Source organism: Notolepis coatsorum, assembly GCF_963971535.1.
Source record: "Notolepis coatsorum genome assembly, chromosome: 4".
In the NCBI taxonomy this organism is placed as follows: Eukaryota; Metazoa; Chordata; class Actinopteri; order Aulopiformes; family Paralepididae; genus Notolepis; species Notolepis coatsorum.
The window spans coordinates 188,636,280-188,708,368 of NC_140168.1; positions in this window are offsets into that span (position 1 = coordinate 188,636,280).

Consider the following 72,089-nt stretch of genomic DNA (forward strand, 5'->3'; position numbering starts at 1 on the left):
TGAGGGCTCCCCACATCCCCGGCAGGGAGAATGTGGGTGCAGGTGTACTGTCGCGGGGCGGCCCTCATCCTGACGGGTGAGGATTGCGTCTGGACATGGCCAGGCGGGTCTGGGACCGATGCCGTGCCGCCAGGGATTCTTCCCCATACATCTGTTAGGTCAGTTGTTGGGACGGGTACGTTGAGGGGCGCAGGTTCTTGATCCTGATGGTGTTACCATCTGGAATGCGCATGCTCCCTCCACTGTCGCGCTTACGCGGGCAGATGACGTATGTTCCAAGTGTGGTGTAAGGTGGGGGGCCGGGACTCAGTCTCCTGCCCCCTGGATGCTGTCCTTAGTTACCTCCAGTCTCTCCTTGATAGACTGTCGGCTTCGACGGTGAGGGTATATGCAGCAGCTATATCCTCCTATCATGAGGGGTTTGAGGGGATGTCTTGTTCAGCCACCCTCTTGTGAAGCGTTTCCTGCTTGGCGCTCGACGCGTTAAGCCGGTGCAACGTTCCTTGGCTCCGACTTGGGATCTTCAATTGGTCCTCGGTCGGTTGTCCTTGGCCCCGTTTTAGCCGCTCGAGCGGGCGCCGTTGGGACAGCTGTCCTTCAGGACCGCGTTCCTTCTGGCTGTCACTTCCGCTAAACGCGTAGGTGAGCTCTGTGCTCTCTCGGTACGTCCAGAGTGCCTGTCTTTTCGGACCGATTGCGGTGTCACTCTGCGACCTGATCCTGCTTTCGTGCCTAAGAATATCCGGAGTTCCTTCCGCTCCCGGGATATTGTGGTTCAGGCGTTTCGTCCTCCTCCTCACACTAGTGAGTTAGATGCGGGCCTTCACCTGTCATGTCCAGTCCGTGCTTGGGGATTTACCTCAGCCGTACTCAGGATTTCAGGGTTACCGACCAGCTTTTTGTCTGTTACGGTGGGGCTCGTGCTGGTAAGGCACTGTCGGAGCAGCGCCTGTCCCATTGGTTGTGCGAGGGTGTTGCCCTCTGCTACACGTTGGCTGGGCAGGATCCCCCTGGGGGCGTCAGGGCGCACTCCACTCGTGGGGTGGCTGCCTCTGCCGCTCTCCTGGGTGGGGCCTCGGTGGAGGCCATCTGTGCTGCAGCTTCATGGTCCTCCCCGGGCTCCGTTGTAAGGTTTTACCTCATGGACATGACCAGGGGTTCTGTCTCCCAGGCGGTTCTGGGGTCTGTGGCCTTTCCTGCTTCCCGTCCTTTGGTCGGGTGGCAGGAGTGTGTAGGTTTGGGCCACAGTGTGTTGGGTCACACGTGGTTCCGCCTGTACGGTGTGTTCAAGGGGTTCTAGCTCTCTCTTGTTCGCATTCAGGTGGAGTTGACTGCGCCCCCCCTTCATTAGGAAGGATGGGGTGACAGGGCTCCCCGCACCCCTTGATGTGGGCTTACGGGTCCTCAGGGGGTACATCTGTCGGGTCTCGCGCCCGCTCTTCCCCATTATCTCGTAAGGCTCAGAGCGGGACGCGATGCAAATACGAAATATAACGAAAGGTTATGTAGATAACCTAGTTATATTAGTATTGGCTGAGCGTCCCGCTCTGCGCGCCCTGAGTTCCCTCTTGAGGGATCTTTTCCTGGGACGGGTTTTTGGCGAGGAAGGGTGTTTCATGACCAGAGTCATGGTTATATGGGTGGTGGCCACCATTAGGGGCGGGGCCCCATACAGGTGGGGTGCATGTGTTTTTTATTCGTGGGAGATACAATATGTATCACAGAGTATCTCGTAAGGCTCAGAGCGGGACGCTCAGCCAATACTAATATAACTAGGTTATCTACATAACCTTTCGTTAAGTGTGACATAATAATGGCATTAAAATACAGTGCTGCTGCTTTTGTTGACAGAGAGTTTCTGATGTGACGGAAGTTTGATAATTGAAACTTTGCATTGTTTACTACCGATTTGATTTGTTTTTTAAATGTAAGATTGGAGTCCATTTTTATCCCAAGGTATCTATATTCGGATACAACTGTCAACCTTTCTCCTCTGACATAGACATCAGGTGAGACAGTATTCATCAGCCTCTTTGTAAAAAACATGCAAACAGTCTTTTTGGTGTTTAAATGCAGACATGAGTTAGTCAACCATTCAGTGACCGATGTCATCACCGCTGTTAACTTGTTTGCAGCTTGCTGCTTGGTTTCTGCATGGACATAAATGACCGTATCATCTGCATACATCTGGATGTCAGACTTATTGCATACAGCTGGAAGATCATTAATGTATAAACTAAACAACAGCGGTCCCAATATAGTTCCTTGGGGGACACCACAACCACAGCTAAGGACTGTGCAGGTGCATTGCCACTAAGCCTCGGGCAGCACTATTATTTAAGGATGCGTTGACTATATCATATGCCCAGCCTCGGGCAGCGCTATTATTTGGGAATGCGTTGACTGTGTCATGTGCCCAGCCTCGGGCAGCGCTACTATTTAAGAATATGTTGACTGTATCTGTGTGCCCAGCCTCGGGCAGCGCTATTGTTTAGGAGTATGTTGGCTGTATAAAAAAAATATATATAAAAAACACACACACACACACACACACACACACACACACACACACACACACACACACACATACACACACACACACACACACACACACACACACACACACACAGTGGAGTACCGGTACCAAACAGTTACAAAAGAAAAACGTTAACTGAAACATTAACACATAAATGAATCAATTCACAGCGAATTGTCAAAGTAATAAAGATGTCTGTGTAACAAAAAGCAAAGCAAAAAACAACAACAACAACAACAACAACACAAAACAGTTCTCAGCGACTCTAAAGCTCAACGCGAGTGGAAGCGATTATTAAACGGGCGGCGAAAACACAAGCAGAAGCTCCAGAAGGTCCCCCCCCCCACCGCGCTGAGCATGTGGCCTGAAATGTGGACTCTGATGTATTAGCGCTGGGAATTTTACCAAAATGATTAAAGAACATGCAGACAAACAAATGACCTCATTATCAGAGGGGAACAAAGTCACCCATCAAGCCGACGTTCGTTTTTAGAATCCTAAAACGGAACCGTGTTCTTTCCTGCGGTGCTCCTCATTAAGCACTCCCTCCCCGGGTGAAACCGGGCGACTTTAATACAAAAAAAAACGTGAGTTCCTGTAGCCTTCGGCGTGGAGAGGTTCCGACGCAGCCCGGTGTTGCGGTGTCACGGTTCCGCCCCCGGGGTCCGCATGGTTCTGTCCTCACCGGAAAAGGCTGTGTTTAACCCCCGGGTCTGTGGTCGGACTTTAACACGAGCCGGGTTTGGTAGTTTTTTTTCAGAGATATTCTGAATCTGTATGACAATTTTAGATTTTTAGTTTGACTGTTTGATCTGAACGACTTATGCCTTTAAGTCAGAGAAAGTGAATTTGCACTTCAAAGAGGTATACTTTATGTCAGTTCACGTCCAAAGTCCACTTTAAATTATCCTGTAAATGTACATTGGGGATTGGGGGGGGGGGGGGTCGTTTTCAGGAAAAGATAAGGGCCCCATATTTGATCTTCAAACCCTGAACTACAGTAGCCAATTCATTATGTCAACCTTTCCATTGCATAGATCTCGTGGATCACGTCCATCCATTCTTCCTCTGTCAAAATTATTTGAACGTTTTTTTTTACAGAAGCAGAGTTACTGTATCGTGTCTAGTATCACATTGCACACTCGCAATGAGAAACCCTGAACCAAATATGACTCAAATGAAATGTTCGCTCTGAAAACAAAACACTTTTGTCCCTGTTGAATACTTTGAATATATTACAATAGTTTGTCCATCTCTCCGCACTTGACTGAGGAGGAATCTGGTATTCCATCACATTTCACTTGTCAAGCACAAGTATTTAAGTTAAAACAAAAATAATGTAAATAATAAAAACTATTTATTTTGTTGTTCCTTTCTAAAGACATTGTGTGTGGGTCGCCTATGATTGTGCCTGTGATTCAGTACATCCCTTTAATCCAGTACATACATTGAATTGGTTCTGGAATAGTAGTAGATTAGATTAGATTCAAATGTATAGTCATTATACAGCACAGTACAATGAAAAGAAGGTTGGCATCCAATATACTATATACAATGTACATGTGATTAAAATGGGTATAAAATATATAAATTAGTACTACTGTGTTACGATAGGTGGGGTAGTGAGGGAAGATGATGCGAACTCAGGTTGCGGACCGGAATGGAGGAGGCAGAGATGGCAGGATAACATGTAAACAGACTTTACTTGATGACGACGGTGCGTTACAAAAGGAAACATAAATGGCTCAGCCAAGCTGGCGCTAGAGACAATGAACTGAATGGTAAACACGGAAAATAAAACAACAACAAAACAAAATACGAATCTACTTACAAATGCTCAATACAAACAGCAAGGCACGGGAGAAAATAGGAGACACGACGAGCAGGGTAACAACGAGGATTTGGAGGAAATGACACCACAAGGAAGTGAGGACAGACAGACACCTAAATACCCATACTAATTAATAATGAACGGGCGGCTAGGTGGCGCAGTGGGCAAGGCGCTCGCCACCAACCCAGGAGATGCTGGGTTTGAGCCCAGCTCTCGGCGTTGCTACCAGCTTGGCTGGTCGTTCATACTAATACAATTGGCAGTATTAGGGGTTGGGAAGCTGGTGGGTGGGGATCGGACGTTGTGGACAGCGACTCCTACAGGTCGGTTGGTGCGCCTGCGCAGTAGAATCAGGAAGCGACGAAGACGGCGTGTCCCTCCCACGCAGACCCTCGCCGTTGAGAGATCGCGCTGTGCAGGTGAAAAGATGTGACGGCTGCCTCCTCGAGTACCGGAGGGGACACGTGATGCAAGGCTTCGTCCACATTGCAGCCGGCTTGTGGGAGGCATGGCCTAACAACGTTCAAGACAGGGGAGGGTAGAATTGGACAAGACGAAATTGGGGACGGGAGAAAAATTGAAAAATGGGGAGATAAAGTAGACACACATTTTTTTTTTAAATAATGAACAACACCTGGCCAACACACAGAATCACAACACAACCTAGACACAAAAGCAATGGCAAACTAAACACAACAACTCAACAGAGGGGTGACATCACACATAGACAGGGATGGCCCAGGACAACAGAATATTAGAAATTAAATCAACAATGTGAATCCAACATATGATAGCAGCCCGTACCATAGGGCTTAGGTCCCTAGAGGGAGGCAGAGAGCCAATGTCAGGCGGAGGGCACTGTCCAATGTTACCATCCTGCCCAATCCAGCCAGGACCGGGCCTAGGAACGTGACACTACTGAGTAATAGTGCTAATCATATGTATGTACAGAATTGTAGTACTGATCACTTTTCCTGTTTCCGCTAAAATTTTAAATCACAACTTTGATCCTTTTCCGATATCAGTGGCTTGAATCAATTATCACGCCCCCCTCTTCCTCCTGCTGTTACTTCCTGCTGGCTGTGCCCCCCCCCCCCCCCCCCCCCTCGCAGGAGGTGTCGGGAGAGAGGAGGTTGTCAGTGGGAGGAAGAGCCTGTTTAGCTGCCAGCTCAGTCTGTTCTGTCACTGACAACCTTGTCAAACAATATTTGAACAAACTAACCATCCTACTGCCTTTTTACTATTATGTACCCTACTACTATGCTACTACTACATATCATGCTAATATGTCTATACTACTATGCTACTATACTTATACTACTACCTATCATGCTAATATGTCTATACTACTATGCTACTATACTTATACTACTACCTATCATGCTAATATGTCTATACTACTATGCTACTATAATACTTATACTAGTACCTATCATGCTAATATATCTATACTACTATTCTACTATAATACGTATACTAGTACATATCATGCTAATATGTCTATACTACTATGCTACTATAATACGTATACTACTACTTATCATGCTAATATGTCTATACTACTAAGCTACTATAATACTTACTACTACCTATCATGCTAATATGTCTATAATACTATGCTACTACATATCATGCTACTATGTCTATAATGCTACTATAATACTTATACTACTACATATCATGCTACTATGTCTATACTACTATGCTACTATACTTATACTACTACCTATCATGCTAATATGTCTATACTACTATGCTACTATAATACTTATACTACTACCTATCATGCTAATATGTCTATACTACTATAATACTTATACTACTACCTATCATCCTAATATGTCTATACTACTATTGTAACTGAGGGGTACAATTCCCTGACTGTATTAATACGTATGGTATCATTAAACCACTACTGTCTTATGTACATTACTACTGGCCATACAGTACACAGGTATATGATATGAACACCTCCACAATGACACGGTTCCACACAAATCTGGGTTATAATAATATTTATTAGCAGCAATGATAGTATATAACAATACTTTACGTAGGGTCGCGCTTATAAGGCGAAGAATGTGCGTGAGTGAATCAATAACGTAAGTCCATTATCATATTACGCAGGAGATAATGAATACCACCTGTATCTTAGGAATTATATCTATGGTACACTAGTAAGGCAGCGGGAGATAATAGTAGGGTCCCTCCGGTTGTAGGCCAGCAGGGGGAGAGGAATGTCGGTAACGAAAGTCTGGATCAACGGGGACTCAATAAGCTCCTGCTACGGGAGACGGTACACTACTCCCTTGATCGGCAGACGAAAGCAGCAGCTATTCTCCGGTATGCAGCTCCGCATGGAAGAAAGCTAGCCAGCCTCAGGCGTCTTAGAGGCGGGCTCGACGATGCTCCTCACAGGGTAAATCCCACACAGTTGTGGGTGTAGACGATTCTCCGCTCCATCAGATACAGGACCAAAGCCAATATAATCCAGCCGAAAAGGGCTATGTAGTCGTCGGGTAGGTTATCCAGTGTACATGTCCACACGGTCCTCGTCTAGGGCTCCTCGGGTGAAGGCGCCAGGGTAAGCTGCCCAGCCTGGATAAGCACACTAGCTGGTGCGAGGAAACGTTGGTGATGCTGGTCACTGTAGAACGGTAGCCGCACGACACACCATACATAAATAGACTATTACTGAATTAATAGAATAGGTCGAACTCGACAGTACAGCGTTAAACTCTGATACTTCAGTTATCAATTCGCACGCGGTCTCAATGCTCTATTTGGGGCCAAACGGGCCCTACTTCACCGCACGTTGTATCGTGGGTGAGGCTTCACTTGGGTAACTCGAACTACTTCTGTATTCACCTGCGCCATATTTATACGTTAGGCGAACAAACTAGTACCAGCCTTATTCCTGTCTCGTATTCTTGCGCAGAGCCGTTCATGTGCAGGCATGTCTTTGGCGGTGACTTTGAACCAGACCCTGGGGGTATGGCAGTGGCGCCTAGGGGACCGCTGCCCAATAGGAGAACGAAATATTATGGTCTGTACTAGGTTAAAGGGATATTCCGTGTATATGTACAAAGAATACACAAGGGATATCAGACGATATACAAATATTATGCAATATATATCAATCAATAAATATATATATTCGGTTTAATCTGATCCTTCGTAACAGCCGCCTCCTAATTAGTCCCACCTAATTAGATAAGCAGAGACAGATTAACCGCACTGTCCACTACTCAATGTCCGTTGTGAGGGTAGGGCAGTTCACAAAGTCAGGGGTCATGGTCGTCATTAAGCGAGTCGGGGAGCCTTGGCAACTCTATCAGCCTCGCCACGGGTCGGGTGTATGTCCGCCCCTGGCCGAGCACTTCTGCCGCTCTGACCTTTCCGTCGGCACCAGTGATCACTTTGCTTACGCGGCCGGCCGGCCACGCAGCTCGGGGTAGTGACTGGTCTATGATCATGACGACTGGACGGGATGAAGGGGGGCTTAGGAGGAAGCGGGCCTGATACTGCTTTGATCTGTGCTTGGCTGTGCCTCCTCCTCCTCCGTCTGTTTCTCTTGTTTGCTCTGTACCCCGTCTGAGGAGGGGCCGGTTCCGGCCGCACCGTCAAGGAGTCGCTTGGGGTGCTGGGTTCGAGGTCAGCTACGTCTGGAGCGCAGCTGAGGGGGGTGGAGTTCCGAACTCCCTCTTGTGCCCACGGTTCTCTCACAGGCCTCTCGCTCAATGTCAATAGCCTCTCAACGGGCTGTACGAGGGAGTGGCCGGTGCCGCTCGCCTTTGTGTGTAGGCAGCGTGTAGACGTGGGTTGACTGTCAAGTCCGTAGAGGGGGCCCTGGAGAGTCCACCCCAGTCGGGTCTGAACCGCGACTGGGCATCCTTTGGGTCCGATGTGGGCCGCCTCAATTGGGAGAATGAGGTCCGCGTGGTCGGAGCCGATGAGCAGGGTCGGTGTGGCGCCGTCGTTTAGCGGTATAGGTAGTTGACGTAGGTGCACATACTTCGCCATCAGCTGTGGGATGGGGTAGGTGTACTGGGACAGGCCTATGTCGTGGCTGGTGAAGACGTTGGTAATACTATACTGCTTCTCGGGCTGGTCCACCGCTGCTATCTTGAAGGAGACCTTCTCACCTTTTATGGTCTTCTGGTCCCTTCTGATGGTGCGTATTGTCATGGTACCTTTGGCACCCCGCAGGCCCAACTGGGCTGCTGCGGAAGCGAGGAGGAGAGTCTTTTCAGACCCATCGTCCAGGACGGCGTAAGTGTCCAGGACCTTGTCCTCGTAGCTCAGGAGCACTCTGACCACTTTGATGAGCACTCGGGGGGTCCCGCTATGCTGGTCAATGTGGAGCACTCCTGTGCTTTGGATCGTCTGGGGTGGTGCCGACTCGCGGTCGTCCGAGTAGCACCGTGACTCCCAGTGTCTGCTGTAGCAGTCGGAACAGTAGGGAGCGGTCTGGTGGATCTTCGGTACTGGTGCCACCGCCTCGGCATGGTACATTACCGCGACGGGCCCACTCTGTTGTCCTGGCTGACGCCTGTTGATGTCATGCAGGACCTCCAAGTGGGCGCCGCCGCACCTGCCGCACTTCTTCTTCAAGCGGCACGCAGCTGCCATGTGGCTGCGCGCGCAGCGGAAGCAGCGGCGGTGGTCCTTGATCCACTGACTCACCTCATCCGTGGTCAGCTTCTTGAAATCGTCGCATTGATACAGCCGATGTTCCCCTTCACAGTACTGGCATTCAATCTTCCACTCCTCTTTCGTCGAGGGGGTGTCGTGGTTCTTGTGCTGCGGTACTGATTCGGCTTGGTGCATAACGGTCACCGACCGGCGGTTATCATTTAATCCCCGAGGTCCTGGTCTTGGGCTTTGGTCCACTCCATACGAACGTGTCCAGTCGTAAGCTGCTGACCTCCCTGGCGAGGAACTCAGACAGGTCTAGGAGGGATGTCTCTGGGCCGTTGGGGTCACGGTGGTCTCTCTGCCGCCGAAAGCGCTCTTGTCGGGCGGGAGGGAGCTTCTCTAATATCCTCTCTACATTAGAGTTAGCGTACAGTTCGTATATCCCCTTTTCCTTTTGGGACCCCAGCATCCCTACCAGGGACTGTACCTTGATAGAGAGGTCATCTAATGCTCTGTTGTCTCTGGCTGGGGGGAGACGGTCAATGTCTCTTATCTCCTGTATCACGTAGTCCCATATGCGTCCATAACGTTGGTCGAGGGCTACTAGAGCCGCGGTGTATGGGGTAGTAGAGTTGGAATATGCCAGCGCTATATTGTGCACTCTGGGCACCTTCAGGTGCTTGAGTAGGATAGCATACTTGTACGTTTCATCCGGTACATCGGACATCATTGTCTCTAAGCACATTCGTAGCTCTGTGTACTGTGCTCTGTTCTCGTGTGTGAAGTCCGGGAACGTCGGTGTGCCAAGGTACGATGCCATGGATGGCTGGCACATCGGTGAGCGTTGGGGGAGAGGCCTCCTGGGCGAGTCTCCCCGTGCGTGTCGTCTTGGGCTGGTACTTGGTGGGTACCGAAGGTCGGGTACCCAGGTGCTGTTCCTCGGTGCTGACGGTGCGTCAAACTCACCCGTGAGTTGAGTCGGGGGTTTGTAGCGCAGTGCCTCAGGGCTGACGTCTGGGCTGTACTGGACCTCCTGGTCCAGAGTACGTTGCTGCTGGTCGGGGCTGTACTGGGCCTCCTGGTCCAGAGTACGTTGCTGCTGGTCGGGGCTGTACTGGGCCTCCTGGTCCAGAGTACGTTGCTGCTGGTCGGCTTGACATTCCTCCTCTTCCTCCTCCTCTTCCTCTGCTAGGTCCTGGAGTCTTCTGTTCAGTCTCTCGGCGTGGTCCGGTTCTTCCCGGTTGCTGGGTCTCGTATGGACCGGCCGGGGAGGGGGTTCGGAGACGTGGACAGGATCCTCCTGTTGGCGGGGTCCCGGGTCGCTTGGTCGGGTAGGGGAATGTGCCCTAGACCCTTGTCGTGATGATCTCCGGGAGCTCCGTGCGGAGTGAGGGGGTGTCGCCATGGCAATCAATTTGTCCATCAGCTGCGCCTGCAGCCGGTCGCGCTCTGCCTCGCGCTGGACATGGGCGGCTTCGCGCACTGCTTCGCGCTGGGCATTGGCGGCGTCGCGCTGCGCATTGGCGCTGGCATGGGCGGCGTCGCGCTGTGCATTGGCGGCGGCGTGCTGCGCCTCGGCGCGGCTTCTTTCAATGTTCTCTTCTGTCTGAAGGCGTCTGGTCTCCAGTCTTATGCGGTCGTCTTCACTCCTTTGTTGCGCCTGGAAGCGTTCTCGCTCGGTTGCAGAATGTTCGCGTTCACTGAGGGCTTGCGCTTGGAGTTGCGCGTGAAGGCGCTCTCGTTCGTCTGCAGCTTGTTCGCGCTCGCTCGTCTGTTGCGCTTGGAGTCGATCGCGTTCACCCTGAAGTCGATCGCGTTCGGTGGAGGCTGCCAGGGTGGCGATGAGTGCCTGCGCCAGCATCTTGTCCGCTTCGCTGGGGGAAGACACAGGCGGAGGTGATCGGCTTCTGGCAGTGCTCGTTGGAGATCCGTTCTCCTGTCGCGCTCCGAGGAGATCCATCTCCTGGGTGTGCGTCTCTTCTGGTAGTGGGTCGGGTTCCGTCCCTGGAGCGCTGTTTTATCCTGGAGCTCTCCGGGGACTGTCCCGTTGGCGTTGTCGGGGGGTAAAGTCATGTCATGTCCCTCCTGGTCCCCCCCGTGAGCTTGGTCAGTTACGTTAGAACCCACTAGGGTCTCTACTGGCGGGGTCGCCTGGTCGGTAGGGTTTGGCATACTTTTACTATCCGCTTTAGTTATTTTATCCGCATTTAACTTCCTTTTAAAGCTAGGTATTGGACTGACAACGTATGCCTCTAGATAGGGAGGTGGCTGCTGTCTGCGCTGCGGGCGATCTAGTTTAGGAGAACCGTTTGTGGAGTGTTCATCATCGGCCATGTTAATATTAATATTATATTAATATTACGCTAATTATCCTCCGGCTCGAAGGACCAATTGTAACTGAGGGGTACAATTCCCTGACTGTATTAATAAGTATGGTATCATTAAACCACTACTGTCTTATGTACATTACTACTGGCCATACAGTACACAGGTATATGATATGAACACCTCCACAATGACACGGTTCCACACAAATCTGGGTTATAATAATATTTATTAGCAGCAATGATAGTATATAACAATACTTTATGTAGGGTCGCGCTTATAAGGCGAAGAATGTGCGTGAGTGAATCAATAACGTAAGTCCATTATCATATTACGCAGGAGATAATGAATACCACCTGTATCTTAGGAATTATATCTATGGTACACTAGTAAGGCAGCGGGAGATAATAGTAGGGTCCCTCCGGTTGTAGGCCAGCAGGGGGAGAGGAATGTCGGTAACGAAAGTCTGGATCAACGGGGACTCAATAAGCTCCTGCTACGGGAGACGGTACACTACTCCCTTGATCGGCAGACGAAAGCAGCAGCTATTCTCCGGTATGCAGCTCCGCATGGAAGAAAGCTAGCCAGCCTCAGGCGCCTTAGAGGCGGGCTCGACGATGCGCCTCACAGGGTAAATCCCACACAGTTGTGGGTGTAGACGATTCTCCGCTCCATCAGATACAGGACCAAAGCAAATATAATCCAGCCGAAAAGGGCTATGTAGTCGTCGGGTAGGTTATCCAGTGTACATGTCCACACGGTCCTCGTCTAGGGCTCCTCGGGTGAAGGCGCCAGGGTAAGCTGCCCAGCCTGGATAAGCACACTAGCTGGTGCGAGGAAACGTTGGTGATGCTGGTCACTGTAGAACGGTAGCCGCACGACACACCATACATAAATAGACTATTACTGAATTAATAGAATAGGTCGAACTCGACAGTACAGCGTTAAACTCTGATACTTCAGTTATCAATTCGCACGCGGTCTCAATGCTCTATTTGGGGCCAAACGGGCCCTACTTCACCGCACGTTGTATCGTGGGTGAGGCTTCACTTGGGTAACTCGAACTACTTCTGTATTCACCTGCGCCATATTTATACGTTAGGCGAACAAACTAGTACCAGCCTTATTCCTGTCTCGTATTCTTGCGCAGAGCCGTTCATGTGCAGGCGGTGACTTTGAACCAGACCCTGGGGATATGGCAGTGGCGCCTAGGGGACCGCTGCCCAATAGGAGAATGAAATATTATGGTCTGTACTAGGTTAAAGGGATATTCCGTGTATATGTACAAAGAATACACAAGGGATATCAGACGATATACAAATATTATGCAATATATATCAATCAATAAATATATATATTCGGTTTAATCTGATCCTTCGTAACAACTATGCTACTATAATACTTATACTACTACCTATCATGCTAATATGTCTATACTACTATGCTACTATAATACTTATACTACTACCTATCATGCTAATATGTCTATACTACTATGCTACTATAATACTTACTACTACCTGTCATGCTAATATGTCTATAATACTATGCTACTATAATACTTATACTACTACCTATCATGGTAATATGTCTATAATACTATGCTACTATAATACTTATACTACTACCTATCATGCTAATATGTCTATACTACTACTATGCACTCAGAGTGTAACACTCAAGCTCGATACTATTTCATGAACAATGCCAGTGACACCAGAAGTGTATAGCTACCCCTCCTGCTGACTTGTTCACAATTCACAAGTTCAAAAGTCAAAAAGTCAAAGATTTTTATTGCCATGTATGGACGAATCCACATTGGAATACGGGTACATGAGCAAACACTGTGTAAACAGTACAGGGAAAATATGTAAAAACACAGACAGTATAAAAAGGACAAATGCTAAAATTGATATCGAACATCCCCTAAAAGTGCATATCATAGTTAAAACAGCGCTTCCACAAACCTGACTAATAACACTAATAAAAACACAGAAACAAAATAGGATAAAATACAAAACTAGCCTTGGAGTCATTCAGGCTCCGCACAGCACTGGGGAAAAAGCTCTTTGTAAACGGAGAGGTAGAGCATGTGATAGAGCGGTAACTTCTGCCCGAGGGGAGGGTGACAAAGAGGCCTGCGGCTGGGTGACCAGAGGGGTCGTTGATAATGCCAGAGGCACGGGAAAGCAGCCTGGCACCATAGATCTCTTCTAGAGCTGGCAGGCTAGACCCGATTGTTTTGCGTGCAAGACGCACAATTCTATTCAGAGATTTCTTCTCCTGGTCTGTGATGTTACCAAACCATTTTGTACAGGAGGAAGTAAGGACGCTCTCGATCACACAGCGATAGAAGTTGTGTAGAATCACCCTGTTATTTGTGAACTCTTTCAGTTTCCTGAGAAAGAAAAGACGTTGCTGGGACTTTTTAACAATGGTTCTGGTATTGGAGTGCCAGCTCAGGTCATTTGAAATAGTGACCCAGAGAAATTTAAAACTGCTCACCATCTCCACCTCTGAGCCATTTATGGTAATGGGGAGATGGGATACCTTGCTATGTCTAAAATCGATGACTAGCTCCTTCGTTTTGGAAGCATTCAGGGTGAGGTTATTGGTCTCACTCCACCTAACTAGGTTCTGTACCTCTGATCTATAAAATGACTTGTCGTTTGAGTTTATACGCCCAATGACCGTGGTATCATCAGCATACTTTACTATCAGATTGTCATCATAGGAAGCAGTACAGTCATGAGTGCAGAGAGAGAACAGTAAAGGGCTTAGAATGCAGCCTTGTGGAGAACCAGTACTTAAAACAAGTTCATCAGACATATTGTTTCCAATCCTGACCCTTGAGGTCTCAAAATTAAAAAGCTAAGAATCCATTCACAGATAGCGTCGCATAGACCCAGACACTGAAGTTTGTGGATCAGATTAGATGGAATAAGCGTATTAAAAGCAGAGCTATAATCGATAAAAAGCATTCTAACATAGGAGTTTTTCTTATCTAAGTGTTCATACACAGGATTAAGAGCTAAAGAAATAGCATCATCTACTGATCTATTTTACTTGTAGGTGAACTGCCAGGGATCAAGACAGGTATGAATCTGACCTTTTATATAATTCAGCACTATCCGCTCTAAACATTTCATTAAAACTGAGGTTAGAGCAATAGGTGTTATGGTTTGTAACCGACCCCAATCGCACAACACAAGACAGGTATGATGGTTTGCCAAGAAACAGATATTTATTGAGAACAGGGAAAAAGGGCACTGTCCCTTTAAGGGAGAAAACACAAAACACTGGAATAACACAAGAGGGAAAGGTAAAGTGCCTTTAAGAGGCGGGCAGGAAAAGGGAACACTAAGGGAAGGTATAAGGGAAATGCCTAGGGACAGAGGAACTAGAGACTAGGAGAACTAGGGACAAGGAGAACTAGGGACAGAGGACTAGGGACTAGGAGAGCTAGGGATAGAGGACTAGGGACTAGGAGAACTAGGGATAGAGGACTAGGGACAGAGGACTAGGGACTAGGAGAACTAGGGACAGAGGACTAGAGAGGGGAGAAACTAGGGACAGAGGCCCGCGGAGGCGGGCTGGGGACAGGGAGGACTGGTGGGAAAACCTGGGCCGCTCTGCAGAACTCTCGGCAGATCTCCGAGGTGGGTAACGGCGGCCGAGAGGGAGAGAGGAGAGGGTTAATGTACAAAGGGGAAAAACAGAGCAGATGCAGGAGAGGTGACCAGTCCAAATACCAAAGTTAAACAAAGTAAAACTATCTTCGTGAAAAATACACAAAGAGCAAAGTACCAAAACAAATACAAAGAGAATACTATCTTTGGTGTGAACAAACACACAGTGGGAGATGTAACGTCCAAAATAATATCCAAGTGAAACAAACAGAGGCACAACGCTGGGTGAGTGACTGTCAGATTAAAAGGTGGTAATTCTTCAGTGTTAGAAACACACGAAAACGGAGATGATCTAGACAGTCAAAACTCACCCAGACGTATGCGTAATGGTGCAGGAACAGCAGCGGCGGCGAGGGTGTCGCCACCGGGTAGCTGGCTGTCCGAGCCGAGAACAGAGTGGTGCTGGAACAGGCGGCGGTGGCGAGGGTATAATATCCACGAGAGAACAAAACAGGCATTACGCTGGGTGAGTGACTTAACAGTCAAACTCACCCAGGAGGCACAACGCTGGGTGAGTGACTTAACAATCAAAACTCACCCAGGAGGCAACACGCTGGATGAGTGACTTAACAATCAAAACTCACCCAGGCGTATGCGTAATGGTGCAGGAACAGCAGCGGCGGCGAGGGTGTCGCCACCGGGTAGCTGGCTGTCCGAGCCGAGGAACAGAGTGCTGGAACAGCGGCGGTGGCGAGGGTGTCGTCACCGGGTAGCCGACTGTCGGAGCCGAGGAACAGAGTGCTGGAACAGCGGCGGTGGCGAGGGTGTCGTCACCGGGTAGCCGACTGTCGGAGCCGAGGAACAGAGTGGTGCTGGAACAGGCGGCGGTGGCGAGGGTGTCGCCACCGGGAAGCCGGCTGTCCGAGCCGAGGACAGAGTGGTGCGCCACAACTTGGAGTGCGCACCGGAACCGAGAGACGCATCGGGGTGCATCTGCGTGGAGGAGTGTGCCAAGCACGAAGGTCTGGAAGATGGGCTCCTGCGCGCTGGTCTGGAGAGCGTGCCAAGCTCGAAGGTCTAGGAGATGCGCGTCTGCGCGCTGGTCGGGAGAGCGTGCCAAGCTCGAAGGTCTAGGAGATGCGCGTCTGCGCGCTGGTCGGGAGAGCGTGCCAAGCTCGAAGGTCTAGGAGATGCGCGTCTGCGCGCTGGTCGGGAGAGCGTGCCAAGCTCGAAGGTCTAGGAGATGCGCGTCTGCGCGCTGGTCGGGAGAGCGTGCCAAGCTCGAAGGTCTAGGAGATGCGCGTCTGCGCGCTGGTCGGGAGAGCGTGCCAAGCTCGAAGGTCTGGAAGATGCGCGTCTGCGCTGGTCTGGAGAGCGTGCCAAGCTCGAAGGTCTGGTAGATGCGCGTCTGCGCGCTGAGGTCTGGAGAGTGTGCCAAGCTCGAGGGTCTGGAAGATGCGCGTCTGCGCTGGTCTGGAGAGCGTGCCAAGCTCGAAGGTCTGGTAGATGCGCGTCTGCGCGCTGAGGTCTGGAGAGCGTGCCAAGCTCGAGGGTCTGGAAGATGCGCGTTGCGCGCTGGTCTGGAGAGTGTGCCAAGCTCGAGCGTCCTTGGAAGATGCGCGTTGCACGCTGAGGACTGGAGAGCGTCTGCGCTGGTCTGGATGTGCGTCAGGACGAACAGCTGCGCGGGGGTCTGCAGTGGAACGCTGGGGTGCCTCCCGTGGAAGTACAGGGAGCGCAGACCAGTCTCCCCCACAGGCAACGGCGACAGCTGGCGAAGGCTGGAGCAAACATCTCGACGCCGGAGAATGGAACAGCATAGGCAGACAGAGGATCTCCCGAAAGAGTCTAGATGTTTAGAGAATATGACTCGGCAAGTATACAACACGACCCCACGCCGAAACGAGGGGAAGCGCCCTGGTATTTAAAGCCCACAGGGGAACTAATTAGCCTGCCACCACAGGTGCGAGAGGTAATTGATAATCGAACAGGTGTGGCCACTGAGAGTAAAGAACGAGAGGGTGGGGGCTAGAGAGAGTGAGTAGGGAATTCCTAACAGTAGGCTTAAAGAAGACAGAGAAAGTGGTGAGCAGCGGGCAAAACCTCACAATAGGTCTGTAATCATTAAGACAAGTCACAGGTGATTTCTTGGGAACCGGAATGATAGTAGATTCCTTGAAGCTCCTTGGAACAAGGCGTCGCTCCAGTGACATATTAAAAAGGTCTGTGAGCACAGGGGCAAGCTGCTCAGAGCAGAGTCTGACGGCACTGGGAGGAATGCCGTCCGGGCCAGTGGCTTTCCTAGCCTTAGTACTGGACAGGACCTTGCACACCTCATGTTCTGTGACAGTCAGCCGAGACAAGTAACTGGGGTTGGAAGGAGTAAAAACCCCCAGGTTCACCCCTCAGGTTCACCCCCCAGGTTCACCCCCCAGGTTCACCCCCAGGGTTCTCCCCCAAGGTTCACCCCTGGGTCCCCCGCCCAGGTTCACCCCTCAGGTTCACCCCCCAGGTTCACCCCCAAGGTTCTCCCCCAAGGTTCACCTCTGGGTCCCCCCCCCAGGTTCACCCCTCAGGTTCACCCCCCAGGTTCACCTCTGAGTCCCCCCCCCCCAGGTTCACCCACCAGGTATCTGTATCTCTCAACTCTGTCTCTCTCCACTCTGTCTCTCTCCACTCTGTCAAGCTCCACTCTGTCTCACTCCACTCTGTCCAGCTCCACTCTGTCTCACTCCACTCTGTCCAGCTCCACTCTGTCTCTCTCCACTCTGTCTCTCTCCACTCTGTCAAGCTCCACTCTGTCTCACTCCACTCTGTCAAGCTCCACTCTGTCTCACTCCACTCTGTCCAGCTCCACTCTGTCTCTCTCCACTCTGTCTCTCTCCACTCTGTCTCTCTCCACTCTGTCCCCCTCCACTCTGTCTCTCTCCACTCTGTCTCTCTCCACTCTGTCTCCCTCCACTCTGTCCAGCTCCACTCTGTCTCACTCCACTCTGTCTCCCTCCACTCTGTCCAGCTCCACTCTGTCTCACTCCACTCTGTCTCACTCCACTCTGTCTCACTCCACTCTGTCCAGCTCCACTCTGTCCAGCTCCACTCTGTCTCTCTCCACTCTGTCTCTCTCCACTCTGTCTCCCTCCACTCTGTCCAGCTCCACTCTGTCTCACTCCACTCTGTCTCCCTCCACTCTGTCGCCCTCCACTCTGTCTCTCTCCACTCTGTCTCTCTCCACTCTGTCTCCCTCCACTATGTCTCCCTCCACTCTGTCGCCCTCCACTCTGTCTCCCTCCACTCTGTCCAGCTCCACTCTGTCTCACTCCACTCTGTCTCCCTCCACTCTGTCGCCCTCCACTCTGTCTCCCTCCACTCTGTCCAGCTCCACTCTGTCCAGCTCCACTCTGTCCAGCTCCACTCTGTCTCTCTCCACTCTGTCTCTCTCCACTCTGTCTCCCTCCACTCTGTCCAGCTCCACTCTGTCTCACTCCACTCTGTCTCCCTCCACTCTGTCGCCCTCCACTCTGTCTCTCTCCACTCTGTCTCTCTCCACTCTGTCTCCCTCCACTATGTCTCCCTCCACTCTGTCGCCCTCCACTCTGTCTCCCTCCACTCTGTCCAGCTCCACTCTGTCTCACTCCACTCTGTCTCCCTCCACTCTGTCGCCCTCCACTCTGTCTCCCTCCACTCTGTCCAGCTCCACTCTGTCTCACTCCACTCTGTCTCACTCCACTCTGTCCAGCTCCACTCTGTCCAGCTCCACTCTGTCTCCCCCTCTGCATCAAAGAGGGCATTCATTAGCTTAGTATAGTAGGATCGTCCCTACAGGGTGACCGCCTCGTCTGTGATTCACACAAAGCGGAAACACTGCTCTCCCGCCACGTTCATTGTGTCCAGGTTGTATAATGGGATTGAAACAAAACACTGTACAACAAGGGGTGCGTTGTAACAGCAGCACCCACACCAACCATAATCCATCGTCAAATCCCTGCTGTGTGGACGTTGCAATCGGTTTATACCGCAGCGCTAAGGGTCTGCCTCTGGCCAAAAGCACCATCGATTGGTGTTGGGCAGGCGATGCTCGCCGACTCCCTTTGAGGTAATTCTCCGGCGCAGTGTGAAACCTCCGCAGATCAGTCAAGAGGAGAACCGAGAGGCACCATTATTATTATTCCGCTCCACAGTCTTTGCAGGCGGTCTGACAGGATGTTCTCAATCTGCCAAAAGTGTGGGAAAACAATACTTTTCAAGGTGGGGTGGCGGTTGGATGGGGGGGGGGGGGGGAGTTAGTCTGAACGATTTGTTTCAAAGTATTAAGACTAGTAATCGTGAAATCTGTTTACTCATTAGCATCTAATTTACAGAAGCCTCTTATCGTAATCAGGTCACATCCATTAATCTGCACGGATCTGATGTCAAGCCCAGAGCCGGCTATCTGTCATCTCACTTATGAATTCCTTGTCAGGCTGCTATCTGTGTGTGTATGTGAGAGAGAGAGAGAGAGAGAGAGAGAGAGAGAGAGAGAGAGAGAGAGAGAGAGAGAGAGAGAGAGAGAGAGAGAGAGAGAGAGAGAGAGAGAGAGATTAGGTGATCATGGATTCAGAGGTCTCTGGTGGTGGTTTGCATGTGCACATTCGTGAGCCACAATCCCCGTTTACGACGCATCCCCCCTGCGCCCCGTTCCTGTTATCATTAGCCTCACGTAGGGGGTAACTCCCTCCACGAGCAGAGAGAGGAAGACACGGTTTCCTTCATTAGCTTCTATTAGGCCGGTGTCTATTCCCGGCGAACTGAAGTGGAATCATTGCGGGAGACCGTCGGCGAGAGATGTGGTGTAATTGCTTCTAAGGGTCTGTCGGCACATGGCGGGCCTGTCGGAGGAAACAGCCGAGTTTCAAGTTTCTTTATTAGTTAGCCAGAGAGCGTACGTCCGCCTGCCCGCCTCCCGGCAAACCGGCTCGGACGAGACGTCAACGGTGCGCTGTGGGTTTTGAAGCCGCTTGCGGTTTGAGATACGCCTGTTGTAGGTCTGTGGACTGCTCCGGTTGGACTTGCGTTCATTTCCAGTCGCCATGTTTTATTTAATATCGATGGTGGACAGGGAATCAAATGTAGTCCATCCTTTTCCTTTTAGTTTCTATCTCTATATGAAGATATCCTCAGCTTGTGTGCGTGTGTCCCACTCTAACCTGTCCCACTCCATGCTGTCCCGCTCCCCTCTGTCCCACTTCACTCTGTCCCACTCCATGCTGTCCCGCACCGGCCAGTCTGCAGAATTGCCGAGCTCTTGTCGTAAAAAGGCCTTAACTATGTCGTACCACTTAGATGTCTGTAGAGCCGAGAGCTTCTGCTCTGTGACTAAAGACTACAGACTACATTGAAGGGAAATGCTTGACAACGTGGGTTCCAAGTCATTCTCAACCTTCATACAAAAATCAAGGCGCCTTTTGTTTTCCCCCTAATCTTTTACCGTTACTGAAACACTTTGATGATGTTTTCTGCCGATTCACAAATGCCACAGGCTTCCGTCGTATCTGACGAAGTGTCTTACATGTCACATGAACACAAGTCACCGCGTCTGACTGAAATGCCGTGCTGATATCTGAGGCGTATTATTATTTTGTTTTATTTAATTATTTTATTATTTTCCTGACAAGGAGTCGCTTTCCCCCCTGAAAAGTTGCTCTATTGTATTGTGTACATTGTGTCTAATATAGAAGAAGGGGATTTATTCCTCAGATACTGTGTTATATCACAAATGCAAAACGCTTTCAGGAAACGAGTACGATGTTAAGATGGCATTTTAGTAAAAAGGTAGTGACTTTTATGTGGTATTTAAGAGAGAAAAAAACGTTTCCGTAACAGATAGATTAAAAGGAACACACCAACATTATGGGAAATGTGCTTTCTGTCTTCTCCAGAGAGAGACAAGAAGATAGATACCAATTCCCTCTCTGTGCGTTCAGTAGAAAACTATCCGGCTGCACAAATGAATGGAAGCAGATATGGACCACTAGCCTAGCTTAAAACTCCAGGAGAGGCGTTTATGACCAACAGCTAGGCTAGCTGGTCCGTATCTGCTTCCGTTAATGTGTCCATTTTATCGTGCAGAAAAGACAATAATAGAAAGTAATAATAATAGAGTAGAACATGATAATACAGTAGTAGTTCCTTTAAGAGTTATCATATCAGTGAGGAAGAAACTTTACAATACATTACATTACAATAAAAAGTTTGGGATCCAACCAGAGTGCAAATGTAACAGTGGACAGTAACAGTGCAATAGCAATATACAATGTACAGGTGATTAAACTGGGCACAACATATATAAATTAGTACTACTGGTACTGAGTAATAATAGTGCTAATCAGATGTATGTACAGAGTTGTAGTAGTAATATCTACAGTGATACAGGTATAAATACACTATGGTAGTAGCCATACTGGTCAGCGGTATAACTAATAAGAGTAGGTAAGGAATATGTACAAATATAGATATAATGTAGTCTATAAAGGTATATAAAAAGGATTATATGCAGGTATATGCAGACAGATGTGAATAAATGTATATACGGTAAATATAAATACATATATACAGCATTATTGTACATGCTATCATACAGAGTTATATGGGTTATATGCAGGTATATATAGTATGTAAAATGTATAGGTATATAAAAAGGATTATATGCAGGTATATTCATACAGATGTGGATAAATATGTTTAGGGTATATGTAAATATATTATACAGCATTATTGTACATGCTATCTTACAGAATTATATGAGTAGACAAGTTAAGGTAGGTAGTTATGATTACAGTGTAAGGCAGTTTTATATAATACATCATAGCGTATATATTTATGCGGTTAGCTCACTTCTTCTTGTTGTTGTAATCGATGAGCGATGTCATCCTTGATGTAACTCTGCTGGATGATTTCCTCCTAGGAACGCAAACATCGCTTGGAGTTAATCATGGGGAGAGAGAAATCATATTTAGTTTCAAATCTGCCCTCGGTATAAAATGATGGATGACCAACATTAAACATCCGTAAGAACTGGTGTGTTTGTGACAGGAACTCAAAAGCAATATGTATCAATATAACACATTATATATATATAATGAATATATAATGAATATATATATATATATATATATATATATATATATATATATATATATATATATATATATATATATATATATATATATATATATATATATATATATATATATATATATATAATGAATGTATAAATGTTTCGTTTTTTTATTCAAAGTGCCTTCCAGTACCATACACATTAGTATGTGTGGCCCCGGTGAGTGGGAATCGCTTTGGATAAAAGTGTCAGCTAAATGACAAGATGTAAATGTAAATGTATATGTGAATGTGAATGTAAATGTAAATGTAAATATAAATGTAAATGCAAATGTAAATCTATATCTGTATCTGTTCAACCTACATGATTATCTGTCTCTGTTTCTGTATTCGGATAGACGACGGAACATGGGAGTGGTTTATACCGGAATGTTTTTTATGTTAATTTGACAAAATTAACAGATGTCCAATTAACATTAAATTATATTCAGTCTCATTAAATCTGCCAAATGTTGTATTCTCTAATATCCATTGGCAATGCAATTGTTGTGCCTTCAAAACATCAAATTGATAATATTGGCTGTAATTAAATACGAATATATTTCTACCTTCTACCATGTTCTATAATAATAATAATTATTATTATTATTATTATTATTATTATTATTATTATTATTATTTCTATGATCTTTTTCTTGCCTGTACCGCCTGTCCCCCATGCTGCTATGACACCTGCATTTCCCCAAGGGGACACTTGACTGGACTTGACTTGAGTCCCAGCCCATCTAGCAGGGGTGCCAGATTAATTTCTGGTGCGGCAGCCAAAATAGACCGGAAACACTCTCACTCCATATTTGATGATAAACTACTGACAGTCTGATAAGCCCTTGATGGCATGGGGCACGCTGGTGTAGTGGTGCACACTGTCGCCTCACAGCAAGAAGGTCCTGGGTTTGATTCCCGCTTGGGGACCGGGTTGCCAGATACCCAGGTGGGGTCTCCCAGGCCTTTCTGAGTGGAGTTTGCATGTTCTCCCCCTGTGCTCGCAAGGGTATCCCCTCCAGAAAAAGAGATAAACCCAATAGAAAAACACACAGAACAGATCGCTAACGCTCTTGCGTCCCTGACTAAGATGGACTGACGCAGACGGACAGGAGGACTTGGATTGGTCTGCTCCCAGCTGCCCTTGAGGGGAAGGACGACGGGATAAGTGCAGAGAGGCATTTCATCGGCCACCCAATGCATGTGTGTGTTCCTGTGTGTCGCCCATCTTACATGTGTGTGTGTTGCTGCATGACAAATAAATGAAGACTTATTATAATATAACGACTAGAGAGACCTGTAGGTTTACATGGGGCAGAGAGCAGTCATCTGGTAATCCGGAGGTTCCCGGTTCGATTCCCGGTTCTCCCGGGCAGTGTGTCGAAGTGTCCTTGAGCAAGACACTTAACCCCTAACTGCTCCAGATGAGCAAGTTGGCCCCTTGCTCCGCTGTCGGTGTGTGAGTGAATGGGTCAAATGTGAGGAACAAATTGTAAAGCGCTTTGGATACAAGCGCTATATAAATACACCATTTACCCATTTACCATTTACATACAGACACGTTAGAGTCTGGTCCAGGTTAGGAAGTTGGCTCCAAAGCTACAGGTATAGCACATGTTAGGTTACCTCCAGGTCAGGAGAGGGGCGTTCTCAACCCCAGAGAGCACCAAACAGCAGTCATAGTCACACAGCAGCACAGGCTTTCACAGTAAGACGAGAGACATGTTGGCACCGACTACCGTCAGGCCTTGCAAGCCAATAGGCTTCATCACAGCAGATGTCTTAATTCACATTCACAACTAACGTTACAATAAACCAGAGAGATGTACGACCAGCCCACAAGTATCAACTCCGGCTACCATATTGCATAAGCGAGGGCATGGGCAGCCAAATATCAACAACCTTCACATATTACACAATCATTATCAAAGAAATGCACAACCTACCAGTCAACACGATAAAGTCGGTGGGCGTTGGGGGCGATAACATTTTAACTCACCCTGATGAACAGCGTTTTCACTAGTAGCGGATGCTCGAAGCTCAAGTCATGACACCTGACAATCTCTTAGCCTGGGTTTAAAAGCTAACACTGCTCTCCAATAGAGTCATACATGTCCTGCAGCTGGCTGGGCAAATACCATAGAGGAAGACTGAAGAGGCCTGCCAAAACAGATCAAACCTAACCTTTCACAATGCGCTCAGTGGTAGGCAGTGCTGGAAAGTAATTTGCTTGACATAGCTTGAGAATAGAGCTATATGAAAACGAACTTGATGCACTAACAAAACAATGTACTGTACAAATTTTTTTTAACTCTGTTGCCTATATACTCAATAATTTATACCCATGTACTACTGCTTTCACTGTCTACAACTGCCCTACACTGTAATCATAGTAATCGTAATAATCATAACTACTGTACCTACCTCATAAATAGTCTGTCTACCCATATAACTATGTATGATAGCATGTACAATAGTGCTGCATATACCCTACAATTATATTTAAAGAATATATACATCCATATCTGTCTGAATAACTGCATATAGTACTTCTATATACCTACTTATACACCTGTGTATACCATACAACTCTGCATGATAGCGTGTTCAATAATCCTGTATATTCTGTATATATATATATATATATATATATATATATATATATATATTCTGACCGTATATATACATATCCACATCTGTCTTTATATACCTGCATATAATCCTTTTTTCATATCTGTATATCTATATCTGTACATCCCTTACTCTTATTGCTGGCCAACTTACTACCATAGTGTCTATACCAGTGGCGTAGCGGAGGCCCCCGCACCCCCCGAGGTGCGGGGGGGCCCCGGAGCTTAGGGGGCCCCGCCCCCACTGTAGACTATCCTCTTAGATTTCATAACGCGCGGGAACAGGGCGCAGACAGTGTGAGGAGCCCAGTATGGTTCTGCGGGGCTGAAGCTGGATGCATCTCGCGCAGAGGGCGGGCCCCCCCCCTCCCTGCTATGTTGTAATTATTTGCTCACCTGCGATAGGGCTAGGCTGATAACTAATGTTCATTGGCAGGCTGGGCAGCGTTCAAAACACAGCTGGAAGCGCCGGTAAAAATTAAGCGCAAATATCCATCGGTGCTCAGAAAAACAAGATGAGAGCGAAAGCCGAACAGGAGACGGCAAAGCTACGAAAAAGAACATCATTGTTCCAGCAGGCAGCAAAGGTAGACTGACTCTAACGTTACTGAAGATGCATCGGCAGTAATCTCCCCACCCAGGCCGGCCGCGTCCACCGCTATCAACCCCCCGGTCAGCTCCGCGTCGAGTCCAGGCAGACAGACAGCCCAGCCAGGCCCCCAGCCACGCTACAGCCGCCGAGACAGGTTAGAAGAATATAACGTTTTATTCGCCATAACCAGTACGAGTAGCCTACAGGTTACATTGGAACTGTAATCTAATCCCAAAATTTTTTAGTACATGGTTTAAGTGGCCGCGATGTCTATCCATAGGCGGAGGGTGAGCTGGACATTAGGGTAGGCTAATATGGGATGGACCTTGCGCGGAGCGCACAACATTTTCTCACTTTATTATTGATTTAGGGGAGTGGGCGGGGCCCCATGGTCTGACCTGCGGGGGAGCCTCGACATATTGCGCAACGCCACTGGTCTATACCTGTTATCTGGTTGGATGCCAAACTTATTTGCGTTGTACTGTACTTGTGCTGTACAATGACAATACATTTTAATATAATCTAATGTAACTAGCGTTCTGAGGAAGGTATGGTAAATAGTCCCGGGCATATGTCGGGGATACGTTGATTTGCAACTAGGGATGTCCGATATTATCGGCCTACCGATATTATCAGCAGATATTGGCATTAAAATGTAATATCGGAAAAAAAATTCGGTTTTCAAAAAATTATTATTATTATTATTATTAATAAAAAAAAGTACATTTATTTAACCTTTATTTACCCAGGCAAGCAAGTAAGAACAAATTCTTATTTTATTTATTGTCAAAAGTATGCATAATGTTGTGTTAATTCCACAAGTTTTTCTGGGGGGGAAACCCTGCATATATCGGTATCGGTTGATATCGGTATTGGAAATTAAGAGTTGGACAATATATCGGTATATCGGATATTGGTAAAAAAGTCAATATCGAACATCCCTATTTGCGACTTACGTTTGATTTGTCTTCATGTAGTAACCTTTCCACGAGTGGCCCCGGTGCATCCAACTTTCTCAGCATGTGGCACCGTCGGATTTGGTCACCTTTTTAAATTTGTTTTATTATTCTGGACCTTAATTACGTGTAAAACGGTCATATATAAACAACCTTTTTCATTGGTAAGTGCTTGTAAATCGCACTGTGACGCACCTGCAATCCGATAATGTCAGGTCTAGTTTATTGTCTGGTCTTTAATGTATTTTATTACTGCTTTTTGATTATCTTGTACACTGTCCTTGGGTACTCTACCGTGAAAGGCCAAATATATTATTATTATTATTATTACAATTATTATCATGTTATCTTATCATCCTAAGTTTCAACACATGCAAAATAAATCAATGCAACTGCTTTATGAAACGCGGCTTCCTAAATTGCATTCAATGTTGATAACCTATCCCCCGAGGCTACTTACTGTATGGCCTACAAAGAGTCCGACAAAGGGAGCGCGCGTGAGATCGACAACGAGGAGACCCCCATTGTAAAACAAACAAAAAGCCGAGCCAAAAGCCTCCTTTGAACCTGTGCGTTAAGCGGTCATGTGTGAACACCGGGCTAATGGGACATCATAACTCCACGGGCTTAAATCAGGCTACACGTGCACTGTCGACAAATCACACACACACACACACACACACACACACACACACACACACACACACACACACACACACACACACCACCCACACACACACACACACACACACACACACACACACACACGCTTGTCCTACAGCTGATTGCCCGCACAGCATAAACTGTGAATTGGATTTACCTCGCTCACCACTTATCCCCCCCCCCCCCTCCCGACCTACTCATGCCACACTGCACTGGTATTTGCTCAGTGGAGGAGTCCGGGGGGAGGGGGAGGGGGGGGTGTTCTATTAGACGCGTCATATATAAAAAGAAACACGAAAATCAATATGCATCCTTTTCTCTCTCCCGGGCGGGGGGTTGAGCGAGCGCCTCCAGTTCATCACCGCGCGCTGACCCGTGGGGGGGGGGGGGGGGGGAGAGAGAGAGAGAGAGAGAGAGAGAGAGAGAGAGAGAGAGAGAGAGAGAGAGAGAGAGAGAGAGAGAGAGAGAGAGAGAGAGAGAGAGAGAGAGAGAGAGAGAGAGGGAGAGAGAGAGAGAGAGCCTAGCAAACCCACCGGCGCATCACACGGGGCTTAGTAGCCGTCAGAAAGCCCGCTGACAGCGAGCCGCGTCCTGGGTGGGCCGTGCATCTCTCCGCATTATACAGTATTCCCCCCCCCCCCGAAGACCTGGTCAGACAGCGTTCGTTATCCCTCTCCCCCCCCCCCCCACCCCCCTCTCCCACCACACACACACATAAAACACACACCCTTTATATGCTTCATGTCAGCCCTTGTGTGTAAGCTGTTACCGCTCTCCGCTGTCCCCGAACAGGAGACACGCCATCCATCGTATCTGCGGTGACACGGCTCTGGTGTTTTGTTACATAAAGCCGTCCTCTAATGCCGAGTTCACGTTACGTGGGAAGAAGCGGAAGAACCAGAGGACATCTCGTTGCTACAACTAGGAAGCCTTCACGCGTTGACTCGATGAAACGCCCACATCCATACTTCCGCAATTCGTGATCTCGAAGTGGGAGATATCGGGGTCTATAAAAATATCCCTTATGTCCTAGTAGGAAACTAGGAATTACCACTAGGAGGCTGACGTGAATGGTTTTTCCCAGTCGGAAGCTGGTTCTTCCGCTTCTTCCCACGTAACGTGAACGCGGCATAATGCTCCACACCGTCGTCACACAGCGTCCCTTGTCTCTCCTGTCCACTCCCTACCCTCCTCCTTCTCTTTCCTGTCCACTCCCTACACTCCTCCTCCTCCTCCTCTCCCCCCGACTACTCCTCTCCCCTCTTTCCTCTCCTCTCTTCTCCTCTTCTCCTTAAAAGATTCTCCTTCCGTCCCCCGTCTCCCCCCCCTTTTTTGAGATTAGTGGCGGGTAAAGATGAAAAATTGCGTTTTCAGCACACTGACATCTAATCTGTTTGGCGAGCTTTAATTTCCCCAGACGGTGTGTGTGTGTGTGTGTGTGTGTGTGTGTGTGTGTGTGTGTGTGTGTGTGTGTGTGTGTGTGTGTGTGTGTGTGTGTGTGTGTGTGTGTGTGTGTGTGTGTGTGTGTGTGTGCGTGCGTGCGTGCGTGTGTGTGTGTGTGTGTGCTGGTGGTGGTGGGCCATGAGCTTCATGACAACGGACACAGTTTTTAAAGTGCACCATTGGGAGAACTTTGCAGACGTTTCCCATCTCTGATGCCCATGTGTCCCTCACCCAGGAGAGCTTGTTCTCCTACGACGGCCTCATCTGCAGTCACTAAAGGACGTGGATGTTGTTGGCGGGTCCCTTGTATTGACCCTGTTGTTAAGTCAAGTGGATTGCGATGTAGGTATATATAGTGGTCAAAGAGACCCACTTAAAGGTGCTGTAAGTGGCCGTGTTGTAGTACTCGAAGTCTGAGTCCTGGACTTGAGCACTGATGACTCGGACTTAACCTTGTGCATGCCTAACGATGGGGGAGCTCACTGGGCTTAAGAGAGGAAAAGATACATCATGTTTAAAGCCAAATAATTGTAACTGTTTACTATTTTTAAAAAAAAATGTTTACCCATGTTTAACATTCATAGCCTATTCTCAAGATATCTGTAAAAAATTACACATATTTTCGAATTTTAACCACTTAAATTAGTGTTTGTTTGATACCACGTCAGTTTTTATTGAAAAAACCCTGATAAACCGCCATATTCACCATATATCTATTATTTTTTTCCAATACTTTACAGCATATCAAAACGGGACAAAATACCTGTGAATAAGAATCTGCCATTATAAAAAAGAAAGGTAGACTATTTCGGTCAGAAATAGCAGTCAGAAATAGCCGAGAGTCTAACGTTAGAGAGGACCGGTTATAACTAATATGTCTAGCGGGGGTACAGTAGACTTATTTGCCGCTATATTTCTCAACACAGAGCCCCTCCCATGGCAGAGCGAGCCCTCTCTCGTCTCACCAGTGAGCAGCCGGGAGCAGAGGGGCGTGACCAATCACAGTGATCTAGCTGGCTGGTGACACAACTCACACAAGTGGGCTCGCTCTGTGAGCAAAGTATATTCGACCTGCATACAAATATTAATTTCTACATAATATCCCAGCGTTTCAACCAGCTGCACATTATACTCACATTATGTGCGTAACAGTAATAGTATAATCTCAATAATCTCAATATATCTCTCAACATATTACTCATATTTATAACCACTCAAACCTGTGTTTGTTTGATAGAACGTGTTTTTTCATCGAAAAAAACGGATAAATGTTGTTTTTGACCATATTTCCCTTTTTTTTTTTGATAAATACCAATTAGAAATATCTCGACGAATTACCTCTGAATACGAATCAAAAAAAATATTAAAGATTCGATGACTAGTTCGGCCAGAAACGGCGTTGAGGCGAAACGTTACTAGTGCTCAACTGACTGCGGGCGGTTCGAGAAAAACGGATAAATGTTGTTTTTGACCATATTTCCCTTTTTTTTTTGATAAATACCAATTAGAAATATCTCAACGAATTACCTCTGAATACGAATCAAAAAAAATATTAAAGATTCGATGACTAGTTCGGCCAGAAACGGCGTTGAGGCGAAAAAAGAATTTACGCATATTGGTCTGGACATGGCGAAACGCACGTTTACAACATACTGAAGAAAAAAGACAAATAGATTTCTTTCTTTCATTTTATTTTACACGTGTTACAAACGCAATCACTGTGGTGTTTGCACACTGACTTAGTGCACATGTGACATTGCCTCTCCATTCGGGTTATTTTCCCACAGCGCCCGGCGCAGCAGCAGCAGCAGCGACCACCATCACCGGCTAAGCGCACGGCACGGTGGTGGTCTCGCCGCTGCTGCCGGTGCCCGCGGGGCAACCTCTCTCGGATTGCCACCTGCGGCATGAGAAGCTTGGTTGCCATCTCGTCGATAAATAGCCTCCGTCTGTACTTCCTCCCGACGTTCCAGCCTGGTTATATTGCAACAGCACCAATGCGTTGTAGAGGGACATGTCCACTCCAGCATGTTCGAGAAGAACTTCATCGGCCAGCGACGCGTCCCCCTCCGGCAACTGTAAACAACGGGCCACCTCACCGAACAATTGCTTTCATCAGTCGCACCTGCGTAAACAACCACTGCCTCCCGCGAATATTGTTTTGGCCCACTTTGCCGTACATGATTGAAGCTTCTGTGCATGACCTGTATCTGTATCTCACACACACGACCCCCCCCCCCCCCCCCCCCCCCCCCCAATATTGTTTTGGCCCACTTCAGGGGAACGTGCTGCTCTTTCATCTGCACACACACACACACACACACACCCACACACCGGAGCAGTAGACTGTGGCTGCAGCAGCAGCCAGCAGCCACTTTCCCCCGGCCTCTTCCATGGTTAGTAGCCGGTGGTCTGCAGTGTTATTACGCCACCTTGTGTTCGAAATCGGCATCATGGGTCTTTGATTGATGGATTGGTCGAAAGCTTGCTCACTGACTGTGTTGTACAACACTGCATTTTATATTTATATCGAGAATTGAACGAATAAGAGCAGATTTAAAAATGCTTAAAAATGCCGTTTTAACGTTGAAGTGGATGGGAGTAGAAAAAGTAACTAGGGGTGAACGAGTCACTAAATCTGTAACAATTTTTCTAGAGTGTTTCATGTTATAAGCTTTTCACACAATGAACATATATGTAAAATTAAGATATTTACCCAATTTCATGAAATAATAATAAACACAGACACCGCTGTGCTCACACACACACTCAAAATATTTCAAAAAAGTAGAAAAAGACCCCAGGGGTGCACAAGGGTAAGCTTGGACTCGAGCATTGACTGCATTCGGACTCGGAAGGTGCAAGACGAGGACTCTGACTTGTTAATTGATAAATACAGTTATTTATTTAAAAAAGAAATATGAATAGGCCCTAATCATTTGACATGAGATATTGATGGCTAGTGCATTTGTTTGGCTATTGTGTCACAAAGTAAATAAACTCCCGTTGAAATGGTGACCGCTGTGTCATTTATGTTTAACGTAGACCTTTTTTTATTTATTATGTCAGCTCTTTGACTGCCAGAGTGGAGTGGACTCAACCTTGATGACTTGGACTCGAACACTGGGACTCGAGACTTGACTCAGACTCGAGATTTAGTAACTCTACTACAACACTGGTAAGTGGTCTTTTATTTTTGTTCAAATAAGTGGTCTTCATGTTAAAATAGTAGCTCTACACTCCGACAGCCATCACTGATGTGTCTGGTCAGTAACATGGGTCTCCCAGTCCCTTTACACATTTCCTGGTATCCTCTTCTCACTTCATCCAATCAGGAGAGAGAACTCTGCACTGAAAAAAATTATCTCTTCTCATGGCAGCAAACGTAAAAAGAGTAGCAATAAAGACTTTGATGCCTCAATCACGCCTAATCCACTGTATGCCTTCCTCTCTGACAGCACGTCATGCGTAGCACGTCTATGTGTTATTTTACCAGTGCGCTCAAGGATTCCTTTCACGGCAAACATTTGATCAGAGAACCACTCAAAGTTCTTCAAAGCGGTGACACTTCTCGACTGGATGATGTCTCTAACGTGAGGAATCAATTAAATTCACATCAGTTGATATAATTAAATTACTCCGGCCATTCATGCGGCTGAGGGGGATAATATCCTAATACGAAATTACTATTTTCATAATAACATCACTTTGGGTCAATAGCCGTGTGTGCCTGGCCTGCTTTTTTTAATGCGAGCCTCGGGATCTCGCCGCATGAAAACCTCGGCACATAGTTTGCTGCGACATGCGTCACGCATAAATCTGCACACGCCCCGAGGTTAGTCCTTTCTCTACACTAAAGGGGAGCCGTTATTCACCTTGACAGGTCTTACGTGCCCCGTGCCAATCGCGCGTTCGCTATTGTTTCATATTAGCCTCATTCTTCGTGTACCCCCCCCCCAAAAAAAAGAAAAGGAGGTGGTTCAACTGTAAATTACATTTGTGTACTTGACACGTCGACTTGGCAGTTTCGGAGCGCCATCCATCCACAAGATTCATCTTCCCATTGTTGCAGCAAACCCTGCGGAACCCGAATTAGGCTGTCAAAGCGCCCGCCTCGTCTGGCAACATCTGTCACTCTCCCCCCATCCCCATGGCAAGAAGGGCCCACACCGCCACACCACACGACACGGCATAGATTGAGAGACAGATTGATCCCTATACCAGAGGGGTGGGAGGGAGGGAGGGATGGCGGGTGGTCGGAGAGACATAGTTGAGTGAATCAGATCTTCATTTTCGGACTCTGTGACATGTGTCACCATGGGAGCACTGTGGTTATGTAACGGGGAGGACACACCGGGAGTTCACTGTCAGGCGGTGGCGATATCTGCCTGATAAGTGTCTACGCGGGAGGGGGGGCCGGGCACGCAACGACAAGCCCCTGGGACAATGCCAGTGTCCCGTCAAGCGGTCACAAAGCGTTATCAGTCCAGCGTGTCACGGCTATTGACAAGGGAGCAGGGAGAGAGAGAGCAGCGTGCGGAATATGTTATGTTCCCCGTGTTGCAGTCGCCCGCCCACCGACGCTCTGAGTCAATACATGCTTTTCTTATGTCTGGCTGAGAAACAGGCAAAGCAATTACTCATACACGAACACGTGTCAAGATATAGGAGTAAGATCGGATCCGTGGAGGATGGTTTGGTTTCAAACGGTGCCTCTCTGAAGGAGTACAAAGCATGAAATAAGTCCCAGCTTAAGACTCATCTATTCTCCCTGGCCTTTGACCAGCGCTGAGCCTGCCTCTTAGGTCGTTACTTTTAGTCCTGTTATGCCTTATTTTAGTATTCTACTGCACTTTTCTTTCTTTTATTCTTCTTTTATTCTATCTGAACCCCTGCACTTATTTGTAGTGCCAAATTTCCCTCGGGATGATTAAAGTATTTATTTTCTATTCTATTCTATTTGTATTTGCACTTTTTGAACTATTATATTTAGTATGTATTGTATATATATTTTTTCTTTGCGCTATGCTTTTATCTGTGAAGCACTTTGGTGCAGTCATAACTGTTGTAAATGTGCTATATAAATAAAGTTGATTATAATTATAAACAGAGGAACTGGCTAACCTACCGGTACTCACCTATCCTGATTGATTTGTCTGGCTAACCTACCGGTACTCACCTATCCTGATTGACTTGTCTCAAACCTAGCCCTCTTCTCTTAATCCTCCAATCACAATAGGGGTGACAGGTGGCTCAGGAGGTAGAACGGTCATGTGATCGGAAGGTTCGCAGTTCTGGATTCCGGCTCCGGGCAGCCCTTGAGCAAGAAGGTCAGCACCTTGTGTGGTTGCCTTCACCATCAGTGAGTCATGAGACCCAAGGCGTTTAACAGTGGGGGGGGGGGGGGGGGGCGCTAAGGGAAGGAGCAGCTAAGGGGAAGGAGATCAGAGGAACAAAGTAACAACAAAGTTCAAAAGAAAAGAAAAGAAAAGAGGGAAATCATCATCAGGTGGCTTCTTCGTTCCGAAGGTTGCCTATCTCTCTCCAACCCATTCTGTCCCCACTTCTTCTCTCCAACTCCGTGACTCCGCCTCTCACTCCGCTCCAATCACAGACGTTGTGTAGCCAGCCTCTTCTTGGTCTTCCACTTCCTCTCTTTCCATCCATATTAATATTCTCATTAACTCATTAATCAGTCATTAATACATTTGGTGAAGAGGTGAGATTTGAGTTGAGATTGAGTCCAGGGATGTACAGTAGCACTACGGATGTTTGGAGGGTGGACGTTCCAGAGGGTGGGTGTGGCCATGTGGCCACAGAGAAGGCTCTGGGACCGACGGTGCGCAGGTTGGTGGTGGGGATGGAGAGGAGACCAGAGTCAGAGGACCGCAGCCTCCGGGGTGGGATGAGGTCAGCTAGGTACCGGGGGGCAAGGGAGTGAAGGGATTTGTAGGTGATGAGGATGATCTTAAAATTGATGCAGGACTTGACTGGATGAATGTGTGGCATAAGTTGTACGTTGCTTTGGATGAAAGCGCTTTATGAATGTAGTCCATTTACCAATTCCATTTACAACTGTTGCTTTCCTCAGAAATAACTTGGTGGGGAAGTGAAGCTTGAGGTCAATTACTAGATAGTAGATACTGATTTTCAGATCCCACTGCTCACTTGAGCTGGATATAGCCTAAGGGCCCTAATATGTAAGTAATTACACATGTGAAATGACTGTATGATACTGAAAGAGTTAAAAGAGAATAATCAGCATGTCCAATACCCCTCATTTTGAGAAGTGTTATCACACGCTGTCTTAAGAATAATTTTAATGTGAAATTCCATTTCACTTTTGAATAATAAATCAATGCATGCTGTGTTCATTTCATCATGCTAACATACTTTCAGCCATGAAATGAATTATGAATTTTATTCATAATTCGACACCCAAATTCCGGTAAAATCGCAATGTTTGCCTCATGTGCACTAAATACAGTGTCGGCTTAGAAACTCAAAACAGGCTGCAACATTGAATGAACGGTCAAACAGAATATAAAAATTCTAGCATGCAATATTAAGTACCCACGGGCAGGGCTGGACTGGGACAAAGAATATGGGCCAACCACAATCCGCTGTCGGACACCGCCCACCAGTCATCCTTGCGGTCCCCTTAAACTGCCATCTGGGTGAGCATAGCTTAAATATGAGTACCTACTTTGCATGTAACAGGGCAATGCGGGGCAACAGTGGCTCAGGAGGTTGTCTGGTAATCGGAAGGTTCCCAGTTTGCGTCCCACTCCTCCCCATCTATCTATCTATCTATCTATCTATCTATCTATCTATCTATCTATCTATCTATCTATCTATCTATCTATCTATCTATCTATCTATCTATCTATCTATCTATCTATCTAGGTCCTGTTAAAACAGCTAAAGCTGTGACTGCATTAAGGAACTATGCTAGCTACACAAACAATACCAAATGCTGCGCTATTTGACATTGACCACCAGCAGTATGTGATGGTCTCACTTTATGATACATTTACATTTTACATTTTGTCATTTAGCTGATGCTTTTATCCAAAGCGACTTACAAGTTCTGTACGACAAGTAAGCAGGAAGGGTACAACTAGTAGGAAGAGTGCATGATAGTATAATACAGTAAGAAGGTTAGTGTTTTTATTAAGGCCTGGCCGTTAACGCCGATACCGGGCTAAGTTAACGGCGGACTCTTATCGCGCGATAAAAAAATTACCGCCGTTAATCTATTCCCTTTTTTTTGTATCTACTTTTTTCTCCTCCTTTTTTCTGTGATTTTTTTTCTCCCCATCCCAATTTACCTCTCGTGCCAATTCTCCCTCCCCTGTCCTGATCGTTGCTTGCATATGCCCCCCACTGGCCGGTTGTAGGGAGGATAGAAGCCTTGCATCACATGTCCCCTCCGATACATGTGGAGGCAGCCTGTTACATCTTTTCACCTGCCAGCGCGGACTCTCAGTTGGCGAGGAGTAACGTGTATAGGCTCACACTGCCCCCGCCATTTTCCTGACTTTGCTGTGCAGGCGCCCCAACCAACCTGTAGGAGTCGCTGTTCACAACGACCAGACTACCACCCATCGACTTCCCACCCGCTAACTGAGTTAGTATGACGGCCGGCCCAAGCCGGAGGCAACGCCAACAGCCGGATTCAAACCCGGTGTCTTTTGCGTTGGTGACGAGCGCAATGTCCGCTGCGCCACCCAGCTGCCCCGTTAATCTATTCTCAAAGTTGGACCTAATGTGTTGTTGTGATGACGTATTCAAAACGCGGCTACAGTCACATAACGCTCCAGCTGCAGGGAGGGGCTGAGCAGTACCCACACTTTAGTTTGCAGGTCTTGGAATATTTCAATGTTTTGGCTAATTTTGATTTAAATTGTATAATTCCCATTTTAAAATGTTTTACCATGGTATGTTTGGTATCTTTTTTTTCAGCACAGCCTCACATATATGACCTGACAGTTAGTTTTCATATTGTATAATACTGTATACTGTATACTGCATAATGTACAACACAAAACACAAAATCGGATTGAGAAAATGTGTTATTTTTAGTATGAACCAATGCAAACATATCAAATCAAGGATATAAAACAGTGGAAATGCACCCTCAGGTAGCATATTTACATAAACAAAAGAGAACAGATCAGAATTCAATTTACAAAGCATTATTTTCTCCATGCACAGGTAATAAACACAGACAACATTTTGATTCTCAACTGGAAATGATCACCAGCATGCTTTTTCTTTTACAAAAAGTCAGTAAAGGTAAAGTTTTACAGTAAAAAAGTAAAAAATAACTAAATAATTAAATTGTGGGATATTCAATATACATATATACAGTACACATATGACTAGAGTGCAGTCATATAGAGTGCAGGATGCCTGAGGCGTATCCAAAAAAAATATTGCACCTGTCAAACTGTAACGCCTTTTGACAGGTGTTACCTGTGATACGTGGCATGGGGTCTAGCTGCGGTCCTGGGGGTCTGCACGGCATGAACCGGAGGGGCTGAGGGGCTGGATCAGGATCACTGTCGGTCTTCCAGGGCGTCTGATCTCCTGCCTGATCTCCTGCCTGGGCTGGACGTCTTGGCCTGGCCTGGGTTGTCCTGCGTCGGACTGGAGCAGGCTGCTCATCATGTCTGCACATAAATGGCACACACATTGTACATATAAAACACTGCTCATACAACACACACACACTGTATATACACTCAATATTCCATTCTGTATATATTGCGTACAAAGTCTGCAAACCTAGTAATAATAAAAAAGCAATAAACATCCATAATAAGTCTCTCACCTGTCTGGGTCATTTCTTGACCTGGATCTGGCTTGGGCACGCCCTGCCCCCCTAGATGTCCCAGGCAAATCATTGCTGTAGACAATGACATGTAAAATACATTATTTTCAACTTTTATGAACAGAGTAATAACTAAAACAAAAGCACTAATAATAATAATAATAATAATAATAATAATAATAATAATAATAATAATAATAATAATAATAATAATAATAATAATAATAATAATAATAATAATAATAATAATAATAATAAGTCTCACCTGTCTTGGTTAGCCCTCCTTCCATGTCTCACTGAACTGGTTGAAGGCAGGGCTTCTGCTCCTTCTGCTCCTTGCTCCTCCTCACTGTAGACATTCAACATTCAACAAGGACTCTCTTGATGCACACTTATCATGTACACTTATCCTGTACATGTGCATTCATCATGTGCACTTATCATGTGAAAGCCATTCTTTGCCTTTCCCAACAAGTCTGACTAAAACAAAAGCAATCAAAGTCCAAAATAAGTGTATTTACCTTTCATTGTTGTCATCAGTGCACCTTTCGTTGTAGTCACCATCACCAACCAAATATGGATCGTCAACGTTAGCATAGGATAGCTCAAACTACTACTACTAAAACGTCTACTAATACTACTACTACTGCTACTACAACTACTACTACTGCTACTACTACTACTACCACTACTATTACTGCTACTACTACTGCTACTACTACTGTTATAAAAGTCGAACTATTAACTACTAACTGTCCGACGAATTTCTCGCTCATGTGCAGGCTTGTTCTACTCTTTTTTTCTGGCAGTAACTTCCGCCTCCTTCGTCACTTCCTCCCAATCTGTTCCGTTTCATTCTAGCACAAAAAATGACCAAGATATTGCTAAAAATGTAACACATGTAAAATTAAATCTGGCACATTTTACGCGTGCATAAAAGTTTATTTAGCATCGAATTGAAATGATCCTGGTTGAGTCATTTATTGGTTTATCAACACAAAATAAAAAGTAGCGTGTAGTTTCAAGGCCACGTCATAATGCCACGGCGAAGAAAACCCGGAAATAGACTACGTTTTCGGTACAGAGCGTCACAAACTGATGACGTCACTTCATCACGGCGCCGTGAGCCGCGACCGGGAACCGTTAAGAAGCAGCTCTTCAGCCCTGCGTTCTACAGCCTGTGATAACTCCGCTTGGGAGTCGCGCTGTTCTATGTAAACTCTGCGAGCAACGCGTCCAATAAATGCGTCTTTAACATGCTTTAATCCTCGAAATTACTATATGCCTGTCGCGGTTAAAAACCTTTTTAACTAACGTTAGCTGCTAACTAAGTTAAGCTATATGTCACAAGCTAAAAAGAAAACAGCCCTTCTACTGATTGGATCAGAGTCGGAGTCGGATGACGACACACCAGTATGCAATGCTGTGGAGACTGGAGAGGTACAAGGTAGAGCCAAGTGCCAGCATGGATCAGTGTCCACTGAAGTGGTGGTCAGACCACACTGATGTCTATGGTAAGCTGGCCCACATTGCCCTGAAGTACTTGGGGACCCCTGCCTCAACTGTCCCATGCGAGAGACTGTTCTCTTTATCAGGCCATATTGTACAGAAGAAGAGAGCTAGTTTGTCACCAGACAATGTGAATGTGAGTGACTGGTGGAAGAAGGAGAAGTAGAGATTGGACTGATGGAGTCAAGCCATGTCACATAGCTACTGAGTGACTGTACTGGTAACATTATTTGTGTTCTGAATAAAACAATTTATTAAAAACAAGTACATCTTATTGAACATTATTTTGATATTTCATTACCAATTATCATAGCAACAGCTTTTTCAAACAGTCTGTAATGCATTTTGGAAACGGGAGATGGGCTCATGGTGTAATGGGCCACCTGGCCTGAGAAACGTAAGGAGGAAAGAAAAAGTAAGGACTTACTTCTGGTCATTATTTGGGTAGAACACATATTTTGAATGCCTTTGGCAGACTTCAAATGAGCCATTTTTATCTAGATTAATCTAGATTAACTCCAGGATTGCAGATAGATTAATCTAGATTAAAAAAGATTATCTATGCCCACCTCTAGTTTTTATTTTATTCTTTCATTTCAGATATTGATTGAGTGTGTTTTTAGTCTACAGCAAAATGCTGCCCTAACTGTGGTGGGAAGTTTGTTCCACCATTATGGAGCGAGGACCAAGAATAGGCGGCTTCTCTTTGATGACCTCCCGGAGCTCGGATAGGAGTGGGTCTGAGGCGGCCAGAGGATGTAGAGCCGAGGGGTCTTGAGGGTCTGTAGTGTAGTGTGTAGACCATTGACCGGAGGTAGGCGGGAGCCTTTCCCTTCGCAGTGCGATATGCCAGGTCGAGGACCTTGAAGCGGATTCATGCGGCGATGGGGAGCCAGTGCAGGTCCCTAAGAAGTGGGGTAACATGAGATGACTTTGGTAGATCGGAGATCAGGCGGGCGGCTGCGTTCTAAATTAGTTGAAGAGGCTTGGTGGCGGTGATCGGCAGACCAGTGAGCAGTGCATTGCAGTAGTCAAGGCGAGAGATGACTGTTGATTGGACAAGGAGTTGAGTGGCTTCTTTTGTCAGGAAGGGGCGGATCCTTCTGACATTGCTCATGAGGAATCTGCAGGTTCTGGTCATTGCGGCGATGTCAGCGGAGAAGTTCAGCCGATCGTCAAGTCTCTCAAGGCTTGTTTTAGGGAGGTGGGATACAAACCCCTGAGTTGAGGGAGGAGTTGATGGTTGCCCATAGGAATGGGAGGATGTCTGGTGCTATGGTCTGGAGGAGTGTGTCCAGCTGGCATGACGGTTCGACGTTACCAGTGTCAAGGCCTCAGTGTCTGTAATGGGAGAGAAAGATGACGATGTGAGTGAAGGATGAGGTTCTCAATTCAGGGTTGGGAATGGGCTTTTGGAATGATAGCATTACGATGAAGTTATCTTGTCTCATTATCATCTGCATTAATTTAATTAATTATCGTCGTTGTGGCTTGGCACACACTACCTCCCTGCCAGTCCCTGCTAATCATGAAGCTACTCACCGCACTCTCCTGCTCACTCTCTCTCTCTGCTCTCTCTCTCCCTCTCCTGCTCACTCTCTATCTATGCTCTCTCTCTCTCTCTTCTCTGCTCACTCTCTCTGCTCCTGCTCACTCTCTCCCTCTGCTCTGCTCTCCCCCCCCTCTCCTGCGCACTCTCTATCTATGCTCTCCCTTCCTGCTCACTCTCTCCCTCTGCTCACTATCTCCCTCTGCTCTGCTCACTCTCTCCCTCTGCTCACTCTCTCCCTCTGCTCCTGCTCACTCTCTATATATGCTCTCTCTCTCCCTCTGCTCTGCTCACTATCTCCCTCTGCTCACTCTCTCCCTCTGCTCCTGCTCACTCTCTCCCTCTGCTCTGCTCACTCTCTCCCTCTGCTCACTCTCTCCCTCTGCTCCTGCTCACTCTCTCCATCTGCTCTGCTCACTCTCTCCCTCTGCTCCTGCTCACTCTATCCCTCTGCTCACTCTCTCCCTCTGCTCTGTTCACTATCTCCCTCTGATCTGCTCACTCTCTCCCTATCCTGCTCACTCTCTCTCCCTCTGATCACTCTATCCCTCTCCGGCTCACTCTCTCTCCCTCTGATCACTCTCTCCATATCCTGCTCACTCTCTCTCCCTCTGCTCTGCTCACTCTCTCTCTGCTCACTCTCTCCCTCTCTTGCTCACTCTCTCTCTGCTCTGCTCACACTATCCCTCTCCTGCTCATTCTCTCCCCCTGTTCCAGCTCACTCTCTCCATCTGCTCTGCTCACTCTGTCCCTCCTCTGATTCCTCTAGGCAGCACGGTAGTGCAGTGGTTAAAACACTGTCGCCTCACAGCAAGAAGGCCCTGGGTCCGATTCCCGCTTAGGGGACCAAGTTGCCAGGTACCCAGGTAGGGTATCTCCCGGGCCATGCTGTGTGCATGTGTGTGTGTATGTGTGTGTGTGTGTGTGTGTGTGTGTGTGTGTGTGTGTGTGTGTGTGTGTGTGTGTGTGTGTGTGTGTGTGTGTGTGTGTGTGTGTGTGTGTGTGTGTGTGTGTGTGCGTGCTTGCGTGCGTGCGTGTGTGCTCCTGTGTGTCGCCCATCTTACATGTGTGTGTTGCTGCATGATAAATAAAGACTTCTTCTTCTTCTTACATGTGTGTGTTGCTGCGTGACAAATAAAGACTTCTTATTCTTCTTCTCCCCGTCACACGCCTGCTCCTCAGCCTGGCAGCGGTCCTGGTCAGCCCCCTCCAGTCCTTCAAGGTCCACCTGTTGCAGCACAATGTCAGGCCCTAGAGACACAGTCCGGCTCTACCGCAGCCCCCGCAGTAAACACATGTCTGTTGTGTTTGAACATTTGGCCGAACATCGGCCTCTAGTACTTGGAATTGTTTTGGCCCACGACTTCTCCGCACCCACCTTGTGCTTTTGTTTATCCTCTCTTGACGTCCTCATCCATCCACAGGGTGCGGGCTCTGAGCCACTGCGTCTGACACAGAGGAACAGAGAGGAGTCAGAGGACTGAGGGGGAGAGCCTGAGGACAGAGAGGACAGATAGGAGTCAGAGGACTGAGGGGGAGAGCCTGAGGACAGAGGGGACAGAGAAGAGTCAGAGGACTGAGGGGGAGAGCCGGAGGACAGAGGGGACAGAGAGGAGTCAGAGGACCGAGGGGGAGAGCCGGAGACAGAGACGAGAAACAGAGAGGAGTCAGAGGACAGAGGGGGATAGTCAGAGGACTGAGGGGGAGAGCCGGAGGACAGAGGGGACAGAGAGGAGTCAGAGGACCGAGGGGGAGAGCCGGAGACAGAGACGAGAAACAGAGAGGAGTCAGAGGACAGAGGGGGATAGTCTGAGGACCGAGGGGGAAAGCCGGAGACTGAGACGAGAAACAGAGAGGAGTCAATCAAGCAAATCCTTTATTTAACCAGATGAGCATCATTGAGATTAAAATCTCTTTTTCAAGAGCGATCTGGCCAAGCAAGGCAGCAGAAGTTTCAACATAAGAAAAGAACATCACAATAAAATACAGATAAAACATTCACAGCAAGCTCCAATTTCAGGCAAGTTATCAAACAGGCAAGTTATCAAACCAAAAAACTTCTGAGGGAACTGAATGTGTAGGTTTTTTAAACAGCTTTAAATTCTCCGAGGGTGACCAGTCCTGGCAATTTTAGGTCCTCCTGTATCTTGTTCCAGGATGAAGGAGCAGCATATTTAAAAGCCCTTTTTCCAAATTCAGTTGGACAGAGTCAGAGGACAGAGGGGGAGAGAGAGGAGTCAGAGGACAGAGGGGGAGAGAGAGAGGAGTCAGAGGACAGAGGGAGAGAGAGAGAGGAGTCAGAGGACAGAGGGGGAGAGAGAGGAGTGAGAGGACAGAGGGGGAGAGAGAGGAGTCCGAGGACAGAGGGAGAGAGAGAGAGAGATGAGTTAGAGGACAGAGGGGGGAGAGAGAGGAGTCAGAGGACAGAGGGGGAGAGAGAGGAGTAAGAGGACAGAGGGGGAGAGAGAGAGAGAGGAGTCAGAGGACAGAGGGGAGAGAGAGGAGTCAGAGGACAGAGGGGGGAGCGATGGGTGAGAGGACAGAGGGGGAGAGAGAGGAGTCAGAGGACAGAGGGGGAGAGAGAGGAGTCAGAGGACAGAGGGGGGAGAGAGAGGAGTCAGAGGACAGAGGGGGAGAGAGAGGAGTCAGAGGACAGAGGGGGAGAGAGAGAGATGAGTCAGAGGACAGAGGGGGAGAGAGAGGGTTCAGAGGACAGAGGGGGAGAGAGAGGAGTCAGAGGACAGAGGGGGAGACGAGAGGAGTCAGAGGACAGAGGGGGAGAGAGAGGAGTCAGAGGACAGAGGGGGAGAGAGAGAGATGAGTCAGAGGACAGAGGGGGAGAGAGAGGGTTCAGAGGACAGAGGGGGGAGAGAGGAGTCAGAGGACAGAGGGGGGAGAGAGGAGTCAGAGGACAGAGGGGGAGAGAGAGGAGTCAGAGGACAGAGGGGGGGAGAGAGGAGTCAGAGGACAGAGGGGGGAGAGAGGAGTCAGAGGACAGAGGGGGAGAGAGAGGAGTCAGAGGACAGAGGGGGGGAGAGAGGAGTCAGAGGACAGAGGGGGGGAGAGAGAGAGGAGTCAGAGGACAGAGGGGGAGAGAGAGAGAGAGAGAGAGAGAGAGAGAGGAGTCAGAGGACAGAGGGGGAGAGAGAGAGATGAGTCAGAGGACAGAGGGGGAGAGAGAGGAGTCAGAGGACAGAGGGGGAGAGAGAGGAGTCAGAGGACAGAGGGGGAGAGAGAGGAGTCAGAGGACAGAGGGGGATAGAGAGGAGTCAGAGGACAGAGGGGGGAGAGAGAGAGGAGTCAGAGGACAGAGGGGGAGAGAGAGGAGTCAGAGGACAGAGGGGGAGAGAGAGAGAGGAGTCAGAGGACAGAGGGGGAGAGAGAGGAGTCAGATGACAGAGGGGGAGAGAGAGGAGTCAGAGGACAGAGGGGGAGAGAGAGGAGTCAGAGGACAGAGGGGGAGAGAGAGGAGTCAGATGACAGAGGGGGAGAGAGAGGAGTCAGAGGACAGAGGGGGGAGAGAGGGGTCAGAGGACAGAGGGGGAGAGAGAGGAGTCAGAGGACAGAGGGGGGGAGAGAGGAGTCAGAGGACATATGGGGGGAGAGAGGAGTCAGAGGACAGAGGGGGGGGGGAGAGGGGTCAGAGGACAGAGGGGGAGAGAGAGGAGTCAGAGGACAGAGGGGGAGAGAGAGGAGTCAGAGGACAGAGGGGGAGAGAGAGGAGTCAGAGGACAGAGGGGGGAGAGAGAGAGAGGGGTCAGAGGACAGAGGGGGAGAGAGAGGAGTCAGAGGACAGAGGGGGAGAGAGAGGAGTCAGAGGACAGAGGGGGGAGAGGAGTCAGAGGACAGAGGGGGAGAGAGAGAGAGGGGTCAGAGGACAGAGGGGGGGAGAGAGAGAGGAGTCAGAGGACAGAGGGGGGGAGAGAGGAGTCAGAGGACAGAGGGGGAGAGAGAGAGAGGGGTCAGAGGACAGAGGGGGAGAGAGAGGAGTCAGAGGACAGAGGGGGGAGAGAGAGGAGTCAGAGGACAGAGGGGGGAGAGGAGTCAGAGGACAGAGGGGGGGAGCCGGAGCCGCCTTTGGGCCAGAACATTTATCAACAGGCTGCAGTCCCTGCATTATGGGTCGGTCGTTATGGGCCAATTCGTATGTATTTATTTCAATAAAAATGATAAATTCAATTATATCGGCCCCGAGGTGCATCTGAGGTTCGCCGGCCCACCGGGAAAATGCCCATACCGGTCCAGATTACCGGTCCAGCGCCGACCACGGGACAGGCAGGATCACGGGTGTGAAAATGTATTTTAAACGATCTCTCCCACCCCTCAGTATATCCGAGAATTGTAGCGTACGGAGTCCTCCTCGTGAGATAATACAATCTCATCTTGTGACAACGGGTCGGCTTCCCGCTTCACCCTGGGATCTCTCTCTCTCTCTCTCTCCGGAGACGTGTGCGTAAAAAGGCCTCTCCGTGACGGATGTTCCATCTGGGTTGAAGAGTCCCGTCACGCATCCCGCTCACTCTACTTAATCCTCTCTCTGTTAAACTAATAAATGGGGGGGAACAACACACACCGTTTCCCATACAGTCAACTCCGCGCTCGAGAATACCTCCGGCGAAAGTCTCGGGAGACATGGGGGGAAGCTGAGAGGCTGGGTGGTTTGATCGGCCCGAGATTTGATAAGGGAGGGCTCTCTCTGCGGAGGAGATGGATGGTCAGTCTCTGATGGAAGGTGGTTGGTGGGTGGTGGAGGGGGGGTTGGCATTAACCATGTCTTACATTTGCACGGCGCGGCTCTCCATCACCTGCTCCGGAGCACTTAGCTCGGGCAACGGGGGAAACCCGGCTCATCCCAAGCATTGGCGGCTGAGACCATTAGGGGTGATGCACGACGGCCCATTCCTCATCTCCCCCAACCGGGCTGATGGATCCACTGATGGGGGGGGGGGGGGGGGGGGGGGGGGGGGGGGGGGGGAGAGAAGAGGCCTGTGTGTTGGGGGGTGGGGGGGTCGGAGTTGGAGGAGGGATATGATGGACAGCTATGCAGTAGAGCTCATGTGTTAAAGAGGGAGGGCGGGGGTGGTACTTCCCCGCTGTACCGACCGGAAAGGTCACGGGTTCACGTCTCTCCCCCGCCGCCAAAGTCCAACAGGCGACTCCGTGTTTATGAGTCACGGTGTGGAGAGAGAAGCTCCCGTTCTTATTACAGTCAACGTTATTGAGTCATGGCTACAGGAACCTTTTCCTTTCAGGTAGAAAGTGATTTGTCCTTTTTTTTTGTAATGAGGACAAAGATAGAGAGGAGAATAAGAACGACAGAAGAGATTAGGGATCAGAGAATCTCGTACGGACATCCTAATAGTTTAGATTAGATTAGATTAAAATGTATTGCCATCATACAGATCAAGTACAATGAAAATAAGTTTGGCGTCCAACCAGAGTGTAAATGTAACTGTAAAGTGCAATAGTAATATAAATGGTAAATGGTAAATGGCTGCATTTATATAGCGCTTTTATCCAACGCGCTTTACAATTTGTTCCTCACATTTTACCCATTCACTCACACATTCACACACCGATGGCGGAGGCAACCATGCAAGGTGCCAACCTGCTCATCAGGAGCTATTAGGGGTTTTATTAAGTGTCTTGCTCAAGGACACTTCGACACACTGCCTGGGAGGAGCGGGAATATACAGTGTACAGCAGTGGAGGCTGATGACCAAATTTTTAGGTGAAGCACAAATTATTATATTATATTATATATTAAATTATATTTTTAAAACATCCCCCACTGTGTGTCAGTGGTCAGTGGGACACAGATGAAAACATATTAGGTGACAGCACACCTGACCAGATGAAATCATATTAGTTGACAGCGCACCTGACCAGATGAAATCATATTAGGTGACAGCGCACATGACCAGATCAAAACATATTAGGTGACAGCGCACCTGATCAGATTCAAAACATATTAGGTGACAGCGCACCTGACCAGATCAAAACATATTAGGTGAAGGTGACAAGGAAGCCACAGACTCATACCCCCCCGACACTCAACTAACCGCCTCGGACAGTCCTTCATACCAGTGGCCATCAGGCTCCACAACAGTGGGCAGGGACTGCTGCCAGCCATCGACCTAGAACTAATAGGAACCCAAGTAGGACAATAACACTACCTTATGCATACTGCACCTTATGTGGATACTGTGATACTGTGAATAATTAATAATGTATATTTCAGTTAGTTAGATAGTAAATTATAACACTACCTTATGCATACTGCACCTTATGTGACACTGTGAAAATATATTTCAGTTATTAGATAGTAAATTATATTGACCTATTTGTTTACACTGCTTGTGTTGTTTTCACTACCTGTACCCCCCCTTCCCCCATGCTGCTATGATGCCTGAATTTCCCCAAGGGGATCAATAAAGGAATATATTATCTTATCTTAAAAGGAAAGATGAAATTACCTACCTGGGTTCCATCCTATAGAGGCAAATCTTTCCTGTGACAAAATGGGATCCAATGTAATAAAACTAAGTCAACCAACGAACTAGATTCCTGTACCGGATCTCCTCTCTGGTAAACAATAATACCTTGAAGACTCTAACAGGAGCACTCATTCAAGGGTACTACGACTATGCTTGCACCTCATGGTACCAAAGCACCTCAAAGGCTCTAAAAACAAGATTACAAACATCACAAAACAAACTGGTCAGACTACTGCTTGACCTTACTCCTAAAACCCACCTCACCCCTGCCCACTTTGACAACCTAGGATGGCTTAGAGTAGACGACAGAGTACAGCAACTTGCAATGGGCCTGGTCTACAAGATACACTACACCACTAAGATACCCATGTGCATGTCAAAATACTTCCCAAAAGTCAGTGAATACCACGACCACAACACCAGAGGGAGTTCCACAAATCATGTTCAACCCAGATAAAATAATTTAAAAAGAAAAAAAAGAAAAAAGAAAAGAAAAATCGTTATAACTTAGAAATGAGATTGCATAGGTCTATGAATTGATATCGCAATTCTGTTTCGATTAAATGCCCAGCCCTACAGTGTGTACAGTAAGTTAGCTTGGTGATCATCATTGTGGTGTAGGCTAAGCTGGCTAGCTACTGTTAGCATACAAGCTTTTACAAACACTGTAGCCTACTTACTTTTTCATCCACAACTTTTGGCATATATTTTACAGGGGAAAACATTTATAATAAAAAAAAATAATAATAATAATAATAATAATTAAAAAATAATATATATATATATATATGTAAATGAATATTAATTATGAATTATGAGTGAATTTGTGTTTCACGTGTTGTCATAGAGAAACCTCCACTGGTGTACAGGTGATTAAACTGGGTATGACGTATATAAATGAGTACTACTGAATGTAGTGCTAATCAGATGTATGTACAGACTTGAGAATGAATGAATGAATGAAAACTTTATTTAACAGATTGCAGAATGGGTACAATACAGTACGGCTCAATACACACAATTGTTAAGGGGATGCAGACCTGGGTTTTGGGCATTTACGGTGGCCAGTTTCGAATTGCAGCCTCCCGTAGGTGCTCTTAAAGAGCAGTTTTGAATGTGGGTAGGGATTCACATTCCTTTACAACTTTGGGTAGGGCGTTCCACATTGATGTGGCATAATTGCGAAACGTGTTTAGTCCCTTGTTTGAGCCGAATCTGGGTTTAACATGATTTGTTGAGCTTCCTCTGGTGTAGTGGTTGTGGTATTCACTGACCTTTGGGAAGTGTTTTGACATGTACATGGGTACCTTATTCGTATAGTGTATCTTGTAGACCAGGCCCATTGCAAGTTGCTATACTCTGTCGTCTACTCTAAGCCATCCTAGGTTGTCAAAGTGGGCAGGGGTGAGGTGGGTTCTGGGGGTAAGGTCAAGTAGTAGTCTGACCAGTTTGTTTTGTGATGTTTGTAATTTTGTTTTAAGCGCCTTTGAGGTGCTTTGGTACCATGAGGTGCACGCATAGTCGTAGTACCCTTGAATGAGTGCTCCTGCCAGAGTCTTCAGGGTATTCTTGTTTACCAGAGAGGAGATCCGGTACAAGAATCTAGTTCGTTGGTTGACTTTTTTTATTACATTGGATGCCATTTTGTCACAGGAAAGATTTGCCTCTAGGATGGAACCCAGGTAGGTAATTTCGTCTTTCCTTGTGACAATATTGTCACCCACTGCAACTGAGAAGCCGTCGGTCTTGCTGAGTTTGTTATTTGAACCGAAGAGAATGGACTCTGTTTTGCCCATGTGTAATGATAGTTTGTTATCAGCGAGCCATATGCAGATTTTGCCTAGTTCCGAGCTGAGGGTTTTTTCAACCTGCAACTTGTTCTTGTCAGAGACCAGCAGGGCTGAGTCGTCCGCAAACAGGAACAAGTTGCAGTCACAGGCTGACGACATGTCATTTGCATAAATTAGGAAGAGTAGTGGTCCTAGTATGCTTCCTTGTGGAACACCACAGCTCACTGTGAGGGGGGGGGATAGAGTACCGTTTACCTCTACCATCTGTTCTCTCCCCTCAAGGTAGGATTGCATCCAGCTCACTGATAAGCTATCAAAACCAATTGCTTTTAGCTTGTCAATCAGAATGGAGTGATTGACAGTGTCGAGGGCCTTTTGTAGGTCCAGCATGACCATGCCGCAGTATTTGCCCGCGTCCACCTCTTGTTTGATGTGGTCGTTCAAATAGAGGAGGCATGTGTCAGTGGAGTGGGATGTTCTGAAGCCAGATTGGAATTCGTAGATTCGATTTTTTCCGCCAGGTACTTTTCGACCTGTTCGTAGACTATTTTCTCCATGACTTTCGAGATGGAGGTAAGAATAGAAACAGGGCGGTAGTTGCCTGGGTCTAATTTGCTGCCCTTTTTGTGCAGAGGGGTCACTCTCACAATTTTGAAGTCCTTGGGGACGTGTGCCTGTTTTATAGAGAGGTTTATTATGTGAGTGATGACTGGGGTGATGGCGGCTGCTGCGTCTCTGAGGAATTTGGAGGGGATGTTGTCATGGCCAGTGGCCTTGTTAGGTTGGAGGGCGCTCAATTTTTTTAGTACCTCATCGGTGTAAATTGCTAGAAGGTGTCCCTGTCATTTACCAAAATACTTTTACTTGTGCTGAAACTTGAGTACCCTGAGCGTGGCACTGTCAACGCATCAACGCATCCCACATCGACTGACAAAACAGCGGGTGAAGAGGTTTTAGTTTGACCGGCGTTGGCCCCCTTCAGTTTGTCCGTCAATAGAAATGTCCGGTGTTTACTTAGAGAGCAGAGTTCGTCTCTATACGCCTGGAACATCACAGTCTGCTCGAACACCTCTGCCCATGAGAGCAAAAGACTTCACCAAATGGGGACGTCCGCGACCGGGATTATAGTTTGAAAGAAAATGCAGCTATAACTTTGAATTGGTCGTATACAGAGTAGGCTATGATAAATAAAGCTTGTCTGAACATTTCACAAGTTAATGTCTTTTCTGCGTATATAGGGAAACACTACCTTCATTGTCGCTGTGTTCATTGGACACAGTGATTAAAACAAGGTTGTACGGATGCCGTGAAATGTAATTATTTACCTTGGTTTTTATTATGAAAGAGACTAAAGCATAATTGGGGTGGCGGGTGGGGGCTGGATATATAATTTATCCCAACAACATGTCAAGGGAAAATAACACAAGTATAGAAAGCACCTGTTAGTTTACTGCCTCTTTTGGGCAGAGATGTTGTGGGACGGTGGAGCGCAAGTGGAGCGCCGTCCAACTCTCTGCGTGAAGGAGAACGCTTTTAAACTATGGGGAAAACACACTTTTAACTAAGGTGCACTTTCTGTTGATACTGTTTATCATAAAGGTATGTAGGAAACTGGAGGGGGAGGGGTGGCCGGGGGAGGGGGGGTAACCTATATATGCTTCCTTGTTAACTTCAGCAAAATATGCCCATTTCAGCACAATCCCTTCTCCACGTACAGTATAGGAGTTAACACAGAGTCTTATATCACGCAGTATATCTATACACACACAAGCACACACATACACACCAGCGACACACCCTACAGTACAACACACAGCGAATATGATACTATTGGATAACTGCAGAGTAATAATTACCTCCTAACAACCTTTTTTCTCTCGCCGCCGCCGCGTCTCCGTGATTGAAGTCCACCCACATTGCCTTAATTGCATTTATTCCCCAATGCCACAAATAACGTAATTAAAATGCAGGCATTGTGGAACCGCGAGATCATCAATACAGTGTACCGGTTTCTGCACCGCTAAGAATATAGGGGGGGCTCTGCGGTCAACGGTATACTTCTCTCTCTCACCCTCTCTCCCCCTCTCTCTCTCTCTCTCTCTCTCTCTCTCTCTCTCTCTCTCTCTCTCTCTCTCCCTCTCAAGTGCAATCAAAGGTTTTCTTCGCGGGGGATCTGAGGGACGGTTCGAGAGGCGATGCGTGCAAAACGCACGGGAGGCCTCCGCCGGGTCCGTCGAGCCGCTCCTGATGAGCCTTTGGAGAGACTCGCCGCTGCGTCCACCATGACACGCCGGTATAGTTATTGATCATCGTCCACGCACGCATGTGTGTTTGCGTGCACTGTAAAGACACACACACAGACACACACACACACACATAAAGGAATTCATTCTTAGCGGGTCATTCTTAGCGGGTCATTCTTAGCGAGTCTTTAAATAATATGATATTATATTATAATATAACTGATAGGGCATACAGACCCTCATCTGCACCTTTGATTTGTATTTTGTATTTGTTTTGTACTTGCTCATATGTGTATAATATTCAGAGTTAATTATATTGTTTACACTGCCTATTTTAATTTTTTTACTTTTCTTTACTGTAATACACTGTCACACATTGGCGGCTCAGGAAGTAGATCACTCATCTAGGGCCCCGTTCCCCGTACCTGGATAACTGAGTTAGCCGGATAACTTTCGGTCAAGTCTGACTTAAGCCGGACTTTCCCGTTCCCCGAAGCTGGATTGTCTAAATCACCATGACAACAGATCCAAAAGTTTGAGCCTGGTCGAAAGCAGGGTTTAAGTTCAAGTTAGCCGGATCAACCATCGCCACGCCCCCGCAAAGAAGTGACAGCCCGTTTCCTGAAACTATTCCCACAGTCTACGATCTGCATTATACCATTCTGAATTACGTTTTTGTGCTCCATTCTTCCAGAGGGGGCTTTTGAAATGTAAAATAGACCCAAAATGCTGATACTAAATTCACTTTGTCCTAAATAATGCACGTTATATATACCGTGGCGACGGTGGCGCTCGCTCGTGCGATGTACACATTATGTGGTTATTTTAATTGTAACTGGGATTAAGATGTCTGATGAGATGCGCTGTTTGACGGATTTGAGAAATTGAATGAGCCGTTGACGTCACATTAATGAATGAGGATAAAGAGATAAACTTCATTCAAAACAAAGGATATTCTAAACACGGGTCTCTCGTTCATTAATGTATAAACAATGAATTTATCCCATCTGGCACAGTGGTGCAGCGGTAGTGCTCAAGCCTGCCAACCCAGCGACCGTGGTTCAAAATCCGGTGTTTCCAATATGATTTTTTTGAATATAATATTAATGATTATACGCCAAAGTAGCCTGGTTTTAAGTTAAAATATTATAAATCTACATGCATTGAGGATGTCATTCTTTATATAGCTCTTAACGTGCACCAAATTGAATTATTCCTATATTGCAAAAAGAAGGAGACGACTAGGGTCTCGAACCCCGGTCGTCTGTGTGAAAGTCAAAAGAACAACCCGTTAGACCACATTGGAGATAAGTTAAAGATTGACTATACATCAATCAATGGGTAAGAGAGCCGTATCGTAATTCTGTATAACAGTTAACTAATTATTTTCGCTAGCAAGATCTCATTTGATTATTCAATCCAGCAGGCAAGTTTAAAGAAATATAATCTGATTGATTGAGGTAATGAGGGACTTAAAATTAGCCTATAGATAACGCATTTAACTTGTCGGCGAGGCGATTGAGCCGTATTGCAATCTGTCAATAAAGTCTTAAATCAATTAATCAATCAATGCCGTTAGAGAATCAGGATCTCTGCCATCGATACGTGCTGGCTTTTCACCTAAAGCGGCCGCGCGCATTTAGCCTGAGTCGCAAGTCTGGCTTGAGTTAACGAGACTGAATCCACCTTCGTGGAACAGGAAAATCCCGGCTTCAAACATCGGGTTAACTGAAGCTGGATAATGACATCTTGATCGACTTAGTTGAACCACGTACAAGAAACAGGGCCCAGGTCAATGCATAAACAAACATACAATATAAAGTCATGGACAAAACAGAAGAAACTAAATCACGTGTGTACCTGGCCAAACGCCAACCTGAATAGGTGGGTTTTTAGTTGAACCCTGAATGAGTCCACAGAGGGCGAGGCTCTCGAGACCTGGGGAGCTCCTTCCAGAGCCTTGGGGCCACAAAGGGGGAGGCTCTTGAGACCTGGGGAGCTCCTTCCAGAGCCTTGGGGCCACAGAGGGGGAGGCTCTTGAGACCCGGGGAGCTCATTCCAGAGCCTTGGGGCCACAAAGGGGGAGGCTCTTAAGATCTGGGAGACTCATTCCAGAGCCTTGGGGCCACAGAGGGGGAGGCTCTTAAGATCTGGGAGACTCATTCCAGAGCCTTGGGGCCACAGAGGGGAAGGCTCTCGAGACCTGGGGAGCTCCTTCCAGAGCCTTGGGGCCACAGAGGGGGAGGCTCTCGAGACCTGGGGGAGCTCCTTCCAGAGCCTTGGGGCCACAGAGGGGGAGGCTCTCGAGACCTGGGGGAGCTCCTTCCAGAGCCTTGGGGCCACAGAGGGGGAGGCTCTCGATACCTAGGGGAGCTCCTTCCAGAGCCTTGGGGCCACAGAGGGGGAGGCTCTCGAGACCTGGGGGAGCTCCTTCCAGAGCCTTGGGGCCAGGGTTCGAAATTAACGGGGGCTTGGGGCATAATGCCCTTGAAAATGGACAAAATGCCCTCGAAAATCAGTTAAGGGGGGCACAAAATGCCCCCGACAGTTTACTAATTATATATATATATTTATCCGGTAATGGCGCGTCTGTGTATCGTACAGTTCAGATGACGCACAAATAAAAAAAATGCATTTGGCGGAGTTGAGCACTGGCTGCTGCAGCAGCAGGAGCACTGCAGCTGAGCCAGGTGCTAGTCAGTTTGTGTACAAATGGCAAGCACAATCTAAATCAATCTTCATTACGACTTTAAAAACATAGCCATTAACATTACATAGGCATACACACATCTTGCCATAGCGTTAGCAGTTTGTACAACACAATGCACGTTTTAACTATAGAATCAGCCCGCGAGGTAATACAGTCAACGAAATGTTACCGTAGCTACTAGCTAGCAGAGGAGGAAATGGGAGTCTGAGAGGCGGGGTGTTTAAAGACAATGATAGGCGTTTATTCAACATCCAAGAAGGCTAACATACAACTGTGTTTTACTAACTCCAAGCGGGACTATTGCCGCTTTCCCACTGCATGCCATCACCTCCTAACGTTACCGGAGCTACCGGAGCTGATAATAACATTGCCTGAGCGGAAGGTGCGTGACACTAAAATGTCCGTGGGGACCCGGCGCCAACCCATAGATAGTTCCAACTCACCGAATTACGTAATCCACCACAGTTGCACTCAATATTTAAATAATGTTAGTCTAAATAAATGTAGACAGATACATAATAATTTCAAGCAGAACACGAATCTTTCCATTAAGAACTGACAATCAGGGAATTTAAACATGGTTGACATTGTTTTTTTGTGTTTATATTAAAGAAAGGAAAGTCTAGTGCTGGCTGAGCATATTGTTTGTTTGCACTAAGTTAATACTACAAATGTAGCCTATATTTTTCAGTCAGTTCGGTCTTTGTGTGCCAAACATTATTTAAGGCTGTAAACACTGTAACACTGTAAACCTTTTTATTTTTTTTTAATAAATGAGAAGCATGTTTAGATTTGAGTGTTACATATATTTTAAAAAAAAATTACGTATATCGAACCGAACTGAAAACCGTGACCCCAAAACCGTGATACGAACCGAACCGTCCATTTTGTGAACCGTCCCACCCCTACTGTTTATCATAAAAAATCAGTGCCCCCGAAATAAAAAAAAAAGCCCCCGAAAATCAATTAAGGGGGGCAAAAAAAGCCCTTGAAATTTTTTTTTAATTTCTAACCCTGCTTGGGGCCACAGAAAGGGAGGCTCTCGAGACCTGGGGGAGCTCCTTCCAGAGCCTTGGGGCCACAGAGGGGGAGGCTCTCGAGACCTGGGGGAGCTCCTTCCAGAGCCTTGGGGCCACAGAGGGGGAGGCTCTCGAGACCTAGGGGAGCTCCTTCCAGAGCCTTGGGGCCACAGAGGGGGAGGCTCTTGAGACCTGGGGAGCTCATTCCAGAGCCTAGGGGCCACAGAGGGGGAGGCTCTCAAGACCTGGGGAGCTCATTACAGAGCCTAGGGGCCACAGAGGGGGAGGCTCTGGAGACCTGGGGAGCTCATCCAGAGACTAGGGGCCACAGACGGGGAGGCTCTCGAGACCTGGGGAGCTCATTACAGAGCCTAGGGGCCACAGACGGGGAGGCTCTCGAGACCTGGGGAGCTCATTACAGAGCCTAGGGGCCACAGACGGGGAGGCTCTCAAGACTTGGGGGAGCTCCTTCCAGAGCCTATGGGCCACAGAGGGGGAGGCTCTCAAGACCTGGGGAGCTCATTCCAGAGCCTAGGGGCCACTACTTAAAAAGCTTGGTCCCCCTTAGTCTTTAGCCTGGTTCGGGGCACCGCCAGGAGGCTCTTATCAGAAGACCTCAGGTTATAAAGGCTAAGGTCGGTGTAATTATTATTATTATTTTTTTTGCCTGAACCTTGCATCACACAATGGACCTGACTCTCTCAAAGGACTGTTCTGAGCTCGGAAGGTCTGCCTCTTCTGTTGATGCTCTGCGCTGGAGTCATGGAAACGTCCTTCAACACACTTTAAAGATCAATACTCTGATTTAGACACTTATTTACAAAGTGGTCCACGATGGAAAGCATAACAACACAATACAACAAGATATAAAATACATTTCGTACCCTGCACTACACTAAGAGAAACTGGAACATTTTAATAATCTCCAATCCTACACTTCTTCCCAAAGAAGCGCCTTTACTTTTGTTTTAAAAACGCTTTAGTCTGGCTTTGCTTGATGTGCATAGGCAGGCTGTCCCATAAGGAGATACCAGTGTAGAAAAATGAGTGTTCCAGTGTTCCACAGTTCAAAGCCATGATCGCCAACCACTGTGTATCAGTCTGTAACTGTTTTACAGTAGCTGATTTTCTTTTTTTTTAGTCTTCATTTCTATCTTGTGTTTGAAGTGATTTCCCCTGTTTTTACTTTAAATAATTGTACAACTTTTATTTTAGTCTTATTTATCTTAACTCATCATCAACGTGATTTTGTGAGTTTTAAATAAAGTTTTGATGATGGTGATAGCCTACGAAAACACCAACACACACAATGCATTTCTTCTACTGGATGGTCATCCAGCCAACACCAGAGAGATTGTGGCTCCTATCCAGAAATCTTAGGGCTGTGGGAACATAGGGCTGTGGGAACATAGGGCTGTGGGAACATAGAGATGTGGGAACATAGGGCTAGGGGAACATAGGGATGTGGGAACATAAGATGTGGGAACATAGGGCTAGGGGAACATAGGGCTGTGGGAACATAGGGCTGTGGGAACATAGGGCTTTGAGAACATAGGGCTGTGGGAACATAGGGCTGTGAGAACATAGGGGGGGACATAGGGCTGTGGGAACATAGGGCTGGTGGAACATAGGGCTGGGGGAACATAGGGCTGTGAGAACATACTGTAGGGCTGTGGGAACATAGGGCTGTGGAAACATACAACCTTTGTGACCGTGACTTTGTTTTTCCAGATATTGGACAACAGTGGAGTTCAATCCCTTCTGCTATAATCTGGTGTTACCTGGACGGACCGCACTTCTAAGTAGAAGAAAATGCACTGTAAGGTTTTGGTATTTTCACCGGCTATGATGACAATAGGAAAAAATAAATCAACCCGGCCTCACCCTTTAATATTACATATTTCTGCAGCGAATGCAATAAAGGGAGGTATTGTTTTGTGCGCATTTGTAAATATACGGTAAATCTATGAATGAGAGAGAGAGAGATATAATATATTATACAGCGAATAAAGTCGCCATGCACTGCGAGCACGGGAGTAGGGGAGCAGGGGAGCATGGGTGCAGGGCCCGGTGGTGGGCTTCATTATGCAGTCTGTCGAGGCAGCTGGCCCTTCTCCGCTCGCACATGCAGGTTGGAAGAAACGCTGATGATGCAATGTGCTGACCCACATACACTACCCCACCAGACCGCGCCAGCTGGGGCATCTCACCCCCCCTCTCTCCTTATCCCTCCCTCTCTTCCTCTCCCTCCTTCTTCCTCTCTCTCTTTATCTCTCTCTCCCTCTCTCTATCATTCTTCCGCTCTCTCTTTCTCCCTCCCTCCTTCTTCCTCCCTCTCTCTCTCCTTCTCCCTCCCTCTCTCTCTCCTTCATCTCACTCTCCTTGCTCTCTCTCTCTCTTTCTCCCTCTTTCTCTCTCTTTCCTTTTCTTTCCCCCCTCCCTCCCCTTCTTCTTTCTCTCTCTCATATATCTCCTTCTCCCTCTCTCTCTCATTCTCCCCCTATCTATCTCATTCTCTCTCCTTCTCACTCTCCCTCCCTCACTCTCTACTCTCTCTCACTTTCTCCCTGTCTCTATCTCATTATCTCTCTCTCATCTCTCTCATCATCTCTCTTTCTCTCTCTCTCTCTCTCTCTCTCTCTCTCTCTCTCTCTCTCTCTCTCTCTCTCTCTCTCTCTCTTTCTCCCCTACCTCTCTCTCTCTGTCTCTCTCTCTTTCTCTCTCTCTCTCTCTATCTTCCTCTCCTTCTCCTTGGAGCACATTACATTCTAATGACGATTCCACAATGGCTACTGCCTGCTGAAAGCCGACAGACCTTTCCTGACTTGACGACCTAAACATTCTAAATGCCCCCCCCCCCCCCCCCCCCACCCTGTCTGTTCCCATGACAACGGAATTCTTCTGTAAAGGTGTAGTGGTGGAATTCTAAGGTACGATTATTAGGAGAGAGAGAGAGAGAGAGAGAGAGAGAGAGAGATAGAGAGAGAGAGAGAGAGAGAGAGAGAGAGAGAGAAGAGAGAGAGAGAGAGAGAGAGAGAGAGAGAGAGAGAGAGATAGAGAGAAGAGAGAGAGAGAGAGAGAGAGAGAGAGAGAGAGAGAGAGAGAGAGAGAGAGAGAGAGAGAGAGAGAGAGAGAGAGAGCGAGCGAATCGGTTAAAATAAGACTGGGTGTCTCACATCACTCCTTATTTTTTTTTGGCCCGTCGCCCCTCTCTCACTCTTCTCAAGTGTGCTTTCTTCCTCGGCACGGAACGTGATGCCGGTGAGGAGAGAGAGGTCAGAAGGGGTTGAAGACAAAATAAAGCTTAGCGAACGCAGAGTGGAGTCATTCCCACATCAGAAGACTCTCCGGGAGTGAAGCCAGCGACGCTGCTATAGCCGGGGCCTCTGACGAGGTAGCGGGTAATGTAGCCCGAGCTTCCGTTTGATCAGCTACACGCGATATAGCGTGGAGCGAGGTTCCGCTCGAGCCGCGGCGCTCGCACGCCGGTTAGCCGCAGACGTACTGGATGAACAATTTCTCTCTCGCTGCTCTCGCTAGACAGGCCCGGATCAAACAGGAACCCACTACAAAACGCCAGACAGGCCCTTTCATATCCAACGCCACGTCCCCCTCGGGGGAGGGGAGGAGGCTGCGGAGTGGGCGCCGTAGCCCCATCCGTTTGCACAGACGCGCATGCTGCGTCGTAATGGATGACGGCCGCGGCTAGCCTACCCGTTAGCGGCTAATGAAAAACGATGTCCGTGTCGTCGTCTTAGCCCGGGCCTGGCGGGGGACGGAGGGAGAGACCCACCTGCCTGGCTGATCAAACACTCTGCGGCACTCACACGCTCCCCGGGCGCCATCTCACCGGATCAAAGGAGGGAGCCGGCTACAGGCAGGAAGGACACACACTCACACGCTGGGGAATTAGCCGGGATGAAATGGGTATACTTAAAGTCCATGCATCTGGCTAGCTCGCCGGTACTATCTGCTCCCGCATCTCTCCTGAGTACGTTAATGTGGGACGTCCTCGTGATCGATGCCCGTATGTTGGCTCCCACAGCAAAAGTTTGCTGGCTGGCAGCTCATGGTGTCTCTGGCAGTGACCTGCCAGCCTCATTCTCCTGACTGCCACTTTCTTGCTCACCCTTAGCATCCCTGTTGATGTTAAGCACCACACCCATCATTCTGGTGTAGCACCCATCCAGGGACTTCTGCAGGTTGGGCTTCAGGGTCCAACATTCACTGCCATACAGGAGAACAGACTCCACTGTTGCATAAAAGAAGCTGAGCTTGATTTGTCTGGGGATGTTGGATTTCCACACACTGGTCATGCCGTTCAGGGCCCTCCACGCAAACGCCTTCCTGACTTTAAAGTGGAAATGAAGCAGTGAACAATGTGATCCTAGTTTGTTTGTTGTGTACCTTGTGTAAGACAGGGTTCTATAATCAAATGTGAAATCTATCTTATTTGTCTGAAAAATCAAATATAATATCCCTGTTTTCAACATGGGCGCCGCCATTTTGTTGCTGACGTCATGGCTGACGTCATGGGGTTTGTTTGGTGTATACACTGCTGGTTAGCTGCCTATAGTGAATGGGTCAGTCGGTAAATAAAATGTTGCCTACAAAACAACGGGACCGCGGTGGTTCTGTTTGTATTGCTCCTGGCTGTTCAAACTAATTTTACCAAGTGAGAGAGAGGAAAGTTGGTTAATTTCCACAAACTACCAGTGAAAAAAACAGTGTTGTTGGCATGTTGGCTCAGGCTGGCTGCACTCAGGCGGCGTGATCAGCCTGTTGGACAGGGAATGAAGATCCCCAGAGAACACTTCATTGCCTCGGATTATGTTGTTGGGGGTGGAAGGTTTGTCCAGAAGACCACTAATCAGCTGAAGCCTGATGCGGTTCCCTCGGTCTTCGACAGACAGACCGGCGTTAGCTCTCGGGAGCGATGGCTAGCTGGTTAGCACCAGCCGGGGACCGGCGTTAGCTCTCGGGAGCGATGGCTAGCTAGTTAGCACCAGCCGAGGACCGGCGTTAGCAACCGGGAGCGTCGCGGAGCATTCAGCCTGCTGGCTACCTAGATCCACTTCAACCAGCCGAGCGTCGGGAGCTCCAGCAGCTTGTCGATGTGCTAATAGCCTGGAGCCAGCTACCGTTAGCTTGCCGAGGCTATTAGCACACCGACAAGCTGTGTAGCCAGCTACCGTTAGCTTGCCGAGGCTATTAGCACACCGACAAGCTGTGTAGCCAGCTACCGTTAGCTTGCCGAGGCTATTAGCACACAGACAAGCTGTGTAGCCAGCTACCGTTAGCTTGCCGAGGTTCCAGCACACCGACAAGCTGTGTAGCCAGCTACCGTTAGCTTGCCATGGTTCCAGCACACCGACAAGCTGTGTAGCCAGCTACCGTTAGCTTGCCGAGGTTCCAGCACACCGACAAGCTGTGTAGCCAGCTACCGTTAGCTTGCCGAGGTTCCAGCACACCGACAAGCTGTGTAGCCAGCTACCGTTAGCTTGCCGAGGCTCCAGCACACCGACAAGCTGTGTAGCCAGCAGGCTGAATGCTCCGCGACGCTGGTTGAAATGGATCTAGGTAGCCAGCAGGCTGAATGCTCCGCGACGCTCCCGGTTGCTAACGCCGGTCCCCGGCTGGTGCTAACTAGCTAGCCATCGCTCCCGGTTGCTAACGCCGGTCCCCGGCTGGTGCTAACCAGCTAGCCATCGCTCCCGAGAGCTAACGCCGGTCTGTCTGTCGAAGACCGAGGGAACCGCATCAGGCTTCAGCTGATTAGTGGTCTTCTGGACAAACCTTCCACCCCCAACAACATAATCCGAGGCAATGAAGTGTTCTCTGGGGATCTTCATTCCCTGTCCAACAGGCTGATCACGCCGCCTGAGTGCAGCCAGCCTGAGCCAACATGCCAACAACACTGTTTTTTTCACTGGTAGTTTGTGGAAATTAACCAACTTTCCTCTCTCTCACATGGTAAAATTAGTTTGAACAGCCAGGAGCAATACAAACAGAACCACCGCGGTCCCGTTGTTTTGTAGGCAACATTTTATTTACCGACTGACCCATTCACTATAGGCAGCTAACCAGCAGTGTATACACCAAACAAGCCCCATGACGTCAGCAACAAAATGGCCGCGCCCATAATGATAAATGCTTCAAAAATGCACATAACAAATCGTTTTTTCTTAGAAACTGCTTATTTTTATAACAGGATTTTTTCTGTGGCTTATCTAAATACTAATGTGATGATATGAATATGTATTTATCGCACTGCTTCATTTCCACTTTAAGGTCTTGCTCGGACGAGTTGACCGACGAGCCCAGGTATTTGAAGTCACTGACCTAGACAAAAGTGAGTAAAAAGAAGCCTAAGCATAATAAATCTAAAAGGCCATGGTTCACAAACTGTATTGCAGTTGCATAATAGTTCCAAGTTCAAAATGTACATGTGCGAAGTTAAATTGATGTTCAACAGATATTGAAAGCAGAAGTAGTTCTGAAAAAAGGGTGAAAAGCACTTAATCACAGCACATTATCTGACAATTACACAGCAATAACAACTTACTACATATACCCAGGTGGACAATTTCAGGCTTAGGTTTAAAAGGGATTACGTTTGTATTTTCACACTGTGTAACATATTTTTAGCATCAAGAGTAAAATATCAAGGTAATAACAGAAGATGTGTGTGTTGATAACTGAAGTGTTGCCAATAATGTAGTCTGGTCAATGTTAAAATCTATGGGTCACTTGACCACCCCTACTACAGGTAGGGGTATGGTTAGGGGTGCTCCTAACCCTCAGGTGCCATCTTGGATTTTGGGATCTATGCCTCATGAATAAAATAGAGAATCTTGGATCTGCATGGATTGATTTCGTTTGAATACGACTGACTCTAAATGGTTGGCCTAAGGATTTCATTTTATTATCAACATACTGAATAGGCTCCAGATTACAGCTTGATATTGTTATTTTTTCCGCTTGTTTCCTCCTTTATTGAATACAACATTTTTAATTCACACTGTTCGAGTTCTTTATTTCTGACAGGTTGCATGCCACCGCTCTATTCAATGACAGAGCTCTCATATTTGCGAACGCATAAACTATATCTTAAATTATGGCTATGTGTCTAATATGGCCGTCGCTTATCAATGACTTGTTTGCAGGCAACATTGTCGAAACGGATTGTTTTTTAATGGGTTCATTTCCGTTTTATACCATTTTGAAAAACGCTCGTTTTTTTAAAGTTTCAGAAAAAAAATTAGATTCTGTGATAATCGCCCTTTACTGGAATACACTGGAATACACAAAACACGAAATTTTTTGGCCTATTTATGAATCGTTTTCAAATAAACGCTGGAATATCGATAGTATATGTGTACTTATGCACGCTATAAAAGCGGGCTAAAAACACACACAAACACACACACACACACACACACACACACACACACACACACACACACACACACACACATATGGCACACGCTGATATATAGGTGAAAATAGCTCTGATTATCCCAAGACTGGTCAAATAGATTCCTTACCTCAGATCAGATGTTCTCCAAAAATATTATTCCAATTCCTAATCGCCATTCCAAATATCGATCGCGTTTATTGATCCAACGCTGGGTACTGGAAACACATATTCTCCGCTGTTCTGATGGTGGGCGATGACTGCAGTAGGCTCGGATTACATGCCTGACAAGTAAAATGTGGAAGCAGGACTTTTTTTTCTCCATGCGTTTCATTCAATCCAATCCAATGGGGTGCAGTACCATCCGGAGAGAGGGTAGGGGGTGGTATTTTCACTGTTTGAGCTCAGACAGATCCCCACTGGTAACGTGAGGCTAGATTGATGAAAAATGAATGGAAATCAATAATAAAAAAATTAACGATTAAAAACAAGAACTCTCGTCGGCTGGCACTCAATGGTTGGCATGAACTTACGAGAAATGTCGTTTTTGGCACTGAAAGTGTTAAAGGGGACATGCATTGCTATTCCTAGCACTATTTGGACAACTTTACACAATTCCTGTGAGTCTATTGAACACATCTGTATGTTTTTTTTAAATAAAATGCCTTGTTTTATATTTCTAATGAAGTACTCAAAAGTAGGGCTGGGCGATATGGCCTAAATATGATGACCTTTCGGCGATACACGATACACATCACGATGTTTTTCTTTTTTTCCCCAAACAATTCATTATGAGGCTTACCAAGACAGTATTTGAGTTTGCAAGCTAACATTAAAGACAAAATAAAATACCCATGCATTTAGCATTTTTATATTATATATTAGATTTAGATTATTAGATTATATATTGCATATATTTAGCAATGAGATATTATATCATTTAGATATGAAATATGAATTGAAAATGGGGGACCCTAATGTAAACAAGACGAAAGTCTTTTTATGGTCTGCATCCCCTTAACAATTGTATGTATTGAGCTGTACTGTACCCATTCTGCAATATGTTAATAAAGTTTTAAATCAATCAATCAATCAATCAATCAATCAATCAATCAATAGCATTTTAGCATTTTTATGAAACTACTGTATATTTGTATGTCTCTAAATGTTTTGATGAATTGAAAATTGAGGACCCTTATGTAAAAAAGCCGAAAGTCTTTTTCTGGTCTTCATCCTCCAGTCCACTGTTGTTGTATTGAGCTGTACTGTATTTTTTTTGCGTTTTATTTTTTAATTATTTTTTAAACATAACATAAAATTAGATATACAAGCATTAATTAACAGTACACATCCAATGAAATCACCATTTGAATAAATGTAGTATACAAGATATACACCTAATACTTGCTATCTAATACCCTACATACATATGCTCTCGCTCGCTCCCCCCCCCCGGACCCCCACTTGGATAATCTATCCATTATCATTCGCTCCTAACCAGGCACTACAATTCATATGCTAGCTTTTATTCTCTCCACCACTTCTAACCACATTGCAATTTTGCTTTCACTGACACCTAAAATTCTTGCTGTAGATATTTCTAGATAAATCACATCGAGATATGTAAGAACCCAAACTGTTATGGTTTGACACCGACCCCAAACGCAACGACACAAGAGAGTAGGATTCAGAGTTGCCAAAAACAGGGGCTTGTTTATTGAGACTAATTAAACAGCACAGAATAGGAAGAGTCTAAACAAGACTGGAATTCAAGCAAGGATGAATTGTTCTGCTGCTCTGCAGCTTCTCCCGAGGTGGTAGTAGGGGGTAGCAGATGCTGACGTCAGAGCCGCTCTGCAGACCTCTCTCGGCAGAATCTCCGAGGTGATGCGGGACCGAGAGAGAGAGAGAGGGAGCGAGTCAACACAGGGTGCAGGTTGAACGAGCAGGAGAACAGGAGAGGTGACTTGTACCCAAAAACAAAAGTTATCCAAGTGAACTAATCTTCGTGTAAACACACACAGTGAGCAATGTTCCAAAACACAATCCCAAGTGAAAAATATCTTCGGTGCAAAAATAGACACTGAGAGCGAAGTCCAAAATACAATCCAATGTGATAATATCTTCGGTGTGAAAAACACACAGTGGGAGATGTTAGGTCAAAATATTATCCCAGTGAAACAATCAAAAAGGCAACCGCTGGGTGAGTGACTGTCTGATAAAAAGGTGGTAATCTTCAGTGTTATAAAAACACACGAAAACGGAATTGATCAAAGACAGTCATTAAAAACTCACCCAGGCGTTGTGCGTAAAGAGCGCTGGAACAGCAGCGGAGCGAGCGCGTCGCCACGGGAAAAAGGTGTCCAAGAGGAAGGCTTCTTGGATATCCTGGAGGTAAAGCACAGGGAACAACAGCAGCAGCAGGAACAGCGAATGCAAACAGAAAATATCAAAACGATCCAACAAAACTTGAGTGGGGAAACGGGGTATAAATAATAAGGGATTGATTGATTGACAAGCAGTGACAGCTGGGGGATGTGATTGAAAAGCGTGTGGACGGGAGAGAACCAATCAACGACGTCTCTGGGAAGAAGCGTGTGAATGGGGGAATGAAATGATTAACAGAAACAAATGGAAAACAGAGCGAGGTGGTTTAAAGGAACAGAGCGAGTAAGTGAGCAAGGACAGAAACCTCACACAAACCTTCAGACACATTTTTTCCAGTTGAAACCATCGTGATGCTATCAGCTTTTTAGCCGCTGTGATACCAGATAAAACTAATCTCTTTAGCTGAATAGGGACTGCAAACTCAAAAACATCATTCAACAGCAATACAGAGGGGTGTACAGGTATATTCAGAATTAAGAAATTTGATAATTGCTGGGATACTTCTTTCCAGAATATCTTAACTGGTGGGCAATCCCAGTACATGTGCATACATGTACCCTCATTCCCATTTGTACATAAGGAGCATCTGGAGTCTGGTTTAAGTCCCATTCTGTTCAATCTTATAGGAGTCAGGTATGTCCTATGAATATAGTTAAGATTAATTTGTTGATGGTCCGGGTTACGTCACGCAATTCGAACATTTGCCCAGACTTCTTGCCAATCAAAATTTATTTCCAGGTCTGGTATATCCCTCCTCCAGACTGAGTCTAGGGGGAGGATTCCATACGAGGACATTAGTAATTGATGATAAAAATCAGATACAAAACCTCTCGATGTCTCTCTTTCATAGAAGAATTTGTGATATCTGTGGTGTTCAATTGGTATCCTTAATGGGACTTCATGAGCCTTCAAACATACCAATAACTGTGCATAAAAATAATGTGTGGAACTGGTGAGATTAAATTTTGTATGTATGTCTTTATATCTACAAAAACCCTGTTTGTTGAAAATATCTCCTAATGTGTGTATGCCCTGCTTTTCCCATTTAGGGTATCTTATAGGTCGTTTTCCAATCAGGAGTGCATTGTTATTGAATAGGGGAGTATGACTATGCCATTTATGTAGGTTAGAATATTTGTTTTGTGTTTCACGCCATATCCGGATCGCATGAGTAATTATGGGGCCAAATTTCAATTTGCATTGCTTAATTCATAATTTGGTGTATACTATGTCCTGCAGTCTATGTGGTGCTACTATATTTACTTCTAAGTTTCTCCAGGATACAGATGCTTGGGAATCAAACCAGGTTGTCAGTGGTCTTAAAGTGTACGCCTTAAAATAGTGGTAAAAATCTGGAAATGCCATACCTCCGTCGGCTTTGTTTCTCTGTGCTGTGGATCTTTTTATAAGTGGAGGTTTGTTATTCCAAATAAATTTGTTTGCGGTAGAGTGTAATTTTTTCCAGTAACCATCTGGAGGGGGTAACGGTAGCATTGAGCTAATGAAGTTGATTCTAGGTAGGACATCCATCTTAACTATTGATACCCGTGCCTGTACTGAGTTTTTAAGTTTGGACCACCTGTCAAAGTCGTATTTGATCTTATCTTGGATTTTTATGTAATTGTACTTCACCGTTTGGCTTATAGTAGGGAATACTTCAACTCCTAAACATCTGAAGTGTTTAACCATTGGTATTTCTTCTGGAAGGAGTATATTTTTTGCAGGGGCATTAAGTGGAAGGAAAGCCGACTTTGGCCAATGTATCCTAAATCCCGATAGATTGCCAAAGTCATCAATCAACTTGAGAAGATGAGGCATTGAGGTGTTAGGGTTTTGCATGAACAGTATTAAGTTGTCCGCATATAAACTAATTTGATGTTGTGTGCCCTTGATTGCGATTGGTTCTATGGATTGGGATTGTCTTATATATTGTGCTAAAGGCTCTAATGATAAAGCGAATAGTCCGGGGCTAAGAGGGCAACCCTGTCTAGAAGAGCGTGATACCGGAAAGATTTCGGAGGTGATTATACCTGTTGTAATCATGGCCGATGGGTCTTTGTATAATACTTTAATCATATCAATGAATCCTTTTCCTAACCCCATCCTTTCTAATACTGCCCATAGATAAGACCATTCCAACCTATCAAAGGCTTTCATCGCATCCAGGCATCTAGCACATGTAGTAACCGTCTTATATTATCCGTGATCAAGCGGCCTCTTATGAAGCCAGTCTGATCAGGATGAACTAAAGATGTCATATGCTTTTGAAGTCTGATGGCTAATACCTTGGAGTACAGCTTGATATCGGTTCCGAGGAGGCTTAAGGGTCTGTAACTACAGCAATTGGTGGGGTCTTTGTCTTTTTTAAGGAGGACTGTTATGAGTGCAATATTGTCGTTCTTATGGAAGTTCCCCTCCTTGATTGAATATAAAATCATATTAAGTAATAGGGGTCCAATTACATCCCAACATGAGAGGTACATTTCTGGTGGGATACCGTCTCTTCCAGGAGCCCTACCACTTTGCATTTCAGATATGGCCTCCCTAAGTTCATCTAGTGTGATGGGTGTTTCTAACTGTTTAGCGTCATCCTCTGATAGTCTAGGAAGTTTAATTTGATTAAGATATGTGTCCATTTTGTTTTGATCGAAGGCCGTTTCTGATTTATACAAGTTGTAGTAGAACTCTTTGAATGTCTCGTTGATTTTTTTAGGGTCTGTAACAAGTCCTTGCTTGCTGTGCCTTAATGGTAGTTATATCTGCAAATTTTGCGGTGACTCTTAACTGCATAGCTAGTAGGTGACTTGGTTTAGAACCATGAAAGTAATGCTGTTGTCTTGTGCTACGTATTTGAACTTCAGATTGTTGTTTATAAATGGCATTAATCTCTTTTTTTAACACATTAATTTGAGTTTCCAGTCGAACCGAGTAGTTGTATTGTAAAGAGGTACATAACGTAGAGTAAAGCATTTCCAGCTCTGCTAGTTTTGAGCAACGATTCTTGCGTATTTTGGAGGAAATATCAGATCGACAAGAGTACTTTCGGGTCGTAGGGTTGAGTGATCGCCATAGATCATTTACACCTGTATTCTTAGACCAATCCTTGGTGCACTTTGAGAGCTATATAAAGAATGAGGCCCTCAGGCGTCATTCTTTATATGGCTCTCAAAGTGCACTAGATTGAAGCATTTACATGGCAAAAAAAAATTAAAAATTGAAAAAGTGGGGATTCGAACGCAGGTCGTCCGCATGAGAGGTATCAGGACTAATCATTACACCATGGTGGCAGATAAATAAAATATCCATTATATATCCATTAACTCTTTCAGTGCCACTCACGAGATTTCTCGTGTTTTTTTATAGGTGGTTGCTAGCCACTCACGAGATTTCTCGGAATTATTATTATTATTTTTTTTTGCGATCTGAAAAATTATTGCATCACCCGAGCCTACCCGAGTATTGCCGAGCTGCGCCGGTGATCACTGTGGAAAAAAGCGCCCCCTGTCGTCTCCCAGATGACATAAGTGATTTTGGAATGGACTCAATGAAAATGAATGGGGAAAAAAATCCGGTACTCCACATTTTCCAGTTCACTGATCCAGCCGGGGTTACTAGAGTTCATTCTGGAGCCTCAGATCCCCGCGGATCATGGAGATCCACTGTGTCGCGTTGGATCCATACACGTATCGATTTTTTCGAATGGTGATCAGGAATTGGAATATACCAGTTGGATACCATCTGATGTCAGGTAAGGACTCTATGTTATCAGTGGTAGGATAATCAGAGTAAGTTTGATGAAGTTATAAGCTGTTTTGTGAAATGTCTTCTTTCGGTTTCAATGTAAAACTCCGAGAGGAAATCAACGAGGCGATTATCCGCGCGCGGCCGTAATGTGCGTGCGTGCACGTATAATATTGATCATCTAGCGTTTATTTGAAAACGATTCATAAAAAGGCCGACGAATATCAACGTTGTGGAATATTCCACTAAAAGACGATTTTCATAGAATGCTCCAGAATGAGCTGTTTTTTATATCAAAACGGGGGCTTTTCTAACTGCTCTGAAACGGCAACGACGCGATAAAAAAACAATCTGCCTTCACAGCACTGTCTGGAAAATAGTCTTTGATAATGCGATGGGCAGATTAGACACATAGCCATAATTTAAAACATAGATTAGGCGATATTAACGTTAACATTGGCGCGGATGGTGGCATTCAAGCGGTAAAATGGAAAACCAGGCGTGGCACTGAAAGAGTTAATGGACAAGAGAGCCGTATGTCGGCCGTCTAATGAAGTTAGATTTATACAGTACACTTTGACTGCTGAATTGACACGTTTAATTTATTCATTCTTTAATTCAGCAAGGCGAAGTGAACTCCAGCGTCGCGCCACTGGTAACGCAGTGGGAAAAGTGATTAAACAGCTCTGCACTTGCTGCAGCGTTGAAGTGCGAAAGCGGCAGTGAAACACAGCAGCCCTGGTGTTGCCGCGTCTGGGGTTGCCGCGGGGCGGGGCCGCGGCGTGTCACGCGGCCGTCGCGGCCAATCAGGGCAACCCCGGAAATCAAATCCATTGCGGAAGTGGTACACGCGGCCTGGCCGTGTGGCAATAAAAGGAACTTGAACTTGAGGTCCGTGAATGAATAATGAATACAAAATATAGAATAAAAGAAAAAACTACCAAAACCAGAGAAAATCTCGGGTCTGGCACCCAACCGCTGCAGAGTTAACCATGGATATCTCGGGTCTGCCGCTGAATGTGTTAAGCGTGTATACTGCCCTGCAGAAGCTAACTGCAGTAACATATAATTTTTTTCCAAAATGTTGTTATAAGTGAAATTGAACTTCTCAATATCTGTTTTATGTGACAAAGTTTCAGAGTTGCAATCTTGTTTTAGAGAAAAGGGGTATAAAGAATTGCAGTCACTACAAAATCACTGGATAGTCAAATAACTTCAAAGCCATTTTTCTTAGTTTCACTGTTTGCTTCTGCAGGGCAGTATAATATACCAATTATGTTGGTTAATGTTTTCATTTTTATTTTTATTTAAACACATGGTGGCGCTGGCAATCCTGGCATGTTGTCATAGTGGCGCAATGCCCCTATACCATTGTTTAGGGACCAGTATGTTAACATATAGTTAACATATAGCTCGTCATTAGTTCCTAGGTACTTATTGTCATTATTGTTGTGTTGGTGGTAGTAGTTGTGTAAAGCGTACGTCTGCCAGAATTTCGCAATTTCGGTTGAACGCAGAATCGCCAATGACTCTAAAAGTGGGTTTTGCACCCAAAGCATTTATAAAACTGAACATAATTTTTGTGGTGAAGTTGGTGTGGCTTTTGGTGAGGGGACTTAGCGTATAATTACATAGACAGTTTATTTTCTGCTTGACAGCCTTCCTGCTATAGCTTGTTTTGAGAAGGGGGCAATGAGAATCAGGTAAATTGGAATCATTTTATTTATTTATTTTCTTCTTTTCTTTTTTTAACTGAGCATGTGTCCAGAATGGCTTTGCTCTCTCCCTGGGCCCTATTCCCCATACCTGGTTCAACTAAGTCGATCAAGAGTCCCATTATCCAGATTCAATTAACCCTATGTTTGAATCCGGGATTTTCCTGTTCCTCGAAGGTGGATTCAGTCTCGTTCATTTGAACCAGACTTGAGACTCCGGATAATTGCGCGCGCCCGCCTCAGCTGAAAAGACAGCTAGTGTCGATGGCAGAAATCCTGATCTTGTAACGGCATTGATTGATTGATTGATTTAAAACTTTATTAACAGATTGCAGAATGGGCGTGCCTGCTGGCAATATAGGCTTATGGAATGAATAATCAAATGAGATCTTGCTAGCGAAAATAATTAGTTCTGCTCTTTCAGAATAACGATAAAAACAAGCCCAAATAGTATATCTAATTGATACGAATTATATCATGAGGATATCTGTATGTGCTTAGGTATTAATATTATGTACTATATAAATACATGGTTTCCAAAGAGAGGCTTGGAGGGAGGCTTGCAGTTACACTATTAATCAGGTTTTAATCTGTTTCGGACCTAATCCATACATGCATTGAATTGATTACCATTTGGTTTATACCAGTGACACCTCATGTTCATCATCAGATAACAGTGCTTGAAAAGATAAATGCATTTTCTCGAATTCATTCATCAAAAACCTCAAAGGCTCATTCAATTTATCAAGTCACGTCACGTCATCAAATCCATCAAACAGCGCATCTCCTCATATATTTTAATCTCAGTTACAATATCACAATAACGTGTGACACTATCACAGTGATACAATTAAATATTCCACAGATTCAGATTCCTCATAATTCATATCCACAATCCAGGAAGGAAGCTGGCATTTCTTTGCGGGGGCGTGGCCATGGTTCATCCAGCTAACTGAACTTAACCCTGCTCTCGACCAGGCTCAAACTTTTTGATCTGTTGTCATAGTGATTTAGACAATCGAGTGTCGGGGAATGGAAAGGTCTGGCTTAAGTCAGGCTATGCTGGATATTATCCGGCTAACTCAGTTAGCCAGGTACGGGGAACGGGGCCCTGCTCTCTGAAAAGGTTGATTGTGAAGCTGGACTGGAGTAGGCTAACAAGGACAAAGTCCAAGGGCCAAACTTTAGTTTTTGAGAAGTGGGAGGGACACAATTATTATGGAATGGGAAATATGTGTTTGTGATAGATTTTTTCATGCATGTGAAGAGACCTGCGACGATTTCCATTTAACCATACTTTTTTCATTAGCTGTCATTGCACAAGCGCACACATCACAGAGAAAAAGTCTTGCATATGAATTACCATTATATAATGTTAGTTTTCAGACTGTAAAAAATTAAACAAGATTTAGAAAAGTGAGGGGGACATGTCCCCCCCTGTCCCTAGTGGAAATTCCGCTCCTGGGCAAGTCAATAATATGGTCTGCAGTATGATTGCAGCTGGGGTGGATTCTCAAGTTCATGTTTTGTTTTTATTCGTCACATAACAAGGTACATGTACATTATAGTGAAATGCTTGGTTCTGTATGACCCTCCTGAAATTGTGCTTCATACAGTAAATGTAAAAGAATAAAGACCAACCACTATACAAAATATACAATATATAAAACTAAAACGTACAAAATGCAAGAACAAAATGCTAAAATTAGCCAGTGCAAATCTTTTAGGAATAAATAGATACAATATGGTGTAATGTTTAAAAAGTGTTTAAGTGTTTAAAATGAATGTTTAAGTTAATGTTTAAAGTGAGGGTGTGCATGTGGATGATGTGTACAATGAATGTAGAATGGACGAGTTAGTGTTACATAAAGTCCTCATTGAGACGGTCATGGCAGTTTACAACCCTAACTCTAACCCTGGCGTTTCATATTGATTCATAATGTCATAAAGCTCCTGTAAAATCTAAATATGTAAAAGTAGCCGACTAGCCAAGTGTTTTATTTGACTCATCGTAACCTACACAACCAATATTATTGTAGTGAATTCGGGGGGCAGCTAGGAATCAAACCCGGGTCGCCCAGACCACAGGCAACAGCGCTAACCAGTCAACTAAAGGGTCCGACTTGGGCTAACCAAGTTGTTACAATATAAACCTTGTAATTATTTTACACACTCCGGCAAAAAAATAAGCATATTAAAGGAACACGGCAACATTATGAGAGATGCACTTACCGTCTTCTTCATGGTCAGGTAGATACCAATTCCCTCTACTGTGCTTGCAGTAATAATAATAATAAT